Source organism: Saimiri boliviensis, chromosome 2, assembly GCF_048565385.1.
Source record: "Saimiri boliviensis isolate mSaiBol1 chromosome 2, mSaiBol1.pri, whole genome shotgun sequence".
NCBI classification, from domain to species: domain Eukaryota; kingdom Metazoa; phylum Chordata; class Mammalia; order Primates; family Cebidae; genus Saimiri; species Saimiri boliviensis.
In genome coordinates this window covers 30,180,208-30,250,670 of record NC_133450.1, presented here as the reverse complement: position 1 = coordinate 30,250,670, position 70,463 = coordinate 30,180,208, and the positions used below count along the sequence as shown (strand labels likewise).

At 45.5% G+C, this 70,463-nt stretch overlaps 2 protein-coding genes across 3 annotated transcripts; one reads left to right on the top strand and one right to left on the bottom strand.

Moving 5' to 3' along the window:
- Positions 1-29,983: 29,983 nt before the first annotated feature.
- RIOX1 (ribosomal oxygenase 1) lies at positions 29,984-32,352 on the top strand. The gene has a single exon (XM_010335257.2). The coding sequence runs from the start codon at positions 29,984-29,986 to the stop codon at positions 31,877-31,879; it is 1,896 nt and encodes a 631-aa protein (XP_010333559.1). The 3' UTR covers positions 31,880-32,352.
- On the bottom strand, positions 31,959-66,223 carry HEATR4 (HEAT repeat containing 4). 2 transcript variants are annotated; one of them, XM_074393009.1, is made up of 14 exons: positions 65,068-66,223; positions 60,998-61,944; positions 59,597-59,784; positions 57,809-57,949; positions 54,255-54,458; positions 51,579-51,722; positions 49,293-49,454; positions 46,707-46,867; positions 44,924-45,028; positions 41,994-42,112; positions 40,773-40,953; positions 39,493-39,562; positions 38,569-38,758; positions 35,202-35,286 (listed from the first exon to the last, which is right to left on the bottom strand). In XM_074393009.1, the coding sequence occupies exons 1-14, from the start codon at positions 65,362-65,364 to the stop codon at positions 35,274-35,276; spliced, it is 2,922 nt and encodes a 973-aa protein (XP_074249110.1). In that variant the 5' UTR covers positions 65,365-66,223; the 3' UTR covers positions 35,202-35,273. The 2 variants fall into 2 exon arrangements, with proteins under 2 accessions (XP_074249111.1, XP_074249110.1); XM_074393010.1 differs by lacking the exons at positions 38,569-38,758; positions 39,493-39,562 and adding an exon at positions 31,959-32,056 and having other exon boundaries at positions 35,127-35,286.
- Positions 66,224-70,463: the final 4,240 nt, after the last annotated feature.

Here is a 70,463-nt window from a genome sequence, read left to right as displayed (position 1 = left end):
TCATGTTGGTCAGGCTGGAGCTCCCAATCTCAGGTGATCCGCCTGCCTTGGCCTCCCAAAGTGCTGGGATTGCAGACGTGAGCTACCACGCCGGGCCGGCAGCTTTCTAGTAAGTGGACCATATTATACCCTTATGATGCTGTGGAGATTAGAATTCCGCATCCCCCACCTCTCACTGCCACTTTGTTTTTCTGTTCAGCAATTCTTAAATAGGCCTACTAGTTGTGTGTCAGATACTTTAAAAGCTTCTCTCATTTTATATTTTCTAAACCTCTTCTTCCTAGCAGTCTAAATTAGGGCCATTGAATGAATTGCCCGGGTTCTGTGTTTGTTTGTTTTTCTTTTTTTCTCGCTTGGCACAATGCACAAGAATAAATGATTACATTTTTTATTCACTTGGGTACAAATCACAGTAGGCATTTTGAGAAATCTAGTGTTGCTATAAAAACTCCTGTGCTCCTAGAAATATATTCATCATTAGCTTTTTGCTTTTCTTTTTTTTTTTCCACCCACTTTTCCTGCTCCTAAATAACAAAATGCTGGTCTGATTACTCTTTCAATTTCTAAATCAGATTTAAATGTACCTTCTCACAACTCCACTTATGATACACAAACCCATAGGCCATGAAACATAGCACCCAGGGATGGGTTAAGACACTGTTGGGCAATTTGGCAGCTCACACCTGTAATCCCAACACTCTGGGAGGCCAAGACAAGCAAATCACTTGAGGTCAGGAGTTTGAGACCAGCCTGGCCAACATGGTGAAACCCTGTCTCTAGAGATCGAGTCACTGCACTCCAGCCTGGGCAACAGAGCGAGACTCTGTCTTAAGTAAAAAAAGAAGAAGAAGACACTGTCAAGGAGGCATTCCCTGAAGGGTGTGGAGTTTGGAAATTTTGTGCTTTGTCCCTTTCTTCTTTCTGCTAACTCTTTGTCTCATATTTATTCTATTTGCTAACCTCCTTGTTCTTTGCAGAACAAGTTACAAGGAATCTAAAACTGGTTTATTATTCAGAAAAATATTGTCTATTTTCTAATCTAGTTTAAATAAAGTACATACTTCTATCACCAAACTAAGCAGAAATTATTCCTCCAGTAACTATACATAACAATAAAGTGTCTTTTCCTAGTTATTTTCCGGAACTTTCCTCCCCCTCCTCTCTTCCTCACCTTCCAATTTAGAAATAACCACCCATTCAATTCAATGACTCACAAAAAGCCTGTGAAAGGAAAGTAGAAAAGCCAAAATAACTTAAGAGATGTCTGAATCACTCAGTTGAAGGAAGGATCAGACATTGACCATGGTAAGATAGAAGCCAAGACATAAGGCAAGCCTGAGCTAACATCCCATAATATATGAAGTAATGCAAACGTGAAGATGCCCCAAGAAAAAGCAAATTCCAGTATGTCCTTTCACACAGCCTTTTAATATATCACCAGCAGCTTGCTTCTCTCTAGTCTTGGCAGTGTGCCGTACTACCAATTTTAGAGCAAGTTAGAAGACAATTAATGTCCTGACAGATAGGAAACAATAACGTCATAGAGGGCATGACCATTATTATGGTGCTTTGGGTAATAATGGCTCTTGCACAGCCTTAGTGACTAGGTGCCATAGAGAACATAGAATTAGGCCAGCCTTGCTAAGCGGACTTGCCATCTAAGTTTAGGAATGCAGTAAAATTACTATCACAAAACTAGGTGGAAAATTGTCACAAACGTCAGTCGCTATTTCATACTCTAAAAAAAAGGAAAAAAGCATGCATAAATGCTTTTGCTCATACACACACGTCTATCATTCCTATTCTTCGTGATTATCAGTTAAGAAAGGACGTATAAAATAAATATGTTATAACCCAGTAAAAATTAGGAAGACCTTAAGGAAAGTTTTTGTTTTGTTTTGTTTTTTTTGAGACGGAGTTTCACTCTTGTTACCCAGGCTGGAGTGCAATGGCGCGATCTCGGCTCACCATAACCTCCGCCTCCCGGGTTCGGGCAATTCTCCTGCCTCAGCCTCCTGAGTAGCTGGGATTACAGGCACGTGCCACCATGCCCAGCTAATGTTTTGTATTTTTAGTAGAGACGGGGTTTCACCATGTTGACCAGGATAGTCTCGATCTCTTGACCTCATGATCCATCTGCCTCGGCCTCCCAAAGCGCTGGGATTACAGGCTTGAGCCACCGCGCCCGGCCTCAGGAAGGTTTTAAGGAACATGCCTTGATGTTAACAGAAAGCTACTGTGTTATTAGACTGTGCAGTACTGGAGGGCTTATTGCTTGTACCCTACAGTTTGCTTTCACGTGCACAAGGTAACCCTATCATGTAATTACTCCATCCAGCTTCTCTCTTTTCTTTTCTTTTCTTTTCTTTTCTTTTCTGTGTTTCGTGCTTCTCCACCATTCCCAGGGCTCCCTCTCAGAAAGCAAGAACACTGGAGTCTGGGAGTCTGCAGCTTCGTGTTGCATGGCTGGCTGTGGAGGTGCTGCAGATGGTATCTGTTCAGAGCCACTTGGGTACAACCAAAATGGCAGGTATATTCAGGGCAAAAATAGTGTTTATAAATCCCAATTAAGCAGAAAATAGAGGACTCAGAGTGATGTCCAATATCTGAGGAGTGATATGGTGTGCCTTGGCCTTTGCTGTATACTAATGCTGTTTCTCCTGCTCTCTTTCATATGTCACTTTTCAAGAAAGGAGAGTCCAAGTCTCCTTTCATTTCTATTTTAGCCCAGGGGGCAGTCTTACTAGGGAAAGGCTCCATTTTTTGCTTTTGGATTTTTTTCTTCTGGATTCTACACACGATTCCAATTCCAACTAGATTAGAGAAATAAACAACTGGTGGAGAAGAAAATCGCTCAGATAGCAGACAAGGGCCAGAGCTGCCTGCCACTAGCAGTTGGAGGCAAGCCAAAATATTTGATAAGAGGTAGTTTCCTGAGTTAGGGATCCCTGAGGGTGGAGGCTAACAAAGATGAAGGGATTAGAGAGAAGGGGAGGGGAAAGGAGGGAAGAGGAGGGAACGAAGGGGCAGGATAGAAAAGGGTAAGAAAGGCTAGAAAAAAGTCAAGAAGCCCAATCAGAGTGCTGAGCCACTTTAGAGTCCTACCTCGCCTATCCCCCACCACCACCAATGTGGACTTTATACCAGGTTGCATAATTACACCAGCAAAGTGCAGCCTCTGCCACTGGTTAAAAGGGAAAGCGTGCCAGGCTCCAGCCTATGAGACCGTTGTTCTGTTGCCACCTGGAAATCCTCCCAGAGCTCAAAGCCTGCTGCTCTGGGCAAAGCTGACAAGGAAGGACAGATTCATGCAGCCAACCAAGGAGCATATCTTCATTTGTTTCCCTTAAGGTGACCACTGGAAAAAAGCACTGGTTAAACAAAGGGAGACTATCTGGGAGAAGGTGTTTTTACCCTTTCAAGCTGGGGCGCTTTCACTCCAGGGAAGTGCCACACTACTTTCCACTCTGGAGCAAGGCACTGCGATTTCAAAGTTCAAGGTTCCGTTTCATGGATGGGACATTTGCTATCTGATTCCAGAGCTCATGTAATTTTTAAATACCACACTATGACTTTTCATTACTAAATGCATTCATTTTCATTCTCAAGAAAAGTGTATGCGCCCTTCCACCTGCTTTACATATTATGGGTAAGATGGCTGGAGTGCTTGTAAAAATGGATGGACTTGTAGCTCTTAGCTCTGCCATTGTGCTATTGACTGGAGCCCCTGGTTACTATCACCAGATCTATGGGTGGACCAGCTATTCTTCTGCAGCAGGGAGTGGACCAACTCAAAGCACTTAGCACCATATAAACTTTTGTCCATCTCTGTTTTACATGCACACAAAGAGTTTCCTGGAAACATGGCTACACTCCAAGGATTTCAGAGAGTAGAATTCTCCTAGAACTACAGTGTCCCAATCACTTGAAACCTCATGAGAAAGCAGACTTAAAGTCAGACCCTAGAATCTAATGTGTTCCAAAAGCTCTGGCTCTGCCATTTACCAACTGTGTGAAACATTGATTTATCATCCTAAAGCTTCATTTTCTTCATCTATAAAATGAGATATGGATTAGAGATCTTGTCTTACATAACAAATTATCTGAAAACTTAGTAGCTTTAAACAATATTTATCATCTCACAGTGTCTGTGAGTCAACCCTCTGACTTTGGGTCTCTTATAAGACCACAGTCCTCTCGAGCTCAATTGGGACAGATCTGCTTCCTACCTCATTCACCTGGTTATTGTTGGCAGGACTCACTTCCTAAGGTCTTAGTTTCCCAGGAGCTGCTGGCCAGAAACCTCCCTCAGTGCCCTGCCTCATGGGCCTCTTCGTAGAGCATCTCACAATGTAGCAGCTTACTTCATCAGTGCAAGCAAGCTAGAGCAAGAGAGAGGACTCACCAAAGAGAGTACTAGCAAGACAGAAGGCCCAGTCTTTTGTAATCCAATCACAGATGTGACATCCCATCACTTTTGACACATCCTGAGTTAGAAGTAAGTCATTAGGTCCAGCCCACACTCAGTAAGTCATTAGGATTACACAAGGATGTAAAGACCATCAGGAGGATCATTAGAAGCAGCCTACTCTAAGATAATAATAATAATACCTAGGGTTGTTTAAAATTTAAATTAGAGCCTGCACAGTTGGCAGCTACTTGGGAGGCTGAGGTAGGAGGCTCACTTGAGGCCAGGGGTTCGAGGCCAGCTTGGGCAACACAGTGAGCCTCCTCCATCTCTTAAAAAAAAAAAAAGAAATACGGCCAGGTGTGGTGGCTCACATCTGTAATCCCAGCACTTTGGGAGGCCAAGGCAGGTGGATCTCTTGAGGTCAGGAGTTCAAGATCAGTCTGGTCAACAGGGTAAAACCCTATCTCTACTAAAAAGAAAATACAAAAATTAGCTAGGTGTGATGGCAAATGCCTGTAATCCCAGCTACTGAGAAGGTTGAGGCAGGAGAGCTGATTGAACCCAGGAGGCGGAGGTTGCCGTGAGCCAAGATCACACCATTGCAACCATCCTGGGTGAAGAAGCAAGACTCTGTCTTAACAACAAAAAAAGAAATATATGTGTGTATATTTTTAAATACACAAAAATCAAATTAGAGAATATGTTCAATTCAGGGCCTGCATATGTTATGCAACATATAACTGTTATAGATAATAACTATTATTACCATTAATATTATTATTGAATATATAATGGCTGGTTTTCTCTCCTAGCTCCTAGAAGGAAGCCTTCTAGGAGGAGTAAATGAAATGATATACACAATTCAGGACCTGGCATGTAGTAAATGCTCAATAATCATTAGTTATTATTAACATTATTAATAAATCTGTGATATTTGATATTCTTTCCAAGCTACTGGAAGGAAATACTATGAACTCTTGTAACTTTTCCAGGATGGCCTTATTTCCATATATTTTGTTCGACTTTTTTCATTAGCATCCGATAATTGTCAGAGCACAAGTCCAGATTTGGGGTTCATAAAATATGAACACCAAAGCCATGACACAGTCTAATTTCCCGTCTGCCCTATCCCAAGAAGGGTATGTCCAAAACCAGTAAAATGGGCTAATTATGGCAGCACCTCCTACATGTAGAAAAGTCAGAGCCTGGCCTCACCCAGAATCCAGAGAGAAGGGATTGTGCCTGGGAGAATGAACAGAGACTTGGCTAATGTGACCTTTGACCCTTTCAAAATATGCTCGTCATTGTGCAATCTACTGAGTCAACCCTCCACTAAGAATGAGAGAAAGAGTGACCAACAAGGCCCTACAGATGGGATAAGGGTGTCCAAGAAGACATTTTCACACCTGGGTTGAAAGCAATATGAACCAATAAAAATAAAGAGCAATTTTGCAATTAGAAAGTTAGAAGAAGAGAGTCCAGTTTGCAACATGAAAGAAAGATCACTAAGAGGCTGGAGTCATCACTTTAGGTCTGGGTTAACGCTGTCTTCCTTATAAAGGTGGAGGATATTGAGGGTTGGCCTGTGGCCAGGGAAAATGAGGAACTATAATCAAGAAAACCCCATTATTTTGGCTTTGAGTCATTTCTCAGGGCTCACCCATAATTCTTACTTAAGAAAGATAGAAAAAACAAAAACCTACTAAAGTGTAAATGATCCTTAAACCAAATACACTGTAGAAATACAAAGACCCAGGCCAGACACGGTGGCTCATGCCTGTAATTCCAGCACTTTGGGAGGCTGAGGCAGGCAGATCACCTGAGGTTGGAGTTCGAGACCAGGCTGACCAACATGGAGAAACCCCATCTCTACTAAAAATACAAAATTAGGCCGGGTGCGGTGGCTCAAGCCTGTAATCCCAGCACTTTGGGAGGCCGAGGCGGGTGGATCACGAGGTCGAAAGATCGAGACCATCCTGGTCAACATGGTGAAACCCCGTCTCTACTAAAAATACAAAAAACTAGCTGGGCGTGGTGGTGCATGCCTGTAATCCCAGCTACTTAGGAGGCTGAGGCAGGAGAATTGCCTGAGCCCAGGAGGCAGAGGTTGCGGTGAGCTGAGAACGCGCCATTGCACTCTAGCCTGGGTAACAAGAGCGAAACTCCGTCTCAAAAAAAAAAAAAAAAAATACAAAATTAGCCAGGTGTGGTGGCACATGCCTGTAATCGTAGCTACTAGGAGTGGGGAGAGGGGGCGGGGGTGCTGAGGCAGGAGAATCGCTTGAACCTGGGAGGCAGAGGTTGCAGTGAGCCAAGATCACGCCATTGCACTCCAGCCTGGACAACAAGAGTCAAACTGCACCTCAAAAAAAAAAAAAAAAAAAAAAAAAAAAGAAGAAGAAGAAGAAAGAGAAAAAGAAAGAGATACAACGATCCAAGTCTTTGCAACTTATCTGTCTTTCTCTGTCTCTGACTGTTTCTTCTTCTCCTTCCCATATTTGCACATGTTCTTTCTTTTCCACACAGAAGAAAACTATCCTTACAAGGAAATGCCTTAAGATCCTTTAGGCTGGAACTGTTTTCAAATCAGGAATCATCTCTAGCAGTCTCCACTGCCTGTCTCTCTTGGACTCCTGTGGACAGGATTAGAGCTCAACATTCACAGATAATAACAGTTTACACCTCTGCCTCTAAATCAAGTCACTACCGCCGTGATTTAAAGAGGCCGACTGATTTTCTGAGCTGCACTAGCCCTGGCCCTGTCTTCTCCTGGAATGTCCCAAACATTACTGGATTTGTACACAGAAAGCCTCAAAGCAGAAGTTGCTGGGAAAGTTCTGTAAACATGAGGAGAGGTGCACCAATATCAAGTTCCTCTTCCTGTGGCTCTGGTTTTCTCTCCTTCCTATTCTGTGTTTCCTCTGTGTCTGGGACAGAGGATACTTGGTTTCCATACCTCTTAATAGTCAGAGAAAACCTTGTTCTGCCCCTTGGCAGGTTAGTTTTTGAAGGGAAAGACAGGGTAAAGAGATGAGGACTTGCCCCCAGGAAGTCTGCCTGTACAATAGGAAGGATGTATTTATTTATTCAGCCCTTTCCCCCACTGCAGCCAGAGCAGCAGCCATTTCATTTCGCCCTCAGGAAGTGTATTTAGTGGTAAGCTTTCTTTCTTTTCCTGTTAGTTTCCTGCAAAAGGACATCAGTGTCCTCCTCATTGGAACAGCTGATAAGGATGTTGTTGCTCAAATAGAGACAGAAAAACGTATTTCCTGTCGCAGACCTAGGCCATCCCAAGGTCATGGAGAATTGGACCAGGCTGCAGAAATAACGGAAGAACCTGATTTTCATGCCTATTTCCCTGGTGCGGTCTCCCTCCCTGAAATACTCTGCAATAATTACACCTTCCACTTAAGTAGGATTTCACACTTTTCCAAAGTAACATCACGATGTACAGAAGCAGAGGTGGCTGCACTGTAGTTGACATAGTCTATTAGTTACTTTGGAGGGTTTATATGAAGAGCAATTTTGGGTTTAACTACATCTTGGGGAACTCATACAAATAGCATAGGTTACCCTAAGGTGGATTCTATTTGCTAGCTCCTGCCCATCCTACAGATCTTATCTTCAAAGTTACTATTGCAGGGGAGGCTTCCTGGTACCCCTCTCCCAGCCACATTAGGTTGGGTGGCCCTGTTATATACACTGCACTTCCACGTTGGAATACACATATCCCATGGGTAAACCTGCTCAGTGCCTATCCATCCAGCAACACGCTGGCACTGTAATACCAGGGACAATAACCTTCCTGCTCATGGCTGCCTAGCACAGGGCCTTGCCCACAGTAGTTCACTAAATATTTAGTGAATGAATGAGTAAGTCAGGAATTGTCTCCAGGAGCAGCCTTGCCACCTGACACAGTCATTTATTTTGGGGTGGTGCTCTACAAGTTATAAAAAAGACATGCTAATTATCACGTAATGATCACTGGTGGTTACAGTAATTAGAGCACAGTGGTAGAGTATGACTAAATAGAGCTCTCCACCAGATGGGGGGCTATCCCTGCACTCCGAATTTGGAATCCCACTGCGCATCTCTCTTGGACTCCTGTGGACAGGGTCATTCCTTCGGAAAATTCTATTTGGAGTTGCCAACACCGGGGAACAGGGAGAATTAAGCTCCATTTCCCAAAACTCAGTGAAATCTTTCTGATATGAAAACTAAATGAAAGAACAAGGTATCGGTGGCCCTCTGCTGCTTTCCTTTCAGCCTCTGAGACAGACTTCCCCATCAAGGGTTTGTGCTGAGTCATCCCTCCTCCAGCAAAAACAAGTCAGCAGCACCCTGAGGATGGGTGATGGAGGTAAAGACTCATCCTGCTAATCTTCTCCTCCCACGGAGGCCAAGGTTTGTGGCCTTCGCCCCCTCCCTGGGAACCAGAGAGCAACCCAAAAGAAAAGACTCTTCCGTCCCACTCCTCTCTCTCTCTTACAAGCTCATGGTCTGTGGTTTCCTCTTTCTTCTGCCAATGGAAATCGAGGATAGAGATAGGGGAGGAGGAAGAAGAAACAAAAGGGCACAGAATTGTACTTTGCTGGCTGGGGGGAGGTGGAACGCATGGGTGAGGGGTATGAATTGGGATGAAGAATGACAAGACATGAAGAATCCTTTGAGGTTCTCCAACAATTCTCACATCCAGGACAGCTAAGGCACAGCGCAGTTGCAGGGACATCAGGGAGCCCAGAAATGTAAATAGTGGGAAGTGATGACAGCAAAGAAGCAGGCAGATCTGATACACAGGCCCCTGCAAAGAGCTACGCCCTGTGGGAGAACCATAAACTGCCTAAGACTGGGTGACGAGAGAGTGGGCGTTCAGTGTGAGACCTTGAATCAGAGGCCCACGCTCTATATCCAGCTCAGTCTCCAATTTGTGGGGAGGACCCGGGTGAAAGATGAATGTCAGAGATGTGGCTTAATCAGCCGCCTATGGGATGGGCACATGTTTGGGAGATACTTTGAAATCTGTAGATGAAAGGAAATGCCAGAAAAAGCTATCATTACTTTGAGTGCTGATCATAGAGCAGCCAGAGCATCTTTGAGCTCCTAAATTGGAATCAGAGACTACAGTATTTTCATATTGTGCAGCCCAATTTCTGAAGACCAGTTTTTTATTTTATTTTATTTTATTTTATTTTTTTCTTTAAAAGATGGGGTTTCACCATGTTGGTCAGGCTGGTCTTGAACTCCCAACCTCAGGTGATCCACTCGCCTTGGCCTCCAAAGTGCTTGGATTACAGGCGTGAGCTACTACGCCCGGCCCAAGACCAGTTTTTTAATAACATCAATTGAGAACAGGTCAATTGTGAGGTGCCCTAGGAATACAACCAGAAATCTCATCAGTGGAGTATAGAAATTTCCAACCAGGCTCTAGCAAGTTATCTATGCAGACTGATTCTAGCCAGGCCTAACTTGCCTAGGGGGAGATGCACAGGCTACGACCTGATGACATGTCTCCTTTTCTCTCTTCTCTTTTTCTCTTTCACCTGTGCATAAGGCAACTTAGAAACATTAACTCACCAAAGAATACTTGGAGATTCCCAAATGATCACCCCAACTGTGACTCTCCATCTTCAAACACTTAGCCTTTTCTTTTTCTTTTTTCTTTTTTTTTTTTCTTTTTTTGAAACAGGGTTTCACCATGTCGGCCAGGATGGTCTCCATCTCCTGACCCCATGATCCACCCGCCTCGGCCTCCCAAAGTGCTGGGATTACAGGTGGGAGCTACCGCGCCCAGCCACCTTTTTTTTTTTTTTTTTTTTTTTTTTTAAAGGAATGCGATGTGCTTAAAACACATCTTTTTTCTATTTGGCAGGTACATGACCCTAGTATTTTCCTTCTCTGTTCATTCCCTTCTATACCATAAATACTTCTACTTGACACCCTCCTCTGATCTCTGTTCTATGAACCATCTAGATTATCATTCCAAATGAATACATTTGTCTTTGAGCCCTTAAATCCAAGAATATTCCCCTTCCTGGTCTCTCCAAAGCTAACAGTCTGACTAAACCCAGAACAGTACTTTAAGCTGGCAACAAGTGCTTACCTGTCCTGAATGACCTAAGCTGCAATCATCCTGGGTCATATCATAAGAGGAACAGATATTATTTTTCTCCTGTTGCACAAAGTAGACAAAGGTTGTCTAGCTGGAGCAGAATGGATCTCTTGATAAAGCCAGAGCTCCTTGTAAACCAAGAAAAAATCTCAAGAATGGGCATGTGACTGCTAAGCAAACTCTGTGGGAGAGTTCAACCTATAATATGACAAATGGCATGGGTAAGACCATCATGAAATCATCTCCCAGATACCCAAATCTTAGGTTTCAACATCTCTTACCAAGTTCCAGGAGAGTTAAGCTGAGGACCAATGTAAAGGAAGACTACTCTAAACTGTGAGTAGTAAATGCATGGCACTCATTACCCAGGGAAGGAATACAATCAGAATACAGAAAAAAATCAGGGCCAATTCGTGAACTGCAGAGCCATATATGGGTAAAGCTGGATGGAGGTTGAACTACTCATTTTCTTTTTCTTTCTTTCTTTCTTTTTTTTTTTTTTTTTTTTTTTTTGGTGCCGTGACTCGGATTTAAATACTCATTTTCAACCCCAATCCTGTGTGAGAGTCTCAGGTCCCTCTCCTAGTTCTGGGTATTCCAATTGAGTAGGTTGAAGTGGGGTCTTTATATTTTTGTAAAGCTCCCCCAAGTGATTCTGATTTATAACCAGGCTTGAGGACTACTACTTGAATAATATGAATAACCTTTCACCTGTTGGATAGGTCTGACCCAGCCTGGACATCTTTATGGTCCTAATTGTCAAACTGCTTGGTTGATGAATGACAATTCAAACAGATACAGCTGGTATCCTTGCAACATGGGCACAAACTCAGTCATTAGACCTTGAAGCTACAGATCAAATCAAGCAGTATAATAATCCTTTGGTCTCTGGCTCATTTAGAGTCCTCTCCAAGATCTCTAAGTCTTTCCCACCTTAGGGATGACTCAGCGAAGGCATTTAAAACAAGGTACTACTTTTGGAAGGAAATATTCAGATTTCCTTATTAGAATAAGATGCTGCAGACTTTTTTTGTATGTGTGTGATGGAATCTCGATTTGTTGCACAGGCTGGAGTGCAATGGCATGATCTTGGCTCACTGTAGTCTCCACCTCCTGGATTCAAGCGATTTTCCTGCCTCAGCCTCCTGAGTAGCTGGGATTACAGGCATGCACCACCACACCCGGCTAATTTTTGTATTTTTAGTAGAGATGGGGTTTCCCCATATTGGCCAAGCTGGTCTCGAACTCCTGACCTCAAGTGATCCACCCGCCTTAGCCTCCCAAAGTGCTGGGATTACAGGCATGAGACACTGTGCCCAGCCAGATGCAGATTTCTTTACATTTTTCTCTCATGGCTCTTTTTGCGTAGTGTTTAACACAGTACTAGAAATTATTTTATTCAGTAAATATTTATTGATTAAAAATTAGATACGGACAGGCGAGATGGCTCACACCTATAATCCCAGCACTTTAGAAGGCCAAGGCGGGTGGATCATCTCAGGTCAGGAGTTTGAGAACAGCCTGGTCAACATGGCGAAACGCTGTCGCTACTAAAAGTACAAAAATTAGCTGGGCATGGTGGTGGGTGCCTGTAATCCCAGCTACTCAGGAGACTGAGGCAGGACAAGCTTGAACCTGGGAGGTGGAGGTTGCAGCGAGCCGAGATTGCACCACTGCCCTCTGTCCTGGGCGACAAGAGCAAGACTACTCCATCTCAAAAAAAAAAAAAAAAAAATTGCTGAGCATGGTGGCTCATGCCTGTAATCCCAGTACTTTGGGAGGTGGAGGCAGAGGGATCACGAGGTCAGGAGTTCAAGACCAGCCTGGCCAACACGGTGAAAACCCATCTCTACTAAAAATACAAAAAATGACAGGGTATGGTGGCGCACACCTGTAGTTTGGGAGGCTGAGGCAGGAGAATTGCTTGAACTGGGACCCAGGAAGCAGAGGTTGCAGTGAGCCAAGATTGCATGACTGCACTCCAGCCTGGACCACAGAGTGAGATTCCGTCTCAAAAAAACAAAAAACAAAAACAACAACAACAAAAAAATTAGATACATACTCAATACCAATAGTTTGTTGCTGATATAAATAATTAAATAAGGCAGTGAGAAAGCAAACCAGGTGTGGTCCCTAGCCTCTTAGTTATAAGCTCTCAAAAATACTCTTTTACCATTGTGGCTGGACACACTGGAAAACTCTATCTAAGGGTCATCCTACGCTCTTAGGAACACAGCATTTAAGTTTTTTAGAAGACAGAAGTAACCCGAGGCCAAGAAGAATGATTAAAAAAGTGCCTACCTATTCTTCTCAAATGTACCTACAAGTGAAGGTTAAAAATGAACTTCTGTAGAATGAGAACTATGCTATATTCATCCTTAAATTTCTGGTACCAGGTACAGTATCTTGCACATAGAAAATGATGAGTGTATGCAACAGTCTTGCATTTTCTTCACATGTACCCCAAAACTTAAAATGCAATTTAAAAAAATAAAATAAAATAAAAAGATGGAAAAAAAAAATTTTTGTTTTGGAGACAGTTTCACTCTGTTGCCCAAGCTACAATGCAGTGGTACAATCTTGGTTCACTGCAACTTCAAGTTCAATAGCTTGAATCTCCCAGGTTCAAGCTATTCTCCTGCCTCAGCCTCCCAAGTAGCTGGAGCTACACACACACACTGCCACTCCTGACTAATCGTTTGTATTTTAGTAGAGACGGGGTTTCATTCGTGTTGCCCAGGCTGGTCTTGAACTCCCGAGCTCAGGCAATCTGCCCACTTTAGCCTCCCAGAGTGCTAGGATTCCAGGCATGAGCCACCATGCCTGGCCCAGTGTTTTAAAATTTTAATTAATTAGTTAATGAATTAATTAGTTTTCAGACAGGGTCTGGCTCTGTCACCCAGGCTAGAGTGCCATGGCCTCATCTTGGCTTACTGTAACCTCTGCCTCCTAGGCTCAAGTAATCCTCCCGTCTAAGCCTCCAAGTAGCTGGGACTGCAGGCACGTGGCATCATGCTTGGCTAATTTTTAAATTTTCTTTTGGTAGAGATGGGGTCTATTATGTTGGCTAGGCTGGTCTCGAACTCCTGAGCTCAAGTGATCCTTCCACCTTGGCCTCCCAATGTGCAGTAATTGCAGGCATGAGCCACCATACCCAGCCTATTCAATGTTTTTGAATGAGTGAATGAAGCTGGAATCTCAGTTCTGCTACTAACTGTGTATCTTTGTACAAGTTGCAGATTCTTTGTAAAACCCTTTCTTCATGACTGGGATAATAACTACCTTGCTTATCTGTTGTTATGTGACTAGAAATCATGTGTTCTAAGAATCACTGGTGTCTAGGCATGGTGGCCTGTAATGCCAATACTTTGGAAGGTCGAGATGGGAGGATCACTTGAGCTCACAAATTTGAGACCAGCCTGGGAAACATGGGGAGACCTCATCTCCAGAAAAAAAAAAAACAACTAAAAATTAGCTGGGTGCGGTGGTATGTGCCTGTAGTCCTAGCTACTGGGAAGGCTGAGGCAAGAGGATCCCTTGAGCACAGGAGGTCAAGCCTGTAGTGAGCCATGAATGCACCACTGCACTTCAGCCTGGGTGATAGAATGAGACCCTGTCTCAAAACAAAAACAAAAACAAAAACAAAAACAAAAACAAAAAAAAAAAAAAACAGGCTGTGTGCCTGGCATTCAGCAGGTGCTCAACAAATAGTTGTGGTGATGCTGTATAGTCGTTACTCAGAACAGAGAAGCAGAAGCTTCTAAGAACCAACTTGTATGGTCAAAGTGACATCTAGTGGTGAAATTTTAGAACACATACTAAAAGCACTGCTGATTTGAAATTTAAATTGGGGCATGACTAGGAACCTATAAGGCACCTGATTTGCTTAAGTACAGTAACATTATTTAATTCTCACCAGTGATTTTCAACACTAGATGCATATTGGAATGACCTGTGAAGCTTTAAAAATCTACCGATGTCGGCCGGGCGCGGTGGCTCAAGCCTGTAATCCCAGTACTTTGGGAGGCCGAGGCGGGTGGATCACGAGGTCGAGAGATCGAGACCATCCTGGTCAACATGGTGAAACCCCGTCTCTACTAAAAATACAAAAAATTAGCTGGGCGTGGTGGCGCGTGCCTGTAATCCCAGCTACTCAGGAGGCTGAGGCAGGAGAATTGCCTGAGCCCAGGAGGCGGAGGTTGCCGGTGAGCCGAGATCGCGCCATTGCACTCCAGCCTGGGTAACAAGAGCGAAACTCCGTCTCAAAAAAAAAAAAAAAAAAAAAATCTACCGATGTCTGAATCTCACCCTGGGAGATGCCAATTTAACTTGCAGGAGGTGTGATTCAGGCTGTGACATTTTTAAACTGCAATTTTAACATGCAACCTGGTTGGGAACCACATGCAAGAGACCCATGAGATATTCTTCTCATTTTACAAAAGATGAAAGTAAAACTCAGAAGGATAAAGTAATTTGCACAACGTCACATATTTATTATTAGTAGTAGGTAATTTGAACTTACGTCTGCCATTTTCCGCAATACCACATTGTTTTTCAGAGGCTTTTGGAGGTCTGATGTGCTCCACTTAGCTCCTGCCTGGGGGAGTCTCAAACTCAGAAGCCTTAGGGAATTGCAGGGTGCTGTGAGCTGAAGCACTCCAAACAATGGTTTGGTGTTAATAGGATAGTGTGGTCTGATGAAGGCACTAACTGCCTGATCCTCTCTATATATTCTTTTTTTCTGAGAAAGGGTGTTGCTTTGTTGCCTAGGCTGGAATGCAGTTTGGCAGGATCACAGCTCACTGCAGCCTTGAACTCCTGGGCTCCGCTGGGACCAGACACACATGCCACCATGCCCAGGTATCTTTGTATTTTTTGCAGAGATGGGGTTTTGTCATGTTGCTCAGGCTGGTATTTTTTATGTTTTGTAGAGTTGGGGGTCTCCCTACGTTGCTATGAATATTCATGTCAATCTCTCTATATATATTTTACATTATTTCAAAATAAACATATTGTGATTTTTGTGTTAAAAAATTATAACTTGCGTTAGGCGTGGTGACTCATGCCTGTAATCCCCGTATTTTGGGAGGCCGAGGTAGGCGGATCACCTGAGGTGAGGAGTTCAAAACCAGTCTGGTCAACATGGTGAAACCCTGTCTCTACTAAAATACAAAAATTAGCTGGGTATAGTGGCACACACCTATAATCTCAGCTACTTGGGAGGCTGAGGCAGGAGAATTGCTTGAACCCAGGAGGTGAAGGCTGCAGGGAGCTGAGATGGTGCCACGGCACTCCAGACTGGACGACAGAGTGAGACTCCATCTCAAAATAAATAAATACATAAATAAAATAACTTGGTCCAGGTGTCATGGCTCATATGCCTGTAATCCTAGCACTTTGGGAGTCCAAGGCAAGTGGATCACTTGAGGTCAGGGATTTGAGACCAGCCTGACCAACATGGTAAAACCCCGTTTACACTAAAAATACAAAAATTAGCTGGACGTAGTGGTGTGCACCTGTAATCCCAGCTACTCAGGAGGCTGAAGAAGGAGAATCACTTGAACCTGGGAGGCAGAGGTTGCAGTGAGCTGAGACTGTGCCACTACACTCCAGCCTGGGCGACACAAGACTCTGTCTCAAAAAAAAAAAGAAAAAGAAAAAGAAAAAAAGAAAAGAAAGAAACCTTAAGCATACACATTAACAATCTACCAAAACTTTTTAAAATTCAGTTTCCGTATTTCATTTAAAAAAATAGGGCCGGGCGCGGTGGCTCAAGCCTGTAATCCCAGCACTTTGGGAGGCCGAGGCGGGTGGATCACGAGGTCAAGAGATCGAGACCATCCTGGTCAACATGGTGAAACCCCGTCTCTATTAAAAATACTAAAAATTAGCTGGGCATGGTGGCGTGTGCCTGTAATCCCAGCTACTCAGGAGGCTGAGGCAGAAGAATTGCCTGAACCCAGGAGACAGAGGTTGCGGTGAGCAGAGATTGCGCCATTGCACTCCAGCCTGGGTAACGAGAGCAAAACTCCGTCTTAAAAAAAAAATATATATATATATATATATACATATATATATATATATATATATATAGCTTGAGTCTCAAAAAAGAGTAACCACTTTGCTCTTGACCTCTGAAAGGCTCTGCTGCTGCCTACAACAACAACAACAAAAAGCCCATTTTATCCAATTAGACAACAAATCCACAAGGTCAGAAAAACCACGTTATATTTGCTGGCATATTCATGGGGGCTACTTATATATGTATTTGGTAAATGTTTGATGACAATATAGCCCATCAAGAAATGATGGAAAGGTCCGGCATGGAGGTTCATGCCTGTAATCCCAGCACTTTGGGAGGCTGAGGTGGGCAGATGACTTGAGGCCAGGAGTTCGAGACCAGCCTGGCTAACATGGTGAAACCTTGTCTCTACTAAAAAATATATAAATATTAGCCGGGTATGGTGGTGCACACCTCTAATCCCAGCTACTCAGGAGGCTGAGGCACAAGAATCACTTGAACCCCAGAGGCAGAGGTTGCAGTGAGCCAAGGTCCCAACACAAGGAAGGAAGGAAGGAACAGGGTTGGGGGGAGAGAGGCAATTCTAACCCAGGTGCTTTCCTTCTGACCCACACCCCTCACTTTGCTGCTGGTCTGGGTGATGTGGTTCACGAGGGGATGGTAACTGAGATGGAACATATAAACCAATGGGAACATGAACCTCAATTGACAAATGGAAAATTTCTGTAGATCCTGACTAAAGGAAGGTCAGCACATTTCTCCCCACATGGTAGCCCAAACAGAAGCTTTCTTTTATGGCAGGATAGGAATCGGTCCCTTGTTTAATGAACCAGTGGAGTTAATGAATGTGGCGGAAGCAAGAGAGAGGAAAGATGACAAGGGGAGCAATGAAAAACAAACAACTGACACAGTTCTCTTCATGAGAAGTGAGAATCACCGAAAAATGCCTCACCCAGGAAGTACAGGTGTGGCTCTTTATAAAGGATTTCTGGAACTCTGGAGTATGCTGTCATTATAACACTTTGTTACTAGATTAACAAGGCCGGGTGCAGTGGCCCACACCTGTAATCCTAGTACTTTGAGAGGCTGACGCAGGCAGATCACTTGAGGAGTTTAAAGTCAGGTTGGCCATCATGGTGAAACCCCGTCTCTATTAAAAATACAAAAAAATTAGCTGGGCATGGTGATGCACACCTGTAATCCTAGAGGCTGTAACCTGGGGAGGCTGAGGCAGGAGAATCGCTTGAACCTGGTAGGCGGAGATTGCAGATCATGCCACCACACTTCAGCCTGGACGACAGAGTGAGACTCCATCTCAAAAAAAAAAAAAAGATTAACAAAAGAGTAGCCAGGCATGGTGGCTCGTGCCTGTAATCCCAGCACTTTAGGAAGCCTAGGTGGGCAGATTGCTTGAGCCTAGTAGTTTGAGACTGGCCTGGGCAACATAGCGAGACCCCATCTCTACAAAAAATATAAAAATTAGCCAGGCCCTGTGATGCATGCCTGTGGTCCCAGCTACTGAGGAGGCTGAGGTGGGAGGTTGCAGTTGAACCAAGATCTCACCACTTACTTCAGCATGGGCAACAGAGTGAGACCCTGTCTCAAAAAAAAAAGAAAACACACACACACACACACACACACACACACACAAAACAAAACCACAATGGTAAGGACAGTAGATACCTGCTTCTCTGTTGTAAAGTAACTTGGAAACTACTATGGAAACAGGAGAAGGGAAAGGAGCCATCATGGACCCCTGCCGAGCTGCTTCCTTCCTATTTTTTTTATATTCCCGCAGCCTTTTCTCCCATCCCTTCCCTTACCTGGAAGGTCCTCCCTACTCCTCTGCCTAAATCTTCTGCTGGCTCAGATCCAGCGCAAATTCCCATGTCTCCATGACGACTTCTGCCCCCTTTCCTGAACTCCTACAGCACATCTGCTGTGTACCACACAATTCTCACTAAATTAAGCATATTGTCTTTGAAATGTTCTTGTGTGTCTGTCTTCTAAAACCCCTTGTAAACTCCTCAAGGACAAGGGCCATTTCTTCTGCTGCTGCTCCGTCTCCCACAGTGCTGATGGCCTAATAGACCCTCTGTATGGTCTTGCTGGCTGACTGACTGAAGGGTTCAGTTCAGCTCTTTTGCTCTTGGCCAGCAAAGCAAAGAGTGCACAATAAAGTCCTTTCACTATGAAACAACAAATTCAGATAGAAGGGCTGAGAAAGTACTCGTACAGAATTATTCATTGTCTTGAATGTCTCATAGTAGCCAGATCCCAGAATCCTCAGGTTCGATGCGGAAGTAACTTTGATCCATGTGATAGTGCTTTTTAGATTAGTATTTCACTTAGAGGGAAAGTGTAAAGTAATACACATTCCATGGGTTACAGGAGTCAAGGAAAGGGAAGAGTCTCTGTTACAAAGTTAACTTGTATCCCCAAAGATTCCCCCGCCATGTTTCACAGCAGCTAGGAATTCATAGGAGAAAATATTGCTTTTTATATTTATTTATTTATTTATTTTGAGATAAAAATAAATTTATTTTATTTATTTATTTTATTTATATTTATCTATCGCCCAGGCTGGTTTGCACTGGTGGGATCTTGGCTCACTGTAACCTCTGCCTCCAGGATTCAAGCAATTCTCCTGCCTCAGCCTCTTGAGTAGTTGGGATTACAGGTGCCTGCCACCATGCCTGGCTACTTTTTGTATTTTTATTAGAAACAAGGTTTCACTATGTTGGCCAGGCTGGTCTTGAAATCCTGACCTCAGGTGATCCGCCTGCCTTGGCCTCCCAAAATGTTGGGATTACAGGTGTGAGCCACCGTGCCCAGGCTTGCTTTTTATATTTTTGACAATAACAGTGCCACGGGAAAAGAGGATGTGATTAGGGGAAGAAAAAAGGGGAGAGGCTCACATGGTTTTTAGTTTCATTAATGAAGGTCTCAAACATTTTACAGTGTAAACAGCAATCCGTATTTAGAAAAGGAGGTTGGATTCACACTACTTGGAAATCTGGGTCTTTCCTCGTCCATGGTAATTTTGGGGTATCATGTGCTCTTACAGAATCCCATCTTATGATACAGATTCAGTTTGCAGCTGTTCTATGATGTCTGAGTATTTCAAATATCGAGTATGTTGAGGCTCATGAGAATTGCTAATTGGCCTTGTGAAACTGTGGAGTTATTTCCGAGGGATAGAAATGCGTTCACACCCACCCACACAGTACAAAGGGGGAAATGATTATACTGGCCTGGTTTTTTTGTCATAGTCTTGTGACATGGCTTCATACTGCTCTGTGGGCTGCAGTTAAAGAACCTAATCTAGAACAAGACTAGACTTATAGATTTAAAAAGTCACCTAAGCTGTTTCTTTCCTAGACAAATGGGATTCTAATATGGGTTTCATTTTATTTTATTTTTGTCATTATTATTTTTTTGAGACCAAGTTTCGCTCTTGTTGTCCATGCTGGAGTGCAATGGCGTAATCTTGGCTCACTGCAACCTCTGCCTCCTGGGTTCAGGCAATTCTCCTGCCTCAGCCTCCCAAATAGCTGGGATTACAGGCATGTGCCACCATGCCTAGCTAATTTAGTATTTTTAGTAGAGACAGTGTTTCTCTATGTTGGTCAAGCTGGTCTCAAACTCTGACCTCATGTGATCCACCTGCCTCAGCCTCTCAAAGTGCTGGGATTACAGGCGTGAGCCACCGTGCCTGGCTATTTTATTATTTTTTGAGACAGAGTCTCACTCTGTAATCCAGGCTGGAGTGCTGTGGCGTGATCTCAGCTCTCTTCCATCTCTGCCTCCTGGGTTCAAACAATTCTCCTGTCTCAGCCTCCCTAGTATCTGGTATTACAGATGTGTGCCACCACACTCAGCTACTTTTTTTTTTTTTTGAGATGGGGTTTTACCATGTTGGCCAGGCTGGTCTCAAACTCCTGACCTCAAGTCATGCACCCACCTTTGCCTCCAAAAATGCTGGGATTACAGGCATAAGCCAATGCGCCTGGCCTTTGTTTTTTGTTTGTTTGTTTGTTTGTTTGTTTGTTGTATTTTTAGTAGCGACCAAGTTTAATCATGTTGGCCAGGTTGGTCTTGAATTCCTGGTTCCTGGCCTTATGTGATCAACGCACCTTGACCTCCCAAAGTGCTGGGATTACAGGAATAAGCCAGGGCACCTGGCCCTAATTTGGGTTTCAGAGGGCAATTTGTACCGTTTGCAAAAGATGCTGGGTCCCTCAATATTACCGCTCTAGAAAGATTTGGAACTCTGACCCATATTTAGTACATGATCTTTCTGGAGTGTGGAAAAATATTCTCTGTCATCTAATGCATCTCAGGTGATGTCAATTTTCCTTAACCTTCTGTGAAAATAGTGTGCATTAAGACATGAGGTCTACTGTTAAATAATTTTTCATTATAAACATAGTGACAACAAGATTGTACAGTGTCAATTAAAAAGACCCAATGTGACCAGGTCCACTGCTTCCTGCATCTTGAAGTAAGAGAAGTGTTCAGCTTAAAGATGAGTACCTTTCTTTCCAGAGGGAGAAGACATGATGGTAGAATCTTCTCTCTGAGTATTTACCCAGCTAAAGAGTTGGGTTGTCGGATCTAAATGGTCCCACAGCAATCCTTTTCTCCCGGGAGGTGCGTAGATCTTTGACAAGTGATGAACGAACTCTGCTTCGTGTGGTTAGGCCTGGGACTGAACTTTGTAACCAGGGATTTGGTGCGTGGGGCTTCACAGGCTGCAGAGAAATATGAAAACATGAGTGCATATGCCACACATGTCTTATGTGAGAGACAGAGCCAAAGTGAAGTCTTCTTTGGCCATAGTGTCTCTCGTAACTACTATACTAAACAAGAAAATAGAACCTAGAAGTTCAAGACCTGCCTCCCTTGACCTTGATCAGAAGCCCGATGTAGAAAATAGCCCTGAATTGCCCACCCAAAAAGGTTTGGTCATACGTGTGGTGATCTTTGGGGTTAGCAACGATGGGACACTCTTCTTGTAGCTGGGAGTAAAGCCCTTTAGTCCTGGGAGGTGCTGAGGAAAGGGATTCACTCCGAGTGAACAGCCCACTGCTCTATTTGGGTCCCATAAACCAGCGTCGCTTTGGCCAGGGTTGAGCTTGCACCCAGGTTAAAGCATCTCCAGGAATCTAAGTAGTTATAATATTAATCCAGGTGTCTCCATCACTCCATGGAATAAGAGGGATATCCTCCTCACCCCCAAATGAGTTATCAGCCTTGGGCAAAAGTATTAATGGGGTTATTAAAATAGCCTGAAAGAATAAATAACACCTAGTATTTGCTAGCACAACAGGATGCTTATAGTAAAAAATAATTTTTTTCCTTCTGAAAAAAAAAATTTCTTTTTTTTTTTTTTTTTTTTTTTTATATGGAGTTTCACTCTTGTTACCCAGGCTGGAGTGCAATGGCGTGATCTCGGCTCACCGCAACCTCTGCCTCCTGGGTTCAGGCAATTCTCCTGTCTCAGCCTCCCGAGTAGCTGGGATTACAGGGACGCACCACCATGCCCAGCTAATTTTTTGTATTTTTAGTAGAGACGGGGTTTCACCATGTTGACCAGGATGGTCTCGATCTCTTGACCTCGTGATCCACCCGCCTCGGCCTCCCATAGTGCTGGGATTACAGGCTTGAGCCACCGCGCCTGGCTTCTTTTTTTTTTTTTTAAGATTGAGTCTCCCTGTCGCCCAGATTGGAGTGCAGTGGTATGATCTTCTCTTTTCTTTTCTTTTTTTTTTTTAAGACTGAGTCTCGGCTGGGTGCGGTGGCTCACGCCTATAATCCCAGCACTTTGGGAGGCCTATAATCCCAGCACTTTGGGAGGCCAAGGCGGGTGGATCACGAGGTCAAGAGATTGAGACCATCTTGGTTAACAAGGTGAAACCCCGTCTCTATTAAAAATACAAAAATTAGCCAGGCATGGTGGTGCACACCTGTAATCCCACCTACTTGGGAGGCTGAGGCAGGAGAATTGCTTGAACCCAGGAGCCAGAGGTTGCGGTGAGCCAAGATCGTGCCATTGCACTCCAGCCTGGGTAACAACTGTGAAACTCCGTCTCAAAATAAACATAAACATAAAAATAAAAAAGACTGAGTCTCTCTCTGTCACCTGGGGTGGAGTGCAGTGGTGCGATCTCAGCTTACTGCAAACTCTGCCTCCCAGGTTCAAGTAATCCTCCTGCCTCAGCCTCCCGAGTACCTGGGATAACAGGCGTGCACCACCATGCCCGGCTAATATTTGTATTTTTAGTAGAGACAGGTTTTCACCAAGTTGGCCAGGATGGTCTCGATCTCTTGACCTCGTGATCTGCCTGCCTTGGCCTCCCAAAGTGCCGGGATTATAGGCATGAGCCATTGCACCCGGCTCTCTGATGTGATTATTATGCATCACATGCCTGTATCAAAATATCTCATGCCGGGCGCGGTGGCTCAAGCCTGTAATCCCAGCACTTTGGGAGGCCGAGGCGGGTGGATCACGAGGTCGAGAGATCGAGACCATCCTGGTCAACATGGTGAAACCCCGTCTCTACTAAAAATACAAAAAATCAGCTGGGCATGGTGGCTCGTGCCTGTAATCCCAGCTACTCAGGAGGCTGAGGCAGGAGAATTGCCTGAACCCGGGAGGCGGAGGTTGCGGTGAGCCGAGATCGCGCCATTGCACTCCAGCCTGGGTAACAAGAGCGAAACTCTGTCTCAAAAAAAAAAAAAAAAAAAAAATATATATATATATATATATATCTCATGTACTCCATAAATATATACACCTATTGTGTACCCACAAAAGTTAAAAATATAAAAATATATGCATATAAATGAAATCCCATTTATCATATGCCTAAATATTTAAATGTTAAAAATCAAGCCAACAAAGTATTGAGTAAAATACTTTCTATCACCTACCTTGACAAGGAGAACAGGTCTGAATCGGAGTTTTCAGATTCTTTGGAGCTCCTTACCAGAATGTGGTGTCACAGGAAAGCTGACCCACAGCTCACCCAATCTCTTTCCATTACCAGCTATATTCCATAGTCTGAGGACTTCACAGTTACAAACATGGACACTCCAGGCTGCATGTCCAAGCTCTGTTCACATATCCTGCCAACAGCTACCTGTTGTCCACTCCTTCAGTTTAAGGGTACACATCCTAGCAATGCTGCCCACAGGCAGATCAGGCCATCCCAGCCTAAAAATGATCAGGAAATTTCTGAGTTTTGAGTGCTCAGAGTATGTAGTCTATAAGGCAGCTATAGACTCTCACAGAGCATGCCCATTTGGCCCCATGAAATTCTTGCCTTTTGGGGGGTGATGTGGCCAGAGGTAAGAGCTGAATCCTCTAAATCTGAGACACTAGGGTGGAGGCTCCTGCTTCAGGGTGTTACTGCTTAGATCATTGCCAGCTTTCCTGATATAAGGTTGCCTTCCAGGAAATCTACTGCCCACAGTCCTTACTAAACCGGTTATGTGATATGAAAATACAGGGCAATAGGTTAATAAGATCATGTCTTATGCTGCCCAACACTGAAGGATGTTAGTAACAGAGGAAAAAAAGTTTTGAAATGTATAGGGGCCAAAGCTGGCTTATAGATAATTCTTCTAATTATCACATGTACAAAAATTATAAAATAAGAATTTCGGGATTTTTTTGAGATGAAGTCTTGCTCTTGCCAGCCAGGCTGGAGTGTAATGGTGCAATGTCTGCTCACTGCAACCTCCGCCTCCCAGGTTCAAGTGATTCTCCTGCCGCAGCCGCCTACGTGCTGGGATTACAGGCCTGCACCCTTACACCCAGCTAATTTTTGTATTTTTAGTAGAGATGGGATTTCACTAAACTGGCCAGGCTGGGGTCTCAAACTCCCAAGCAAGCAAACTGTTGGGATTACAGGTATGAGCCACCATGCCTGGCCAGGATTTCATTTTTATTGGTCTACTTAAAAAGTTGTCTTCCCTCACTCCCCTACAAAAAAAAGAATAAAAAAAGAAAAGAAAAAAACACCAGACCAGAAACAAAGTGGTCTCCTAATAATGCAGCATTACAAATGTACCATACCTTTTTCTTTTTGGATAGAAATTGAGTAAAATAGAATTTATCAGAATTTGGCCGGGCGCGGTGGCTCAAGCCTGTAATCCCAGCACTTTGGGAGGCCGAGGAGGGTGGATCACAAGGTCAAGAGATCGAGACCATCCTGGTCAACATGGTGAAACCCCGTCTCTACTAAAAATACAAAAAAGTAGCTGGGCATGGTGGCACATGCCTGTAATCCGAGCTACTCAGGAGGCTGAGGCAGGAGAATAGCCTGAACCCGGGAGGCGGAGGTTGCGGTGAGCCGAGATCGCGCCATTGCACTCCAGCCTGGGTAACCAGCAAAACTCTGTCTCAAAAAGAAAGAAAGAAAGAAAGAAAGAATTTATCAGAATTTGTGTGTTTATGCACTGGCTCATGCCTATAATCCCAGCACTTTGGGAGGCCGAGGCGAGTGGATCACCTGCAATCAGGAGTTCGAGACCAGCCTGCCCAACATGGTGAAACCTCATTTCTACTAAAAGATACACAAAAAATTAGCTGGGTACGGTGATGTGCGCCTGTAATCCCAGCTACTCAGGAGACTGAGGCAGGAGAATCGCTTGAACCTGGGAGGTGGAGGTTGCAGTGAGCCGAGATCGCGCCAGTGCACTCCAGCCTGGGCGACAGAGTGAGGCTCTATCTCAAAAAAAAAAAAAAAAAGGATTAATCAATTATAATGGACCATATCATTTTCATTTTAATTTTGAAGATTTATTCCTATATTTGTTATATTTGTTTAATATTTTATTATGTTTTTGAATATTGTATGTAAAATAAAAAATGAAGTCATGATACAAAGTCTGACCTGTACATGAATGTTTGTAGAAGCTTTATTATAATCACCCAAAGCTAGAAGCAACCAAGATGTCTTTCCAGAAGTAAATGAACAAACGGCTACACCTATATAATGGAACAGTATTCAGAGGTGAAAAGAAATGAGCTAGCTGTAAAGCCAGGAAAAGACATGCATGCATGAACCTCCTGAAATGTGGATTGCAGGTGGGTGTGGTGGTTCACGCCTATAATCCCAGCACTTTGGGAGGCCAAGGAGGGCGGATCACTTGAGGTCAGGAGTTCGAGACCAACCTGGCCAACATGGTGAAACCCTGTCTCTACTAAAAATACAAAAATTAGTCAGGGGTGGTGGTGTGTGCCTGTAATCCCAGCTACTTGGGAGGCTGAGGCACGAGAATCACTTGAACCCAGGATGTTGCAGTGAGGCAAGACGGTGCCACTACACTGCAGCCTGAGTGACAAAGTGGGACTGTGTCTCAAAAGAAAAAAAAGTGTGTACTGCTATGTGAAAGAAGGCAGCCTGTAAAGGTTACATACTGTATAATTTCAATCATATCACATTGTGTAAAAGAAAAGTAGAGATAGTAAAAATAAAAAAAATCAGTAGTTGTCCAGCTACTTGGGAGGCTGAGGTGGGAGGATCACTTGAGCAGGGGTGGGTTGAGGCTGCAGTGAGCCATGATCATGCCACCGCACTCCAGTTTAAGCAACAGGAGGAGACCCTGTCTCAAAATAAAAACAAAAACCAAAAACAAAGAAAAAAGAAAAATCAGTGGTTGACAGGCATTTGTGAGGAGAAAAACAGGGTTGAATGAGTAAAGCACAGTCCAGACGGGGTGGCTTACGCCTGTAATCCCAGCACTTTAGGAGGCTGAGGTGGGCAGATGGCTTAAGGCCAAGAGTTTGAGACCAGTCGGGCCAACATGGTGAAACTTGTCTCTACTAAAAATACAAAAATTGGCTAGGCGCAGTGGCTCATGCCTGTAATCTCAGCACTTTGGAAGGCCAAGGCAGGTGGATCATGAGGTCAAGAGTTTGAGGACAGCCTGACCTACACGGTGAAACTCCATCTCTACTAAAAATACAAAAATTAGCTGGGCTTGGTGGCACATGCCTGTAATCCCAGCTACTCAGAAGGCTGAGGCAGAAGAATTGCTTGAACCCAGAGGTGGAGGTTGCAGTGAGCCAAGATCGTGCAACTGCACTCCAGCATGGGTGATGAGAATGAAACTATGTCTCGCCGGGCGCGGTGGCTCAAGCCTGTAATCCCAGCACTTTGGGAGGCCGAGGCGGGTGGATCACGAGGTCGAGATCAAGACCATCCTGGTCAACATGGTGAAACCCCGTCTCTACTAAAAATACAAAAAAATTAGCTGGGCATGGTGGTGTGTGCCTGTAATCCCAGCTACTCAGGAGGCTGAGGCAGGAGAATTGCCTGAACCCAGGAGGTGGAGGTTGTGGTGAGCCGAGATTGCGCCATTGCACTCCAGCCTGGGTAACAAGAGCGAAACTCCGTCTCAAAAAAAAAAAAAAAAAAAAGAAACTATGTCTCAAAGAAAAAAAAAAAAGTTAGCCCGGCATGGTCGTGTGGGCCTGTAGTCCCAGCTATGCAGGAGGCTGAGGCAAGAGATTCACTTGAACCTGGGAGGCAGGGGCTGCAGTGAGCTGAGACTGCACCACTGCACTCTAACCTGGACGACAGAGCCAGACTGTGAGACTCCATCCCCCACCAAAATAAAAGGGAAGCACAGGAGGCTTTTTAGGGTTTTAAAACTATTCTGTATATTCTGTATGATATATGTAGTTGGGATTACAGGCACCAGACATGATGTGCATGCCTGTAATCGCAGCTACTAGGGAGGCTGAGCCAGGAGAATCATTTGAACCCGGGAGGTGGAGACTGCAGTGAGGTGAGATTGCATCACTGCACTCCAGCCTGGGCAACAGGGAGACTTGTCTCAAAAAAAAAAAAAAAAAAAAAAAAAAGGAAATTATACATAACATATAGGGGCTGCATTTTTTTAAGCAAAAAATAGGACAATGTATTGTTCTATAATTTGATTTTTAAACATATTTTAGGTATCTTTCCTTGTCATCCTTTTAAATAACTGCTGATTGATAATCTGAATAATTTCCAGTTTTGAAATTATAAGCAACAAGCATCTGTGTATAAATATCTTTGTATACATGGGTGAATTTTTTTTTTTTTTTTTTTTTTTGGAGACAAGGTTTGGCTCTATTGCCCAGGCTGGAGTGCAGTGGCACGTTCACTGTAACCTCTGCATCCCAGGCTCAAGCCATCCTCCCATCTCAGCCTCCATAGTAGCTGAGACTACAGGTGTGTATCATCATGCCTGGCTAATTTTTGTATTTAAAATTTTTTGGCTGGGAAGTGGAGGTTGCAGTGAGCCAAGATCACACCATTGCATTCCAGGATGGGTGACAGAAGGAGACTCTATCTCAAAAAAAAAAAAAAAAAAAAAGGCCGGGCGCGGTGGCTCACGCCTCTAATCCCAGCACTTTGGGAGGACAAGGCAGGCAGATCACGAGGTCAGGAGCTCAAGACCTGTCTGGCTGACACAGTGAAACCCTGTCTTAACTAAAAATACAAAAAATTAGCCAGGTGTGGTGGCAGGCGCCTATAATCCCAGCTACTCAGGAGGCTGAAGCAGGGGAATCCAGTAAACCTGGGAGGTGGAAGTTGCAGTGAGCCAGGAGCGGGCAACTGCACTGCAGCCCGGGAGACAGTGCAAGACTGTCTCAAAAAAAGAAAAAAAAGAAGCCAGGCACAGTGGCTCACACCTGTAATCCCAGCACTTTGGGAAGCTAAGGTGAGTGGATCACCTGAGGTCCAGAGTTCGAGACCAGCCTGACCAGATGGAAAAACCCTGTCTCTACTAAAAATACAAAATTAGCCGGGCACGGTGGCTCAAGCCTGTAATCCCAGCACTTTGGGAGGCCGAGGCGGGTGGATCACGAGGTCGAGAGATCGAGACCATCCTGGTCAACATAGTGAAACCCCGTCTCTACTAAAAATACAAAAAACTAGTTGGGCGTGGTGGCGCGTGCCTGTAATCCCAGCTACTTAGGAGGCTGAGGCAGGAGAATTGCCTGAGCCCAGGAGGCGGAGGTTGCGGTGAGCCGAGATCGCGCCATTGCACTCCAGCCTGGGTAACAAGAGCGAAACTCCGTCTCAAAAAATAAAATAAAATAAAATAAATAAAAAATAAAAATAAAAATAAAAATACAAAATTAGCCGGGCTTGGTGGCTTATGCCTGTAATCCCAGCTACTTGGGAGGCTGAGGGAGGAGAATCTCTTGAACCCTGAAAGGCGGAGGTTGCAGTGAGCCAAGATCGTGCCATTGCACTCCAGCCTGGGCAACAAGAGCAAAACTCCATCTCAAAACAGACCAAAAAAAATTAGTATTTTACTTTTTGGACCCAACACTTTTATTTCTGGGAGTTAATCTTAAATGATTGAAATGAAGAGAAGGAATCTTTATGTACAAAGCAATTAGTTGCATGACAGTGACCATGTTCTCAACAATTACACCCTCATACCACCACATTGCCTGTTAAATTACAGGCCCAGATTTAAGAAGTCGATTTAAGAGCCAGAGAAGTTATAGCTAATGAAACAAAACCCCAGAGGGGCAGGTAGGGCAGATATCAAGAATGCAAATAGAGAACTTCATAACTTCTTTTTCAGAGAGGACAATGAATTGGAGAATTTGTACTGGTGAAAGGAGGGAGAGAAGTCAGGTGGAGGAACTCCTAGACAGGGCTTCAATCAGTGAATTCACCTGCCGAGCAGAGGTCTATACCGAATTCAAACTACCTGAGGGCATTCCTTGGAAACAAGAATTCTGCACTTTTAGGTGGGAAGCTGTTGTGAAACATCCTTGTTCAGAAATGAGGACATCCAAGGAACACTGCAATATCCAGAGACTAGAAGGAAAGAAGAGTCAAGTATCCATTTCTCCTGGGGAATCTCTAATAACTTCATTTTGTTTGTTGTTGTTTGAGACGGAGTCTCGCTCCGTCACCCAGGCTGGAGTGCAATGGTGCCATCTCAGCTCATTGCAACCTCCACCTCCCGTGTTCAAGCAATTCTGTCTCAGCCTCCCGAGTAGCTGGGACTACAGGTGCAAGCCACCACACCTGACTAATTTTTGTATTTTTACTAGAGACGGGGTTTCACCATATTGGGCAGGCTGGTCTCGAACTCCTGACCTCAGGTGATCCACACACCTCGGCCTCCCAAAGTGCTAGGATTACAGGCAGGAACCACCGCGCTCGGCCGCAACTTGATTTTTAAATTGCCCTCTGAGTGTAGATTCCTGGTTTGTTTGGCAAGGGTTCTTGCCGCTATAGCGTGAAGCCAAACATTTAATGAAAGTGAGTGGGAGGGGCCGGTAGAAGAATGATGGGCGTGTCCAACCCCGAGGCGGCTGGAGGCCCGCCCCCTTCCCAGAGTGCACCGCAGCTGCTGCATTCAGGAACCCCTTTTGCGTCGGCTCCGGCCGGGCGGGGAGGACTGTCAGGCCATGGATGGGCTCCGGGCTAGTGCAGGGTTGTTAAGGCGCGGGCGGCCGAGGCGCCGGCGCCAGCCCCAAGCACACAGCGGCTCGGTCCTGGCCTTGCCCTTAAGGCCCAGGAAGCTACGAAGGCAGCTGAGGAGAAGTGTTGCATCCCGCATAGCAGCGCTGAGAGTGCAGACGCTGCCCAGCGAGGACTCGGAGGACTCGAGAGTGGAGTCGACGGCCGACGACCTGGGGGACGCGCTACCCGGTGGGACGGCGGTGTCGGCCGTCCCGGACGCAGCCCGGCGAGAGCCGTACGGCCACCTGGGGTCCGCAGAGCTGCTGGAGGCTTCGCCCGCCGCGCGCTCCCTGCAGACCCCGCCCGCGCGCCTGGTGCCGGCTTCAGCGCCGGCTCGCGTGGTGGAGACCTCGGCGCTGCTGTGCACCGCGCAGCACTTGGCGGCCGCGCCGTCGTCCGGGGCTCCTGCGACGGCGTCGGGGCTGCAGGTGGATAACACTGGTGGGGAGCCGGCCTGGGACTCCCCGCTGCAGCGCATCTTGGCCGAACTGAACCGCATCCCCAGCAGCCGGCGGCGAGCGGCGCGCCTCTTTGAGTGGCTCATCGCGCCCATGCCGCCAGATCACTTCTACCGGCGCCTGTGGGAGCGGGAGGCGGTGCTGGTGCGGCGGCAGGACCACACCTACTACCAGGGCCTTTTCTCCACCGCCGACCTGGACGCGATGCTGCGCAACGAGGAAGTGCAGTTCGGGCAGCACTTGGACGCTGCTCGCTACATCAACGGGCGGCGCGAGACCCTAAACCCACCGGGCCGCGCGCTGCCCGCTGCCGCGTGGTCCTTGTACCAGGCCGGCTGCTCTCTGCGCCTCCTCTGTCCGCAGGCTTTCTCTACCACTGTGTGGCAGTTTTTGGCTGTGCTTCAAGAGCAGTTTGGGAGCATGGCAGGCTCCAACGTTTACCTCACGCCCCCTAACTCTCAGGGCTTTGCCCCCCACTACGACGACATCGAGGCCTTCGTGCTGCAGCTGGAAGGCAGGAAACTCTGGCGTGTATACCGACCCCGAGTCCCAACCGAGGAACTGGCTCTGACATCCAGCCCAAACTTCAGTCAGGACGACCTCGGTGAGCCGGTGCTGCAGACCGTGTTGGAACCTGGAGATTTGCTGTATTTTCCTCGGGGCTTCATTCACCAAGCCGAATGCCAGAACGGAGTCCATTCTCTGCACCTCACCTTGTCCACGTACCAGCGCAATACCTGGGGTGACTTCTTAGAGGCCATACTGCCTTTGGCCGTGCAGGCTGCAATGGAAGAAAATGTGGAGTTTCGGAGGGGTCTGCCCCGAGACTTCATGGATTACATGGGAGCCCAGCATTCAGATTCTAAGGATCCACGAAGAACCGCTTTCATGGAGAAGGTGCGGGTCTTGGTGGCCCGCCTGGGCCACTTTGCTCCTGTCGATGCTGTGGCCGACCAGCGAGCCAAAGACTTCATCCACGATTCTCTGCCCCCTGTTTTGACTGATAGGGAGAGGGCACTAAGCGTTTACGGGCTTCCAATTCGCTGGGAAGCTGGAGAACCTGTAAACGTGGGGACCCAGTTGACAACAGAAACAGAAGTCCACATGCTTCAGGATGGGATAGCTCGGCTGGTGGGTGAGGGGGGCCATTTGTTTCTCTATTACACAGTGGAAAACTCCCGTGTGTATCATCTGGAAGAACCCAAGTGCTTGGAAATATACCCCCAGCAAGCTGATGCCATGGAACTCTTGCTTCGCTCTTACCCAGAATTTGTGAGAGTGGGGGACCTGCCCTGTGACAGTGTGGAGGATCAGCTTTCCTTGGCAACCATGTTGTATGATAAGGGGCTGCTGCTCACCAAGATGCCTCTAGCCCTAAACTAGTTTCTTGTTGATTGCTGGAAACAAGGCAGTAGCGATTCTTTCCTGCCACCGCTACCCTTTTTTTTTTTTTTTTTTAAAGTCATGTTCTTACCTTGATAACCATCAGTGTGCTCACATTTACCTTTATGACTGCGTCAATGTCACAAACCTCAGAAGATCTAGGAAGAACCATCTCATCTAGGTACAAAAGGAAAAGCAGAAGTTGGAGGTGGAACAATAACCTTGATCCATGATCATTTCAGAGCACCAACTTCATCACCCTCAGGCTTCAGTGTACTGTGTAACACTGACCATGTCATTCTGCTTGAGACAGACATTAGAAGATTTTTTTTTTTTTTTTGAATTTGCATCTTTCATCTTGAGTTCTTTTTCATCAATTTGGGGGGAGGGTCGGGGTCAGTATCCTGTTTGTTATTGTTAAATTTGTATGAACCTTAAAAAAGTTATTAAAGTGCCAAAGAATGTTTCCCTTTTCTAAGGCTAGATTATTATGTGGGATGGTTAAAAGAAATGCAGGAGCAGGAGGAAGATAGGGAAAATCTATAATGGCTGAGGTGAAAAGCAACTTGGGGTGGTTGTAGGATGTAAAAGGACCATGTTAATCAACCTCTTAAAGAAGACAATCTCAGGCCGGGCACAGTGGCTCATGCCTGTAATCCCAACACTTTGGGAGGCTGAGGCAGGTGGATCACCTGAGGTCAGGAGTTCGAGACCAGCCTGGCCAAGATGGTGAAACCCCGTCTCTACTATATAAAAATTAGCCAGGCATGGTGGTGTGCGTCTGTAATCCCATAGAGGGGCTGAGGTAGGAGGATTTCTTGAGTCTGGGAGGTGGATATAGCAGTGAGCTGAGATCATGTCACTGCAGTCCAGCTTGGGTGACAGAGTGGGACTCCATCTCAAAAAAAAAAAAAAAAAAAAAAAAACTCATTTGATTGGGAACAGTTCACTAACTGTGGATAATTTATGCTATTTAATTATGCAACCCAATTCTAGTAGAAAAATTATTTTCTACTAGCTAGTTCAGTTTTAAGAGCATGGTATGTTTTTGCTTTCTGTTTGCTTGCATCTGTGGCTGGCACTGCTGTCATAAGGGCAGCATGTTACCTAGTTGTGCATTCATAGGCCTTAGGTAACCAACTTTTAGCAAGCTGGCCAGGAAGAAAGGCTGGTGTTCAAGTTACTTTCCACTCTCATTTTTTTTTTCTGGCAGTTGGAAGAAACTTCCCCAAATCTGACAAGTGAATATTCTCATGGTTGGTGGAAAAGTGCCTGGTGTACCAGAAAGAGCACTGGACTTGGAACCAGAAGACCTGGGTTTGGGGTGGTAGCTGGTAGGCAGCTGGCTGAGTGACCTGAGGCTGCTGCTACGCTCGGGCACACAGATTTTGTAAGTATATTTTGGTACAGCTTGATTTCTGCACCGTCGTCACTTAGTTTGTGTCCAGGACTCAAAGATCCTATCACCATAATGGATAGTTTTCTGTTATTTAAGGTTAAGAACTTTATAAAGTCTTTTTTTTTTTTTTTTTTGAGACGGAGTCTCGTTCTGTTGCTCAGGCTGGAGTGCAGTGGCGCAATCCTGTCTCACTGCAACCTCCGCCTCCCAGTTCTCTGCCTCGGCCTCCCAAGTAGCTGGGATTACAGGCACGTGCCACCATGCCCAGCTAATATTTTGTATTTTTAGTAGAGATGGGCTTTCACCATCTTGGCCAGGCTGGTCTTGAGCTTCTGACCTTGTGATCCACTCGCCTTGGCCTCCCAAAGTGCTGGGATTACAGGCATGAGCCACTGCACCCAGCTGCAAAGTCTTTTTTAAAAAGTTACAAAAGCATAGATATACATTAAGTAAAAATGATAGCTCTCCCTCCAAGCCCACTTTCCAGAGACATGCACTAGTTTTTGTTTGTTTGTTTGAGACAGGGTCCCATTCTGTTGCCCAGGCTGGTGTGCAGTGGTGAGATCTTGGGTCACTGCAGCCTTAACCTCCTGGGCTCAAGCAGTCCTCCCATCTTGGCCTCCTTAGTAGATAGGATTACAGGTGTGTGCCACGAAATTTTTAATTTTTTTTTGGTAGAGGTGGAGGGGTCTTGCTATGTTGCCCAGACAGGTTTTGAACTCCTGGCCTGGGGTGATCCTCCCACCCTGGCCTCCCAAAGTGCCAGGATTTCAGGCACGAGCCACTGTGCCTGACCAGCAACTACTACCACTATTAAGGTTAAGATCATAAGGCTTTTTTGGGTGCTTAATCAAACATACACACTAGTTTTTCTTTTTTCTTTTCTTTTTTTTTTTTTATGAGGACCACCAGAAATTCATTTTGTTTTATAAAGACTTGTGTTTTTGTGATATGTCCTTTTTTGACCTAACTTTTAAATCAGTTCAAATAGAGATAACCTTTTTTTTGTTTTGTTTTGTTTTGTTTTGTTTTGTTTTTGAGACGGGGTTTAGCTCTTGTTACCCAGGCTGGAGTGCAATGGCGCAATCTCGGCTCACCGCAACCTCCGCCTCCTGGGTTCAAGCAGTTCTCCTGCCTCAGCCTCCTGAGTAGCTGGGATTACAGGAACGCGCCACCATGCCCAGCTAATTTTTGTATTTTTAGTAGAGACGGGGTTTCACCATGTTGACCAGGATGGTCTGGATCTCTTGACCTCGTGATCCACCCGCCTCGGCCTCCCAAAGTGCTGGGATTACAGGCGGGAGCCACCGCGCCCGGCGAGATAACTTTTTTTTTTTTTTTTGAGACGGAGTTTCACTCTTGTTACCCAGGCTGGAGTGCAATGGCGCGATCTCGGCTCACTGCAACCTCCGCCTCCTGGGCTCAGGCAATTCTCCTGCCTCAGCCTCCTGAGTAGCTGGGATTACAGGCACGCGCCACCATGCCCAGCTAATTTTTTGTATTTTTAGTAGAGACGGGGTTTCACCATGTTGACCAGGATGGTCTCGATCTCTCGACCTCGTGATCCACCCGTCTCGGCCTCCCAAAGTGCTGGGATGACAGGCTTGAGCCACCGTGCCCGGCCTGAGATAACCTGTTTTTAAAGGGAAAAAAAAATAATGAATGAAAACCTGAGAAACAAACAAACAAACAAAATTAAAAAGACTGAGTGGATGATAGCCGAGAGAGAAGGGAGTATCCTTTCCTGTTTCCTCCTCCAGGGCTTGCTACTGAGTCCCGAAACATCCAGATTCTGGAAGAGGCTTATTAAGGGAATCAAAGCATAGAACTCACCCCTAGGAAACGTACCCTGAAAAGTTTTTTGGAGTAAAGTTTGAAGTGTTAGTGGTTCTTGTTCTTCTTTGGGTTTCAAGTAAACACGTTTTGCTTCTTCCCTTACTTTTCCCATGACCATCTCCAGCTTGAATATTTTCTGCGTCAGCAAGTCCTTTTGGCTTAGTGTTTTAATCTAAATTAGAACAAATAATGTTTGAATAACAAAACACCTGTACTAGGCAGGAAGTTTTCAGAGAGCATTAATAAAGTCATTGTGGGAGGCTAAGGAGGGAGGATCACTTGAGCCATCAAGGCTACAGTGAGCTGTGATCATGGCATTGCACTCCAGCCTGGGCAACAAAGTGAGACCCTGTCTCTAGAAAAAAAAGAAGTAAGTAATTGCATTATGCTTATCAGTAGTAGGTAGTATATAAATGCCTGAGAACATCATTCTTTCATGATACTGCTTGGAGATTTTTTTTATATCTGTTCATGAAAATTTTACTTCAGCTTTTTGGGCATGATAAAAGGAACCTGCTAAGAAATGGTTGCTTGGTGTGAAGTTGGTTTCTTGAATTACCTTTTTAAAGTCCTTTCTCCTCTATTCCTTCACCTCATCTAACAGCTTTGAAAAATTAGAACAATGCAACAGCTGGGGCTGCAAAAAAAAAGAAAAAAGGAAAAGAAAAATTGGAACAATCCAGGCCAGGCGGCATGGCCCATGCCTGTAATCCCAGCACTTTGGGAGGCTGAAGCAGGTGGATCACTTGAGGCCAGGAGTTCAAGACCAGCCTGGCCAACATAGTGAAACCCTGTCTCTATTAAAAATACACACACGGATGGGCGTGGTGGCTCAAGCCTGTAATCCCAGCACTTTGGGAGGCCGAGGCAGGTGGATCACAAGGTCAAGAGATCGAGACCATCCTGGTCAACAGGGTGAAACCCCCGTCTCTACTAAAAAATACAAAAAATTAGCTGGGCATGGTAGCACATGCCTGTAATCCCAGCTACTCAGGAGGCTGAGGCAGGAGAATTGCCTGAACCCAGGAGGCGGAGGTTGCGGTGAGCCGAGATCGCACCATTGCACTCCAGCCTAGGTAACAAGAGCGAAACTCTGTCACAAAAATAAATAAATAAATAAATAAAATAAAAATAAAAATACACACACACACACACACACAATAGCTGGGTGTGGAGCACATGCCTATAATCGCAGCTGCTTGGGTGCCTGAGGCACTAGAATCACTTGAACCCAAGAGGTGGAGGTTGCAGTGAGCCAAGATCACACCACTGCACTCCAGCCTGGAAACAAGACTGCCCTCCCACCACTGAAAAAAAAAAAAAAAAGAAAAATGAGAACAATCCTTTCAGCTAGAGATTTTCTTTGGTGAGAGAACCCAGATTAGGAATTCAGAAAAATTAAGAAGAAAATCTAGGGGCCAGCTCCAGTCCCATATTTCCTCTCTATGCCTATCTGCAAGAAAGGAAAAATAAACAACTTGGGTTTGGGGATGATGGGGAGAAAACAGGGAGGGAGAGAAATAGTCTTTTTGAAACAATAATAATGAACCCTGATTTTTGAGGGTTACTTGATAGGACTAACAGGATTTTTGTTTTGTTTTTGTCTTGACTAGTAGGACCTTATTATAACCCAATCTTGCATAGATGCTTTGCATCTTCAAACAATGTGGCATCTGTGTCTGGGGTTTTAGAAAGTATTTCACTGGTGGGAAAAGGGGTATGTATATATTTGAGGGGAATAGGGTCTGAGGAACTCTTAAGAGCCCTGAATTTTCTCTTGAAAACAGAGCTTGCACTTATTTACCCTGTTCTTGATCTCCTGAAGCATTTCTTGGTTTCCTTCATTTCCTAAGTTGAGTATCTTCATTGTCTGGTACATTTCTCTGAAAGATTAGAAGGGCTTCTTAGATAATTCTACCCTGTCCTTTAAAAAAAGCATGGGGAGGGGGTAGAAAATATGGGACTTGGAATCAGGTAAGAATCCCAAGTTCTGGTTCTAACTGTGCAGTTTTGCTGAGCCTTATATGCAAAAATGGTGTGATGCTTAGCTTTTTTTTTTGAGACAGAGTTTCACCTTGGTTGCCCAGGCTGGAATGTACTGGTGCAATCTTGGCTCACTGCAACCTGCACCTCCTGAGTTCAAGCAATTCTGCCTCAGCCTCCCGAGTAGCTGAGATTACAGGTATACGCCACCATGCCCAGCTAATTTTTGTATTTTTAGTAGAGACAAGGTTTCACCCTGTTGGCCAGGCTGGTCTCAAACTCCTGACCTCGTGATCTGTCTGCCTCGGCCTCCCAAAGTGCTGGGATTATAGGCACAAGCCACCTTGCCCAGGCATATTTGTTATTTTTAATTTTTTTTTCTTGAGACAAAGTTGTCCAGGCTGGAGTGCAGTGGCTTGATCTCCACTCACTGCAACCTGTGCCTCTCGGGTTCGAGGTATTCTCCTGCCTCAGCCTCCCGAGTAGCTGAAACTACAGATGTGTGCAACCATGTCCGTCTAATTTTTATATATTTAGTAGAGATGGGGTTCCCCTGTTGGCCAGGCTGATGTCGAACTCCTGATCTCAGGTGATCCACCTGTTTCAGTCTCCCAAAGTGCTGGAATTACAGGTGTGAGCCACCACATCCGGCCCAAACAATATGTTTAAAGGTACCAATAGGTAGCATTTACTGAACACCTTTATGATAGGCATGTCACCTCAGTATCACCACAACCCTGTAATGTAAACTATCACCTGCATTTGATACATGAAAAAAATGGGCTTACGGAGTTTAAATACCTTATATAGGCTCAAATAGCTATTGCATGCCAGAGCTGGAATTCAAACCCTGGTTTGTTTTTGTTTTTGTTTTTGTTTTTTGAGATGGAGTTTCGCTCTTGTTACCCAGGCTGGAGTACAATGGCGCGATCTCAGCTCACTGCAACCTCCGCCTCCTGGGTTCAAGCAATTCTGCCTCAGCCTCCCGAGTAGCTGGAACTACAGGCGTACGCCACCATGCCCAGCTAATTTTTGTATTTTTAGTAGAGTCGGGGTTTCACCATGTTGACCAGGATGGTCTCGATCTCTTGACCTCATGATCCACCCGCCTTGGCCTCCCAAAGTGCTGGGATTACAGGCGTGAGCCACCGTGCCTGGCCTCAAACCCTGGTCTTTTTGACTCTAAAACTTATTGTCCCATTAGGCACTTGATAAATGTTAGTTGAATATATAAGTAACTTAAAACCATCTTGGTGGGGAGAAAAGGTACATGAACTACATAAGCTTGACTTTCAATCTAATTTAGGCCAGTTTTTGTTACCTACTTGGGTGAGTGGTGAAAGTGCAGGTGAGCCTGTGCTTTTACTGCTACTAGGCAGCCTGGAAAGAAAGGCAGGGACATATTCAATGACCAAAGATGTGAGAGTTGGCAGTATAAGGTCATGGTGGGAGCCAGAGGTTTAGTGCTTACTTTAGAACAGCATCGTGGTTCTCCAGGAGCAGCACATCTAGGAAGGTGTCCCTGACCTGGTCCCCTTGAAGTTTGAGGGCTAGGATGCTACGGCAAGCTTCCAGTCGTACACCTGGTGACTCTTCATAATGGATAGCCCAGAGCAGAAGATCTGTCAGCTCGGGACTTACTTGCCCAATCTGTCCCAAAGCTGCAGAGATTAGAGGGCAGCATGTCACTGAAGACTGAGTTTACTATAGTCTAGCATCCAGAAATAAACTGAGTTTTACAAACAATACGTTCCCTTTGGATGGTAATTAATCACCATTAGAATTTCAGGGATAGGTTAGAGTGGGACATTACCTCCAAAGGATTTCTAGAAGAGGGATGTTCCATCCTTGCCCATTAGGGTATTTGTCTATTTGGGGGATGAAATATAGGACAGATAACAGACGACCAGCCTAGTCCTGGCAGGGTGATGGGGAAAGGAGGCACAATTATTTACCTATGTCAAAAAGAGAAGCAATGCCAAAGATTCTAAATAGAAACTAGGCAGATTAAGGGGCAGGGTTTTAGGTCTGTAGCAGTCTTGAAACTGATCTGATTTTTACAGAGTGTAATAGTTGAAATCTCCAAGGAAAGCAAGATGCATCCAACAGTGGATACGTACTTAGAACTCATCCTTAATTCTGTTGGCAGGGACTGTCTTGTCAGCCCTTTCTTTACCTTAACAAGTTTGGCATATACCTAGACTCAGGATCTTTAACTAAAAATTAAAAAGAAGGAAATAATTTTTCTCTTCTCAGACAGGGAACTTCTGAAAAGCTAAGATTATTACCTCTCCTGTACTTCACCCCTTTATTAGAGAGTTTCTGGGGATCAGTTATACTTGCATAGGGGAAAGTATTTAAGGTTGAAGAGTTTGGGGCACTACCTCTATAATACCTCGAATGGCAAAGGCCTTGATTTTCCAGTAAGGATCTCTCTGCATCAGGTTCAGGAGGCATTCAAGCACCTGGGATGGATAAAAGGCAGTGCTGAGTGGGGAGAACCAAAGCAAGAATTAACTAGAAACAGCCAGGTGTGGTGGCTCATGCCTGCAATCCCAGCATTTTGGGAGGCCAAGGTGGGCAGATCACTTGAGAGTCAGGAGTTTGAGACCAACCTGACCAACATGGTGAAACCCTCCCTGTCTCTACTAAAAAACAAAAATTAGCCGGGCATGGTGGCACATGCCTGTAATCCCAGCTACTTGGAAGGCTGAGGGAGGAGAATCGCTTAAACCCAGGAGGTGGAGATTGTAGTAAGCTGAGATTGTGCCGCTGTACTCCAGTCTGGGTGACATAACAAGACTCTGTCTCAAAAAAACAAAAACAAAACAAAAGAATGAACCAGAAACACGGACACCACTTATATCTGAAAGGAGCTATAATTGAAAAATTGACCTATCAATTCTGGTGACAAATGAGCTGGAGCCTAAAGTACCAACCTATATGTATAGTGAGTGTATTAGCTTCATTATTATCTGGTATTGATTTTCTCAGTCTACAGATCTGTGGCCATGTGGCTTATCTTGAACACTTCAAACCGATTTTTCCCTAATAATGGAATTATAAAACTCCATTTATGGGAGTTGATCCTAAAGCCCATCAGCATCCAGGTAATGAGAAGCTAGTTAACTGAGGTAAGAACAGGATTCAGGGGTGCTCTAGAATGGAAGTCTGGGCTGGCTGGGAGCTAAACCAAGCTTGTCTGACATGCGGCCCAGGACAGCTTTGAATGCAGCACAACACAAATTTGTGGACTTTGTTAAAATGTGAGATTTATGCATGGACCGTTTTTTTTTTTAAGTTCATCAACTGTCTTTATTGTTAGTGTACTTTTTTCTTTTTTTTTTTTTAATTTTAAGACAAGGTTTCACCATGTTGGTCAGGCTGGTCTTGAACTCCCGACCTCAGGTGATCCGCCTGCCTTGGCCTCCAAAGTGCTTGGACTACAGGCGTGAGCCACCACACCCAGCATAATGTTAGTGTACTTTATGTGTGGCCCAAGACAATTCTTCCAGTGTGGCCCAGGGAAGCCAAAAGGCTGGACACCTCTGACACAGTCCTGTTTGAAGTGGCTTATACACCCTCTTCCCAGTTCTCATCTCTCATTCTGTGTCCCTGAAGAATGTTGTGTATACTGTGCACAACCTAAGATGAGAGTATGTTTCCCTGACTCACCATCTTGTCGCGGATCTGCAGGGCACCAGCTGCCAAACAGGCTGCCCGCCGAACTGCTGTGAAGTCATCAGAGAAGCAGTGCAGGAAGCTGGGGAGAAGCTTGGCAGTCATAAGCTTGAGCTCACCTATCAAGGAGAGAGCTTCCACACGCTCCTGGGAGTTTCCTTGACCCAGCTTGACCCTGTAAGGCACAAGTCGCTTTTCTTTCACTTCCTTAAACTTTTAGTACCTAACACCCAACTCCTACTAATGCCCTCATGATAAAATCCAAGTTCTGGAGGGTGTCAATCCCATTCAGCCTTATGTTCATAAGATAAGTTTTACTGGGTACAGAGCTTGATCATCATCTTTACTTGAATCCCTTATACATAGCTATTAGGTAATTAAGTAATCCAGGGCTTTCAGTTACAGTGAATGACTGAATAAAGTGTCAGCTTGCACCCCTTATCACCGTCAAGTTCTCTTCTCCATTGCCCTTATGTGTGCTACGATTATTTCTGCATTTGGCTTCCAGCCTGGAATGCCTATGCAGTCTTTTTGTTTGTTTAAAGTATTTTTAGAGATAGGGTCTTGCTCTGTTGCCCAGGCTGGTCTTGAACTCCTGACCTCAAGTGAGTCTCCTGCCTCAGCCTGAGTAGCTAGGATTATAGGTACTTACCCACTGTGCCTAGCTCCTATGCAGTCTCAATCTCTCTCTCTCTCTCTCTCTCTCTCTCTCTCTCTCTATTTATTTATTTATTTATTTTTTGAGATAGGGTGTTTCTCTGTTGCCCAGGAATGCAGTGGCATGATGATGGCTCACAATAGCCTTGGACCTTCTGGACCCAGGCAGTCCTCTTGCCTCAGCCTCCCAAGTAGCTGGGACAACAGGCATACACCACTACACCAGCTAATTTTTTAAAATTAATTAATTAATTTTTTTTGAGATGGAGTCTCGCTCTTGTCACCAGGCTGGAGTGCAATGGCATGATCTCAGCTCACTGCAACCTCTGCCTCCCGGGTTCAAGCGATTCTCCCACCTCAGCCTCCTGAGTAGCTGGGATTACAGGTGCATGCCACCAGGCCCAGCTAATTTTTGTATTTTTAGTAGAGAAATACAACAAATGCTGGGTGGCTGGATCCCAGGCCCCCTGAACACGTATTTATTTATGTTTTCCTGTCATAATCAAGTCTCACAAATACTTCTTCGAAGAATGTCCCCTCGTGTTGACGGGGTCTTACCTGATTATGTCGTGCACCTCTTTCCCAAGGCTCATTTGCCCCAGTGCTTGCGCAGCTGCTCGCCTCACTTCCTTATGCCAATCATTCCACATCAGCTGGATCAACTTATGTTTCATATCCTATAGAGAGGTATGATCATTAGCTATCCCTTATTGAACATTAATTTTGTGCTTGGCATTACGCTGTTTTTTATTCTTTTTTTAACTCACCACTGTACTAACAAGGATTGTACTGAGTGTTTTTGCCCATCCCTTACTCTCCTAAAGAATCCAGTGGGGTAGGTGTTACTTACTACCATTTATAGATGACAGAAAGGAGGCTTTGACCAACTTATCCAAGGTTTGCCTGGTGAGTGCTGGAAGCAGGACTCAAACCCAGCTCTCTCTCCCAAGCTCATCCTTTAAACTATATAGTGTCAGTGCCAACATGATCTGTACCTAGGAGACTTGAAATCTGAAAGTGATACTTGATGAGGTGACCAGCTCATTGCAGTTTGCCTGGAACTTTCCTGGTTTTCATACTGAAAGTCCCATGGCCTGGACAAACCAGAACAGTTGGTCACTCTATAAGTGCACTTGTCTCAGAGAGGAATGGGCAAAGATTACTACACGATGACTGTGTAAATGTGCCCACGCTGTTCTCCCTGCTAGATGCATCTCTCTTCTCTACTCCTACCTAGTACTTAATGTCTTTGTACTCTTCCTTTAGGCTTTAGCTCCAAAGCATCTCCTTCCTATCACACTGAAATTTTATTGAAAATTAAAAAAAAAAATAAAGACATCTTCTTAGTGAAGTCTTCTTTGCGCCTTGTAAGCACAGGAAATCCCAACACCTATAGTTGCTTGTTTTAGTTATTTATAACATTTACCAAGGGAAGACTTATCCCTGCACCCCCAGCAGTAGCATAGTGCCTGGTGCATGAGATGTGGTCAGAAACTGCATGCTTACTGAATGATTGAAAAGACTCATAGACACACTGCCTTTCTTAGCTCCAGCAGTCTGCCATGAGATCCTCATCATCTTTACCTCAGCCCCTGCTAGCTCTGATGTCATTTTACTTTTAGTTGGCAATTCTAAGTCACAAGCTCCAAGGAGATAAAGGTACAAATGAATTGGATGTTGTTAAAATGATATTGTTAAAATGCAGATTCTGATTGAGGTGGCCTAAGTTGAGATTTTTGCATTTCTAATAAGCTCCTAGGTGACGCCTGCGCTGCTGGTCCAGGACTTTAGCAGCAGGGTGCTATAGCACTTGAGACAGACCTCACTGAAGTCCAAAACCTTTTCATGTGATTACTGTACTGAGTGGCCAGATTTTGTCCTTCCCATATCAAAATATCAGGATTACAGAGTGGAGGGTATTCACTTATCATGGGAATGGCAATGTTCTGGGCTATTCTGGAGATATTGTTATAAGGAAAAGATGAAGCAGCATGTAGGAAGAAGGGTAAGATCCCATTCGGACAGCCGAAGATGATTGGGAAATAATGGCAAAAACAAGGTGTTGCCTGGAATTCCCTCTTTAGTTCTAGCTGAGCCCCACACAGACCTTTTTTTTTTTTTAAGATGGAGTCTGTCTCTGTTACCCAGGCTGAAATGCAGTGATGTGATCTTGGCTCACTGAAACCTCCGCCTTCCGGGTTCAAGCGATTCTCCTGCCTCAGCCTCCCAAGTAGTTGGCATTACAGGCATGTGCCACCATATCCAGCTAATTTTTGTATTTTTAGTAGAGAAAAGGTTTTGCCATGAAGGCCAGGCTGGTTTCAAACTCCTGGTCTCAAGTGATCCACCTGCCTTGCCTCCCAAAGTGCTGGGATTACAGGCATGAGCGACTGTGCCTCTTCACAGAACTTTTTTTTTTTTAATTGCATTTTAGGTTTTGGGGTACATGTGAAGAACATGCAAGATTGTTGCATAAGTACACACATGGCAGTGTGATTTGCTGTCTTCCTTCACCTATATCTGTCATTTCTCCCCATGCTATCTCTCCCCACCTCCCCACCCGCCTCTTCACAGAACTTTAACCAATAAATTTAACCCACACGTATCTCTCTCTTTCTGAAAAGTTTTAAAAGAGTACCTTATATTTATTGCTTGTTCTTGAATCATCTGTATATATTGGTTCTTGTTGTTCCTACCATAGTGTTAATTTTGTGAAAGCTGGGACTATGTTTTTTGTTGTTGTTATTTTGAGACAGAGTCTCGCTCTGTTGTCCAGGCTGGAGTGCAGTGGTGTGATACTGGCTCACTGCAACCTCTGCCTCCTGGGTTCAAGCGATTCTCATGCCTTAGCCTCCAGAGTAGCTAGAATTACAGGTGTGTGCCACCACACCTGGCTAATTTTTGCATTTTGGTAGACATGGGGTTTCACCATGTTGGCCAGGCTGGTCTCAAACTCCTCACCTCAGGTGATCTACCTGCCTCGGCCTCCCAAAGTGCTGAGATTACAGGTGTGAGCCACTGTGCCCGGCTGGAAATATGTTTTTTATGTGTGTGCTGAACACTCAGAGAACCAGCACAGACACTCGTGTAGATGGATTTTTGGGTAGTTTAAGTCAGTGCTTCTCGAATGGTCTTTGATGAAGGACCAATTTGCAGGGGGAATGCGCCATTGACTGATAAAGTCTGTTGATATTGAGACAATGTCAAATTACTATAAAAGTTTCTAAACTCCTGTCAGTTTTTGCGCTATTTCATTGTGGATCAGTTACCAACAGTTTGTGGACTACCACCACATTGAGAAGCATTGGCTTCACAGACAGACATGTTGGCATTTGAAGATAATTCTGGGCTGGAAGTAACAAGTCGTGATGTGGGAACAGAGATCTGTTTGGTAAGTATGGGATACTAGATAGCAGCAAAAAGTAGAAGGCCTCTGTAGCTCAGCCTCTCTTAGGTTTTCTGTCCTGGAGAAAAAGAAAGAGGTTTACCAAGCAGACATTTCCGCTGATCCGGGAGAAAGCCTGGCAGGCCACAATCCGGTTCTTCCATTGACGGCTGTTCAGCTCCACAGCAAGCATGGTGTGTATCAGCGTCTGAGGAAATGGAAGACTTGTATGGATATTCACAATCACTGTTAGAGATACTAGAACCTTGAAGATACATTCTGACATGGCATCCTGCATAATTAATGTCACCAGCGTTTACAAGAGATGGGGCATGTTTCCATCTCAGCAAACTGACTCTGGGATCATAAATTAGGGAACAAAATACAAATTTAAAAATCTAAACAGAGGCTGGGCGTGGTGGCTCATGCCTGTAATCCCAACACTTTGGGTGGGCAGATCACGAGGTCAGGCATTCAAGACCTGTCTGGCCAATATGGTGAAACCCCATCTTTAAAAAAAAAAAAAAAAAAAATCTAAACAGAAAACTGAGACCTTTGTTTCCTGACTTTAAATATTTTTACCCCTTAAATGATTTTTATATGCCTCAGTCTTGTAACTTTCATATTACTATTGAAAGTAACTGACCACAATGTAGGTCTCTGCAGTTTACAATGGTAAACTTCTAGCAGAAGCAAATTCTGCATGCCACAACTCTTTTTCCATATGCAAATAGAGACAATTTGCAACCCACTTCTCACTTTTCTCTCAGCTAACTGTTGTGACTTCCCCTTGTATACACCTCTACACCCAAGTTTACTCATGTTTATTCCATGTTATGCTTGAGATCATCAACCCAACCAGCTGCATTTTATTTAACTAGTTGATTAATTATTTGAGACAGGGTCTTACTCTGTCACTCTGGCTGGCATACAGTGGTGCAATCTCAGCTCACTGCAGCCTTAAACCTGCCAGGCTCAAGTGATCCTCCCACCTCAGCCTCCTGAGTAGCCAGGATTACAAGCATACACCACCATGCCTGTCTAACTTTGTTTCTTTTTTTGTAGAGACAGGGTCTCACTATATTGCCCAGGCTGGTCTTTAACTCCTCGACTAAATAAATGCTCTTAGCCTCCCAAAGTGCTGGGATTACAGGCGTGAGCCACCGTGCCCAGCCCAGCTGCATTTTATTTTATTTCATTTTACCTTATTTTTTTTTTCTTTTTTTTTTTTTGAGACGGAGTTTCGCTCTTGTTACCCAGGCTGGAGTGCAATGGCGCGATCTCGGCTCACCACAACCTCCGCCTCCTGGGTTCAGGCAATTCTCCTGCCTCAGCCTCCTGAGTAGCTGGGATTACAGGCACGTGCCACCATGCCCAGCTAATTTTTTGTATTTTTAGTAGAGACGGGGTTTCACCATGTTGACCAGGATGGTCTCAATCTCTTGACCTCGTGATCCACCCACCTCGGCCTCCCAAAGTGCTGGGATTACAGGCTTGAGCCACTGCGCCCTTATTTTATTTTATTTGTTTGAGATAGAGTCTTGCTCTATTTACTGGGCTGCAATGTAGTAGCGTGATCTCAGCTCACTGCTCAAGCAATTCTCATGCCTCACCCTCCCGAGCAGCTGGGACTACAGGTGTGCGCCACTGCACCTGGCTAACTTTTATATTTTTAGTAGATATGGGGTTTCGCCCATGTTGGTCAGTCTGGTCTTGAACTCCTGGCCTCAAGTGATCCATCTGCCTTGACCTCCCAAAGTGTTGGGATTACAGGGGTGAGCCACTGCTTCTGGCCCCAGTTGCATTTCAGATTCCTTACATTCACTGACCTCAAAGACCTAATTGTTGCCCAAAACTGTTTCTCTGACCCTGTAATGGACACATACTGTCTTCTCACTCAGATGGCTCAGGAGGATATAAGACTGTTCTTCGGTGTCCTCATTCTTCTTTGTAAACAGCTGGTGGAGGATCCTGTTAATCACGGGGTAAGTGGCAGTACCTTCCAGAGCCAAGCACTGAGCTGCAGCCCAGCTATCCACACTGTTACCTGCCACAGTTGGGTGAAAAAGAGTTCAGAATGGGGATGTGTTTTCCCCCTTCGGATTGATACCCAAGGCTGCTACCCACCTGAACCTCACTTCCTTATACCCCACTCGGTCTACAAATACAGTTTCTTATTTACTTATTTATATGTTTTTTGAGACTGAGTCTTGCTCTGTTGCCTAGGCTGGAGTGCAATGGCATGATCTCGGCTCATTACAACCTCTGCCTCCCAGGTTCAAGCAATTCTCCCGCCTCAGCCTCCCGAGTAGCTGGGATTACAGGTGCCCGCCACCATGCCCGGCTAATTTTTGTATTTTTAGTAGAGATGGAGTTTCACCATATTCGTCAGGCTGGTCTTGAACTCTTGATCTCAGGTGATCCACTCAACTCGGCCTCCCAAAGTGCTGGGATTATAGGCATGAGCCACTGCACTTGGCACAATTTCTTATTTAAACCATATCTAGAAGAATTATATTGGCTGGGCACAGTGGCTCATGCCTGTAATCTCAGCACTTTGGGAGGCAAAAGCAGGCGGATCATCTAAGGTTAGGAATTTGAGACCAGCCTGGCCAACATGGTAAAACCCTGTCTCTACAAAAAAAATACAAAAATTAGCTGGGCGTGGTGGTACACGCCTGTAATCCCAGCTATTCAGAAGGCTGAGGCAGGAGAATTGCTCGAACCTGGGAGGTAGAGGTTGAGGTTGCGGTGAGCCAAGATCACACCATTGCACTCTAGCCTGAGCAACAAGAGCAAAACTCTTGTCTCAAAAAAAAAAAAAAAAAAAAAAAAGAATCGTATCAAGTTTTAAAATATAAACTGAAAATCTCAACCTGAAAAGTTAAATCCTAATGGCTCTTGTTAGGAAACAGAGACATAAGGCATTTCAGCCTAGCTGAGAGATGCAGGTGTTTTCCCCTTAAAGATTAGGAAGGCTGGGGTGAATGGTTTTCTTAATACAGAGGAATTAAACTGTTGAGTGTCTATGTGCAGAAGGTCAAACCAGTCAGCCAGTTTTCCTTGTCAAGGCAAAAAACAGCCTATCTCTTGGAGATAGCACTTAGGCACCCTAGGCCTATCATCTGAGAGCCTTTTTGGTTATATAACTCCAACAACATGTGGACAGGGCCTGGAAGTTAATGTGCAAGACATGAAAGACATGTTCAGGCGGTAATGTTTTTTTTTGTGTGTGAAATTTTCAAAGAGTACTGGTTGGGTGTAGTGGCTCATGCCTGTAATCCCAGCACTTTGGGAGGCCGAGGTGAGTGGATCACGAGGTCCAGAGATCAAGACCATCCTGGCTAATATGGCAAAACTCCGTCTCTACTAAAAATACCAAAAACTAGTCAGGCATGGTGGCTTGTGCCTGTAGTTCCAGCTACTAAGGAGGCTGAGGCAGGAGAATTGCTTGAACCTGGGAGGCAGAGGTTGTAGTGAGCCAAGGTCGCGCCACTGCACTCCAGCCTGGGTGACAGAGTGAGACTCCATCGCAAAAAAAAAAAAAAGTATTTAATATTATGTCATCTTTTCAATGAAAATGTGAAAGAAGTCATGATCTCTAATCAAGTGCATCTATTAAAAGTTTAGTCCAGGCTGGGTGGAGTGGCTCACACCTATAATCCCAGCACTTCGGGAGGCCCAGGTGGGCAGATCACCTGAAGTCAGTGGTTCGAGACTAGCCTGACCAACATGGAGAAACCCCATCTCTACTAAAAATATAAAATTAGCCAGGCGTGGTAGTGTATGCCTGTAATCCCAGCTACTTCGAAGGCTGAGGCAGGAGAATCTCTTGAACCTGGGAGGCGGAAGTTGTGGTGAGCGGAGATCGTGCCATTGCAGTCCAGCCTGGGCAACAAGAGCTAGACTCCATCTCAAAAAAAAAAAAAAAAAAAAAATTAGTCCAGCTACCACTTGGTGGCAGTGTATCTGTTTTGTTAAAGTACATAGGAGGAAGAGCAAATTTTCTTTTTTCTTTTTTTAAGAGACGGTCTTGCTGTGTCACCCAGGTTGAAGTACAGTGGCACCGTCACGGCTTACTGCGGCTTCAACTCCCTGGTTTCAAGCCAATTCTGATAAGCATGTATATGTAGGCCTGCCTCAGCATCCCAGGTAGCTGGGTCTACAGGAGCACACCACCACACCTCTAAGTTTTAAATTTTTTTTATAGAGATGTGGTCTTGTTATGTTGCCCCGGCTGGTTTAGAACTCCTAGGCTCAGGCGATCTTCTTGCCTTGACCTCCCAAAGTTCTGGGATTACAGGTGTGAGCGACAGTGTCTGGCCCTAATTTTCAGATATTCTAACAGAAATCCAAACCCAATACAGCAGACATCACAGAGCATGATAGTGGAGAGGAAAGGACTGGGAAAGCTGAAAGTGAGATGTCTCTTTATCCCATATTTCCAGGTCAGAAGTAACAGAGTTACTCACCATTCAGAAGGGCAGTCTGCATGATGTTCCGGGCAAGGGGATTATGTGACTGTATGGCATACTGGCATATTGCTGCTGCCATCCGCACATTGGCATTCTTGTCACAAAGAGCAGCCTCTAGGGCAGGCAGTAGAACCTCTGGCAAGTCCTGGATAGTCTTGCCTGTGAGCAAAAGAGCCAGGTAAGATAGTACTAGCCCCTTTGCTTTTCTCACACACAGCTTCCTTTCCACAACCACGTGGTGGCCAACCTCAGTCCCAGTTGCAGTTGCTTAGTGCTATGTAATATAATTATAGTTTAGCTGAGCCCTTGAGATGGGCAGAATTTTATGCTCAAAGGGTTAAAGCTCACCTCTGTGCTGGTATGCCAGTTCCCAATCCTTTATTATCTGTCCTCTAAAGAGCTGTATTCAAGCTGAAGAAGAATATTTCCAGTGAGGCTACAGTGAACTACACCGTTAGTTTTAGTGATTAAAGGCAACCAATTTGCCCCAGGAGCCTTTATATTTTTAAGAACAATTATATTTAGGTAGCGCTTTGCCATTTACTTATATAATATAGTGTTTTCACATTGATTATCTCACTGTCTTCCAACCTTGGTTGAATTAGGCAAGGCAGGTATCATTGCAGAGCTCACCAGGGAGATTTTTTTGGTTCAACTAAATATTAAAGTTCATTATACTGTCATGGTCCATGATTGGCACCAGAAGGATATGGGACAGGACCTTAGTTTGTCAACAAGGCAGCAGCATCAGGCATCCCTTTTGGCTGGAGTACTATTATTATTATTATTATTATTTTGAGACACAGTTTTTGTTCTTATTGCCAAGGCTGAAGTGCAATGGCACAGTCTCAGCTCACTGCAACCTCCGCCTTCTGGGTTCAAGTGATTTTCCTGCCTCAGCCTCCCAAGTAGCTGGGACTACAGGCACCTGCCACCACACACGGCTAATTTTTTATTTTTAGTAGAGACGCAGTTTCACCATGTTGGCCAGGCTGGTCTCAAACTCTTGGCCTCAGGTGATCCACCGGCTTTGCCCTCCCAAAGTGCTAGGATTACAGGCATGAGCCACCGTGCCTGACCTTGGCTGGAGTTCTTGAGACTGTCTTGAGCATTCCACAGAGCCCTCTGGGGACAGCACAGGAGCCTGTTGTTCACTCACTGGGTGAGTTTATGCTTTACAGGAACTAATACTCTTCTGAAAACTCCATAGACACAATTCTGGGGGTTCAAAAAAGGCCTGCCTAAGTTACAGCACCCAGGGAGGCCCAAACTATGGTGTCCCTATCAAGTATTTATATTTCACTTATAGCTGTTCCCAGTCCCAATGTAATGTATCAGTCAGAGTTTATATCATAACCAGTGTTGCCTATAAAGATAGTTCTTACAAGGTTTTTAGGGGAATAGGTGGGCATTTAACTGAAGCTCAAATTCTCGGGAAGGGGAAAGGTCTTATTAATCTCTTTGTCTACCTCATTTTATAGATAAGGAATTTGAAGCTCAGAGAGGTTAGCTGACTTCCCAGGAAGTGGCACAGCTGAGCCTGTAACTCATATTTTAAGATTTCATCGGGCACAGTGGCTCACACCTGTAATCCCAGGACTTTGGGAGGCTGAGGCGAGCAGATTACTTGAGGTCAGGAGTTCGAGAGCAGCCTGGCCAACATGGTGAAATCCTCTCTCTACTAAAAACACAAAAAAAATTTGCCAGGCATGGTGGTGCACACCTGTAGTCCCAGCTACTCGGGAGGCTAAGGCAGGAGAATTGCATGAACCCAGGAGGGGGAAGTTGCAGTGAGCTGATATCATGCCACTGCACTCCAGCCTAGACAAGACAGTGAGATTCTGTCTAAAAAAAAAAAAAAAAAAAGGCATCTTGACTGGGCACAGTGGCTCACACACCTGTAATCCCAGCAGTTTGGGAGATTGAGGTGGGAGAATCATTTGAGGCAAGGAGTTGAAGACTAGCCTGGTCAACATAGCAAGACACAGTCTACCAAAAAAAAAAAAAGAATGGGATCTTCAAGGTGGGAAATGTTAACTTCCCTGCAGGCCAATGAGCAAACAAAAGGTGATTAAATGTAGTTCAAAAATTACTGGACAAGAAGTCTGGAATTTTAATCTCATCCCTGTTGCTTATAAGCATGTATATATAGGCCAGTCTCTTAAGTCTTGGCTTCCTCATTTGTAAAATGATCTCAGATAAGCTCCAGGCCCTTACCACTTCCGATGTTCCATGGCTTTATGAGTTGCTTATGTTCTCAAGCAGTTCAGCTTTGGCTCTCACCTGAGTCCCTCTGGCTGGTGGCGATCCGGGGCCGTTCCACAGCAGCTGTGGCACACGTGGTGATGGCTTGGATCCGAATATCATCATGCAGGTCTGCCAAGCTCCGAAGCAGGTTCTCTACTGTCTCGTGGTGCCACTCTATGACTGAGCCGCAGTGAGGGAAATGAGAAGAGAACCACCTGGTTAGGGTTAGATATGGTGCTGCAGGCAGGTGACAAGAAGTCTGCCTTCACCCAGAATAATTCAAGCAAAACATTAGCTCAGAGAATAAAGGACCTGGAGATGGGGTCTTTAGGGAGTTATTTCTCTGATGATCCATGTACCCTCTCAGGTAAGTTCCCAGACAAAAGTTCTCCCAATCCCATCATATCTATCTCTCTTCCCTTAAATAACTTTTTGTTGTAACCATCTGGAAAATAAAAGCGACCATAAAATAAAGTAGTTAGCTGGGCGCGGTGGCTCAAGCCTGTAATCCCAGCACTTTGGGAGGCCGAGGCGGGTGGATCACGAGGTCGAGAGATCGAGACCACCCTGGTCAACATGGTGAAACCCCGTCTCTACTAAAAATACAAAAAATCAGCTGGGCATGGTGGCTCGTGCCTGTAATCCCAGCTACTCAGGAGGCTGAGGCAGGAGAATTGCCTGAACCCAGGAAGCAGAGGTTGCAGTGAGCCGAGACCGCGCCATTGCACTCCAGCCTGGGTAACAAGAGTGAAACTCCGTCTCAAAAAAAAAATTAAATTAAATTAAAAAAAAATAAAGTAGTTAAGGGTACTTTGTTTTCAGACATACCTGGTTTGGGTTCAAAATTATTAGCTGTGTGACCGTGGATAAATTAACCTCTCTGAGCCTGAGATTTCTTATTTGTAATACAGGCATAATACTAGATAGAACCCATATACTGAGTTAATCTTAGTGTTAAATGAGTCAGCTAGACAAAGTGTTTAGCAAAATGCCTGGCAAGATAATAAAGGTCCAACAAATGTTCATTATTGTGGTTTTCATTAGGTTCTTTGTCTTTGAGGGCACTTCCATTGGGCTTTCAACATCTTCCTCATTTTAGTTGCTAACTATTCTTTTGGCAGGTATCAGACTTTTATTACAAAGCTCCTACTATCTGTAGGCGCTTCCTTCAGTTTTTGTTGTTGTTGATCTGATCCAGTTTACCTAGTGGATCACCTCTCCTTTTCCTGCACTAAGCTTATCTATCATGTCTGAAAGCCAGCAGCATTGAGTTCTCACATACCATAGCTTTCAGTAGTCCTTGCCAGGCCATTACTTTGCCCCAGGCACTCAGACTTCTACTCTCATATCTTTGAAGGCAAAGTAGGTATAGGATAGCCCCAACTCTGGGCTGGGTGCGGTGGCTCACACCTGTAATCCCAGCACTTTTGGAAGCCAAGGCGGGCAGATCACGAGGTCAAGAGTTTGAGACCAGCCTGGCCAACATGGTGAAACTCCATCTCTAGTAAAAACACAAAAATTAGCCGGGCCCAGTGGTGGGCGCCCGTACTCCTAGCTACTTGGGAGGCGGACACAGGAGAATTGCTTGAACCTGGGAGGCGGAGGTTGCAGCCAGCTGAGATTGTGCCTTTGCACTCCAGCCTGGGTGACAGAGCAAGACTCTGTCTCGGGAGAAAAAAAAAAAAATAGCCCCAACTCTACAAATGAATTTTGGAGAGTGATTGCTTATACTGCAGTCAACTATGACATGGACAATGGTTAGGCAGCATATTTTGTTCTTCCCTTCATGCATCATTTACTGAGCATGTTTGGAAATTAATAAGACAGGGTCACCCGGGTCCGGTGGCTTATGCTTGCAATCCCAGCACTTTGGGAGGCTGAGGCAGGTGGATCACCTGAAGTCAGGGGTTCAAGACCAGTCTGGCCAACCTGGTGAAATCCTGTCTCTACTAAAAACACAAAATTAGCCAGACAACATGGCTCACGCATGTAGTCCCAGCTACTCAGGAGGCTGAGGTAGGAGAATCACATGAACCTGGGGGGTAGAGGTTGCAGTGAGCCAAGATAGAGTGCCATTGTACTCCAGCCTAGATAACAGAGCAAAATTCCATGTTGAAAAGAAAAAGATAGGGTCCCTGCCTCTGAAGAGTGTTCAGTATAATGAGTTTCCACAAATTACTGAAGTAATACCCACTCGTACAAAAAGCACCCAGATATATGTTAACCAAAGTTCATCTAATACCCACTATGTGAAAGGCTTTTTTTTTTTTTTTTTTGAGACAGTCTTGCTCTGTTGCCCAGGCTGGAATGCAGTGGCATGATCAACCTCCGCCTCCCAGGCTCAAGCAATTCTTCTGCCTCAGCAGAAGAATTGAGTAGAATTGAGTAGCTGGGACTACAGGTGCATGCCACCACATCCAGCTAATTTTTGTATTTTTAGTGGAGACGGGGTTTCACCATATTGGCCAGGCTGGTCTTGATCTCCCGACCTCATGATCCACCCACCTCAGCCTCCCAAAGTGCTGAGATTACAGGTGTGAGCCACCATGCCTGGCCCCCAAAGGCTCTTATCTAGTCTAGCCTTAATGAGGCAACCAGATTTTTACATTTCACAAAGGAGGGATGGATTTTCAAAAATTGAGAAAGCCTAGTCCAAGATCAGAACCGCCTCTCACAAACACATACAGTATCTCAGGACCTCCCTTCACTCACTCAGAGCCCAGGCAGTCTTCCATTCCTGCAGCATCCTCCGCAGGACCATCAGTTCCCAGGTTACATCCTCCTCCAGTGATTGTGCCTGCCTCTTCAATCTCCGGGTCTTAATAGGCACATCCTCCTCACCCACCTGCAGCAGCATATCCTTGGCAGGGGTGGGCAAAGCAGTCCAGCGCAGGGCTCCTTGCACAGGTCTGCAAGCTGAGCAGCATGGCAGTGTGAGGTCTTCCCACTCCACTGCCCTAGGCCCTGCCACACGGTGGCTCCAGCTTGCATCCCGTTCCTATTCCTAATACCAAATCAAAACAAAACCTTCAAGAGTGAATTTTCCCACGAGTGTGTAGGGAACTGAGTACAAGGACACAGGGAATTAGGGAAAGTCCTGAACACAGACATGGTAAGCTATCATGATGATGGGGGCGAGAGATTTGTGGGGGGAAAGTGAGATATCTGCACACCTTTTAAAGGTTATCTTGAGGAACCTAAATCTTTAGGAACACAGTTATGTTTATACACACCAAGATTTGCTCATAAACATCAGTATTTGATATGTTGCAATTTAGTGTCATTGGCCATTAATTTCTAACATACTAAGTTTTCCTTTTAACGTTTTTAATTTGGGGAGAGTAATGGTGCTAAAAGATGTGAAATTTTAAAGATTTTAACATCTCTGAGCTTTTCCTCATGACAACAAATTTGAGAACAGAAGAAACCATAAATATTAGATACAGTTATTTATTTATTTATTTAGAGACCTAGTCTTACACTGTCACCCAGGCTGGAGTGCAATGGTGCAATCTCAGCTCACTGCAACCTCCGCTTCCTGGGTTCAGATGATTCTCCTGCCTCAGTCTCCCGAGTAGGTGGGATTATAGGTTCGTGCCACCATGCCCAGCTAATTTTTGTATTTTTAGTAGAGACAGGGTTTCACCATGCTGTCCAGGCTGGTCTCAAATTCCTGACTTAAGTGATCCACCTACTTTGGCCTCCTAAAGTGCTGGGGTTACAGGCATGAGTCACTGCACCTGGCTAGTATATTTTAAAGCTACAGTTGTTATGTTTTCTGAACTTAATGTTTTTCATGGTGTCAAGTTTAGAAAGCCTCTTTCTCAGAAAAAAGAGCTATATGGAGAAGGGAAGGGAAAATGATAAAAACATTTCCAGACATACTAAACTCATCATTTTTACCGCCTGTTAGTCTCATGTTTTAATCAGTCACTATCAGCCATTTCTGTTTTTTTTCCAAGATTTCATTCCAACTCTTAACATCTTTAGATTTGCTCTGAATCAGTTCTTTCTTTTCAGCAAGGAAGGCATAACACAAAAAGAGTCCTGTGAGGCGTGGCATGGTGGCTCACGCCTGTAATCCCAGCACTTTGGGAGGCTGAAGCGGGTGGATCACTTGAGGTTAAGAGTTTGAGACCAGCCTTCGCAACATGGTGAAACACCGTCTCTACTAAAAATACAAAAATTTGCCAGGCCTGGTGGTGGGCGCCTGTAATCCCAACTACTTGGGCCAAAGCAGAAGAAGCACTTGAATCAGGGAGGCGGAGGTTGCAGTGAGCTGGGATCGCGCCATCGCAACTCCAACCTGGGTGAAAGAGCAAGACTCCATCTCAAGAAAATAAAAGAGTCCTGTGAGACTCCAGAGAAGTTTAGCACAGATGCCCATACATTGCATCTCCTCCAAATGGTCCCCAGCAGCTTGGACATGCTAGGGGACTCAGCTACTCTGCTGAGGCCTCCCTCTTTTGCGGGATAGGGTGTGTGCAACTGGGAGCTGTGGAACCACCTCTAACAGGCCAGCTTGCACTTTGCCTTGTGACCCTCCCTGACTTCTCCCGCTTGAAGAGCTGAGAATTAGCTGAATTAACCCCATTTCTCCCATATCCCTCTGCTTAAGGAGTTAAAATGGACTTGTGGTGAGAAAGTCTTAGATCTCTGGTATTTAACTCCATGGGAATAAAAAATACAACTACCAGCATTTACTTTAGTTCCAGTTCTTTGGGTTATAGATGGATAGAAACACATCCACTAGCCAACCTCCATATAAACAGTCATCTAAAGCAGGGATCCCTAACCCTCAGGTCACAGGCCTGTACCAGTTCATGGCCTGTTAGGAACCAGGCCACCATAGCAGGAGGTGAGCGGTGGGCATGCAAGCATTACTGCTGAGCTCTGCCTCCTGTCAGATCATCAGTGGAATTAGATTCAAACAGGAGCGTGAAGCCTATTGTGAAATGCACATGTGAGGGATCTAGGTTGCACACCCCTATGAGAATCTAATGCCTGATGATCTGAGATGGAACAGTTTCATCCTGAAACTATCCCCACCCAACTGGTCTGTGGGAAAATTGTCTTCCATGAAACTGGTCCCTGGTGCCAAAAAGGTTGGGGACTGCCAATCTAAAGGGAGCACACAAAGTAATGACTCGGCGGAGCACGGTGGCTCATGCCTATAATCCCAGCACTTTGTTTGCGAGGCTGAGGTGGGAGGATCCCTTGAGGCCAGGAGTTCAAGACCAGCCTGGGCAACTTAGTGAGACCCTATCTTTTAAAAAGTTAAAAATTAGCTGGGTGTGGGGTGCATACCTGTAACCCTAGGTATTTGAGAACTGAGGTGGGAGGATTGCTTGAGCCTGGGAGGTCGAAGCTGCAATGAGCCATGATCATATCACTGCACTCCAGCCTGAGCTGCTAAGCAAGACCCTGTCTCCAAAAACAAACAAAAAAAGAACTCTTTCATTTTCTTTTTTTTTGAGACAGCGTCTCATTCTGTCACTCAGGCTGGAGTGCAGTGGCATGATCAGGGCTCATTGCAGCCTCAATATCCCAGATTCAAGTGATCCTCCTACCTCAGACCTCCAAGTAGCTGCATCACCACGCCTGGCTTCTTTTTGTATTTTTAGTACTGAGAGGGTTTTGCCATGTTGCCCAGGCTGGTCTTAAACTCCTGGGCTCAAGTGATCCACCTGCCTTGGCCTTCCAAAGTGCTGGCCTTGTACCATAAAACCTATGCTTGGTACACAGGAATGGTGTCATGGTAAACGGAGTCTCCTGGAGGATATGCACATTTTGTTTCATAAGCTAATTTCTTGGCCACCTCCCTTCTCTCTTTGTCTTACAGAGTGAAGAATGATGACCTTGTGAAAGTTCAGGTATAGATGCGTTGAGTGTGGAGTGGGAGGGTAGAGCCAGCCCAAGGGAAAAGGGCAGAATGCTGGGTCAGGAGTTTGATGTACTTCCCCATTATTAGCATTGAAATAGGAGCTGCCTTGTTGGTAACTATTGGCCCTAAAGCACTTAGTTATACCTAAGTTATATCAGGTCTCAACTGAATGTATGTTCCTGTGAGGCTCTTCCTAGCCACAGTTAGTATATTATAATATTGGGAGATTATTTTTAGTAGGCAGAAAGGGGATTGCCTAGATGCTAATGGTGCCTCAGTCCATGAACTGGGAGCGCTAGCACATGAATGGGGGGTAATGATAGGAAGTAGCCACATTCCCATTTTTAACCCCTGCCTTCCCCATTATCAGCTTCCTCCTTACGTGCTTCAGGAATTGCCTGGGCACTCCACTTTTCTGGAGTTTCAGGGAAGACCTTAGATAGCTGCTTGTTATACCGATTTAGGTTTTCCAGGAGAATCTGATCTCTCTTTGCACCAATCTGGTGGATGATCCGGACTTCATCTGTGAACAGACATAGAAACAGTGAGTTCCTTATATCCTCCCTCTTTCCTTTCTTCCTGGGTTCCCAATCACCAGGATCAGACCCAACTTCCTTTTATCCTAATCTAAGCCCCTAGGATCCATGACTAACATACTCTGGGGCATCCTTTGAAGGTGACCATTGCTTAGAAATATCACAGTGATAAGTCACCGTAGTGTCTGTGGGAAAAAAAAAAAATGTCATAGCTAGTCGCCTCATTAGAGGTCTGGGAGCCAAGGATGGTGCTTTCTTTCCTAAGGCAGAACCCATGGCCGGTGCCGTGGTTCACACCTGTAATCTCAGCACTTTGGGATGCTGAGGCGGGTGATCAGGAGTTCGAGACCAGCCTGGGCAACATTGTGAGACCCTGTCTCTACAAAAACTACAAAAATTAGCTGGGTGCAACTACTCGGGAGGCTGAGGCAGGAGCATCTATTGAGCCTAGGAGGTGGCAGTTGAGCACCACTGCACTCCAGCGTAGGCAATGGGAGTGAAACCCTGTTTCAAAAAAAAGAAAAGGCCAGGCGTGGTGGCTCACGCCTGTAATCCCAGCACTTTGGGAGGCCGAGGCGGGTGGATCACGTCAAGAGATCGAGACCATCCTGGTCAACATGGTGAAACCCCGTCTCTACTAAAAAGACAAAAAATTAGCTGGGCATGGTGGTGTGTGCCTGTAATCCCAGCTACTCAGGAGGCTGAGGCAGGAGAATTGCCTGAACCCAGGAGGTGGAGGTTGCAGTGAGCCAAGATTGCGCCATTGCACTCCAGCCTGGGTAACAAGAGCGAAACTCCGTCTCAAAAAAAAAAAAAAAAAAAAAAAAAAGAACCTATATTACCACTTAGAGGCTTATCCCTTACGAAAAGCTAGATACTAAAAAAGAGGCCCCTTATTGATTCCATGAGTCATGAATCCTTAGAGTAATTTTGTTAAACGCTTTGAGAAGACTTTCAGCTGCAGCAGTTTAGGAACAAGATGGGGCTTGGGAAGAAGAAACGGCTTGGAACACGAAGACCTAAATCAGGTATCCTGGAAGCCCAGGCATCTAAAGGACAGCAGTAGGGAAGGGGAAGGTGGTGAACATTTACTGAACACCCCAGACAGTGGGTAAGAAGCATTACAGGTGCTTTCTCATCTACTCAAAGTGCATTTTTGTTAGTATCATTTCAAAATAAGGTACTTATGGATCAGAGGGATTATATAATTTACTGAAAGTTAGTAAAACATACTGAGCCAGGATTTAAACCCCAATGTGCCTGACTCCAAAGCCCTAATTTTTTCCAACATAGCACATTGGTGGGAGAATATTTCAAAGTGAGAGAAGGGAGAAGGGTGGACAGAGAAGAGACTGGTTTTTCCCAAAGTCTTGCCTACTTTACAGTTCCGTCCTTCATTGACGCTTTAATAAGATGGAGGGACAGAGAAAGCAGGGAGAGAGAGCAGTCCCCCCGTTAGATATCATTCCCAACCCGACTCCTGTGCCAGTGTGGGCGCTGGGTCACGAACATGAAAACCAGGGTCACCCAGGGCCTCTTGTCCATACCCACAACTGTTTCTAGCCCCCCATGACCTTCCATCTCCCTGGCCCATGTCCTCCTCTGCCCCTACCGCAGGGGCCCAGCTCTATTACCAAAGTAAATCTCCTGTTCAAAGGTGTTGTCTGTGGAGTAGGCAAACTTTCCAGCTTGGGGATTCACCTGGCGAAAGTAGCTCTGGTTTTGGGGCTGGGAGATGCTCGTCTCTTCATGGATATCCTCAGTGATCTTGTTGCCGGGCATGATTTCAACTGTCTCTGCTTGTGGGAAGTAACTGGGCAATCTTGGCAAGGGTGAGAAAGGAGGGAGAAGTGGGAAAGAGTAGGAGGTGAATCCCCCTTTCCATTAGATCCACAGCTCATTTCCTTTCCTCTTTAAGCTCAGCTCCTACACACGTGAACATTGCAGAACACCTATGTTTAACTTTTAGCCTTGTCCCCATGGTGCCAGTTGAATGTGGAGCTGCCAGAAGGGCCTGTCTCCAGCCACCTTGCCCAGCTACTGAAGGATCCACACCTTCTGCAGCTACCAGGCAGCATGGCAGAGCGGCTGTGCTCTAGCCTAACCCTTTGTTAACATTCATGCCCTTAGAGGCTGCATGGCCTTGGGGCAGGGAACTCACCTCCTACGTCATCTCACTCTGTCTATTCTGTGTGTGGTTATTTAATGTCCAACCACCTGGTGGACAGGCAGTAAGCTCCTTAAAGGTGCATGTCTGTGTCTGTCGCTTTTACATTGTATTCCCAGCAGAGTACTTGGAAAGTAGCAAGAACATAGTTTATATTTGTCTAACAAATGAATAAATGGATTTCCACTCATTTTTAGTTCACTCTTGGGAATCAGGGATAATGTAATAGCTCATCTTCCCTCTAGCTATAAATGAGATGGAAGCAATCTGAGAAACATGTACTCATCTTTTTCTCTCAGGTTGTCTGGTTCTCTGTCCTGTAGCTGGTCAGTTTTTGAGTCAGTGACACCCTGGTTCCTTATTCAGAGTGAGGCAGGACCACTGAGTGCTATGAGGTTCTTGCCTTCCTCACTCCACCAAGGATACATTTCTGGGAGCATCTGGATGATAACTAGACCAGCAGTCTGATGGCTAAGTCTGCTGGAGAAGGTTGGGAATCAATCCCTTTAAGAGCAGTGGTTCCCACCTGGGAATGATTTTGTCCCTCTTGGAGACACTTGGCAGCGTTTGAGACATCTTTGGTCATCACAGCTAGGAGGTTGTGCTCTGCTGGGTATGAGTCAGGGATGCTGCTAGCATCCTATAATGCACAGGGCAGCTCCCACAACAAAAATTATCCAACCCAGAATGTCAGCAGTGCAGACTGAGAAACCTTACTTTGCAGAGCTCTCAGAGAGCAGGCTGCTGGTGGAGAACATGAGGTTGATGGGAGAGTGCATTCCGAAATCAGAAGTGTGAGTTCACCTGGGAGTCCCCGAAGGGGAGTCAGGGATTATCAAGGGTGTGCTTGGGGCCCTGGCCAGTATACCTGTAGTATGCAGGAAGCAGCAGTTCTGGCTTCTTCTTTTCCTGTGGGGGCGGGATGACACCTTGATCCTCAAACTCTGCTGTCTCTTCTGCCTCCAGCTGTTTCAGGAGCTCCAGGTCGCTGGAGGAGGTAAGCTCATCACGGATGTGACTCCAGTCGTACTGCTGGCGCAGGAAGCTCTGCCACTTGCTGGGGGATGCCCCAGGCCTTTGAGGACGCTTGTTCTGGATCCATCGGGCTGTGCGCTTGTTCAGCTTTTCCAGCACAGTGTCCTCCCATGCTCTGGCCTCCTTCTCAGGAGGCGAAAGCCACGTTTCTCTGTCCTCCAGGTTCACATCTGGAGAAGGCGGCCGACCTAGACTATCTGGATGCATGCAGGGACGCTGGATGAGAGGGTGGGGTGATTCCCAGACGGTGCCTGCTGGCTTTAATTTCTTCAGCTTTTTTTGGGGATTGGCAGAGCTTTCTGTCTTCACAGGCAGGGAGGTGTCTCCTGCTAAGGGATTTGAGGAACCCAGGAACTTGAAGCTAACAGGTTTCTGAGGCCGGGCCTTCCTGATCCGGGGAGTGTGGATGATGCCATCGGTGTTGTAGAGGTGGTCAAAGCTGTACTGGCTGTAAGGAATGCTGGGCAGCGCTCGCTGCAACACCACCTCCTGAGAGAAGGTAAGGTTTGCAGCAGCCATTTTCAAATATTGGCTCTTGCGGTATAGACAGTGCTGTGAGCTGGCCTGAGGCACACTGGCGACAGAGGCACACTCCTGCTTGCCTTTCAGTTTTGAGTAGTTTAAAGTCATGCCCCATCCCAGCCGTGGGGGCAGTGACTGATAGAAGCAATGAGGGAGAAAGGTCTTTTCCTTCTGGGTCCTGGTCATACTGCTTCCCAGCAAATGCTTCCTTCCACACTGCCTGGCCCAGAGGCAAGGCCTGGGGACGACGCCAGGCACCTGTTAAGGGAATGGGAGGAACTGATGAGAGCTCTAGGTCAGCAGAAATTGGTAGCCCATGGCAGTTCAGAAAGAAAATAACGTGAAAAACAGATGGAAAGGGGGTGGGGAAAAAAACATGAATTAGAACAAAAGAAAATGGTGCAACATTCTAAATATTTCTTGAACTCCTAACCTCAGGTGATCTGCCCACCTCGGCCTCCCAAAGTGCTGAGATTACAGGCGTGAGCCACCGCGCCCGGCCGATTCTAAATATTTCTTGTATCAGACCCTCATCTCCATGTAAGGGATGACTGCTTTTCAGCAGTATCCCGTGCTTCCAGTTTGTCTTCAGATGTTGCTTTCTTTCGTTCAAAAGGCTTATGGTATAAAGTTCAGACTATTCAGCATGGCTTTCAGGGTTCTCCATGACTTTGGCCTCAGTTTATGACTTTGTCCTGGCATGTAACCTCTGCTTGAGCCAGTCCAGTCTCCTGCCTGTTCTCTGAGTATCCTCTCTCCACATAATGGAGCTTCCTTCTGTATCCTCTACATGAATTAGGCTTTCATACTTGACACAAATTCTATCCAGTTTCCAGGCCAAGCTCAATCTGTCCTGTTCCATAACTCTTTCTTGACCTATCCAGGCCACCAGGTCATACCCAAGTTTATAAATCACTCCTAATCTGTACCACTTACTTTAACTGTTAATCCTATGACAGCTCACATTGTTAAAGATTCTAACTCCACTGCACAGTGACCATGTCTCCTGTTTCTTCTTTCAGAGTCATCCAGCACATTTATTGCTAGTTTTTAATTGTTAAAATATTGAACAGCTATAATGTATTTTATCAAATAGGTAAATAGTTTTGACTCTTCCTGAATTAATTGGATGGGTTGTTTCCAGATTGTAGCTGGCATGGCAAATACCGTAGATAACAAATGCTTAGATTTAGTGTTAGTTTTGTTTTGTTTTCCTTTTGAAGCACTCCCTTGGCCTAATAATGATAGTTTTGGAATACCTTGCTGTGGGTTTTACATAGGGAAGATATTATGATCTTCATTTCCTATTGGAAGAAGCTGAGGTTCAGAGAGGTAGGTAAATTGCTTCAGATCACATAGCCCATAAGCAGAGGAGTCAGGTTTCAAACCTAGCCTGCTAGATCGCAACCCTGGAGCACTTAACCTCCTTAACCTCTGTGCCACACTGGCCTTGGCTCAAGCGCCACTCCCTACCACTCACTTTGTTGGCCTTGCCACTCCCAGGAGCAGGTAGGCCTCCTTATGCATAAGGAGGAAGGAGAAACCATTATTCCATGTCTTTCTATCCTGCTAGTATCAACTCCTGCCCGGCGTCCAAGGTGCCCCGCAGACCAGATCTGACTTTATCTTTCCTCCTTAACCTGCACACAGCCTCTTTCCCTAGGGCATGATTTCTCTTACTGTCTTCCATGTGTAAAAGTGACCTTGTTGTATTTCTTTCTGTTAAGGTTTGTTTTGTTTTGTTTTGTGTGTGTGTGTGTGTGTGTGTGTGTGTGTGTGTGTTTTAAGACAGGGTCTCCTTCTGTCACCCAGGCTGGAGTGCAGCACTGACATGCTCACAGCTTACTGCAGCCTCAACTTTCTGGGCTCAAGTAATCCTCCCACCTCATCCTCCCGAGTAGCTGGGACTACAGGTGCATGTGCCACCACACCCAGCTATCTGTTTATTTTTAGGAGAGATGGGGGTCTCACTATGTTGCCCAGGCTGGTGTCAAACTCTCAGGATCGACAGGCCACCTGTCTCAGCCTCTCAAAGCGCTGGAATTACAAGTGTGAGCCATGATGCTCAGTGAAGCCTCAACTTTCATCTAGATGCTATTAGACCAGAATCAATAACCTCCCTCAAATTAAGGGACACATGATTAATATGCTGTCACTCTAGGACTTTTTGCACATGAGGCTAAATTTAATTGCTTCATCTCTTCACAACCATGAAGGCAATGTCTTTACAATGGCACTTGGTATTTAAATAGGCTGGAAAAGTAAGGAAAAAGAGGGTGGTCACAAGATGATTTTTTTTTTCCTGAAACCGTGGCTACTCTTACTGGTTGAAAATGGAAAGGCTGGAGCAAGATGGGCAGATAGAACCCTCCAGCAATTGTCTCCATGCAGGTACACCAAACTGAACAACTGTCCCTGCAAGAAAAGCACCTTTAGGCCAGGAGCAGTGATTCATGGTCACCAGTACTTTGAGGGGACCAGGGAGGCAAATCACTTGAAGTCAGGAGTTCGAGACCAGCCTGGCCAACATGGAGAAACCTTATCTCTACTAAAAATACAAAAATTAGCTGAGTGTGATGGCAGTGGCCTGTAATCCCAGCTACTCAGGAGGCTGAGGCAGGAGAATCGCTTGAAGCTGGGAAACGGAGGTTGCAGTGAGATGAAATGGTGCCACTGCACTCCAGCCTGGGTGACAGAGATTCCTTATTAAAAAAAAAAAAAAAAAAAAAGACGGTTGGGTACAGTGGCTCCACGCCTGTAATCCAGCACTTTGGAAGGCTGAGGCAGGTGGATTCAGAGGTCAGGAATTCGAGACCAGTGTGGCCAACATGGTGAAACCCTGTCTCTAAAAAAATTTTAAAAAGCATCTTCATAAGCAACAGAAAATCAGGTGAGTGATGATAGTACCTGATTTTCTTTCTTTCTTTTAGAGCTAGCTGAGGTTTTATTATGGACAAAAAAAAAAAAAAAAAAAAAAAAAACCATTGAATTGTTCTGCAGCCGGAGGCATGGGAAAGGGGGATCCCTAGGCAGTAAATTCCTCTGCTGGTGGGCTGAGGGCTAGGGCTGAGCCTCAGGTGGGTCTCCTGTTTCCCGTGCTCCCTTGCACCGGGGCCTCCCTCCCAGGCTCTGGGGCAGTCTCAGGAGAAGCAGGCTGGGAGGGGCTGCTGCAGCTGTTCACTTAGGCAGGATGTCTGAGGACTCAGACACCAGCCTCCCATCATGGGTCTCAATCTTCTTTACAACCACGGCCCTGATGGAGCTGGTGTGGTTGAAGGAGCTGGAGTCCAGGCCGTAGCTGAGGCCAGGGCTTGTGAGGCCCCCATAGGCAGAGCTCAGACCACCTGCATAGCCGCTGGTGGCCTTTGTATGGATACTCACGTTCTGCATCCCAGACTCCAGCCAGCTCTCCTCGCCCTCCAGCAGCTTCCTGTAGGTGGCAATCTCAATGTCCAGGGCCAGCCTGATGTTCATCAGCTTGTGGTACTCATGCAGCTGCTGCGCCATGTCCTGCTGGGCCCACTGCAGGGTGGCCTCCAGCTCGGACAGCTTGGCATTGGCATCCTTAACTGCCAGCTCCCTGCGCTGCTCAGTGTCTGCGATGGCAGCTTCCAGGGAAGCCCTCTGGCCTTTAAGGCCCTCAATCTCAGCCTTGAGCAGGCTGATGTTCTGGTTCATCTAAAAAATCTGTCTTTGTACACTGCGGGTCATCCCCGTGCTTCCTGGCCAGCATTTGTAGCTCCTCATACTTGATCTGGTACATACTCTCAGCCTCAGCCCGCCTGCGGTTGGTGATCTCCTCGTATTTCAGCGATGATGCTATCCATGTTTAGGGAGCGGCTGTTGTCCATGGACAGCACCGCAGACATGTCTGAGATCTAGGACTGCAGCTCCAGGATCTCCCCTTCATACAGCTGTCTGAGGAAGTTGATCTCATCAGTCAGTCCTTCCAGGAGAGATTCCAGCTCTACCTTGTTCGTTTAAGCTTCATCCACATCCTTCTTATGAGGACAAACTCATTCTCCATCTCAGTACGCTTACTGATCTCATCCTCATACTTGCTCTTCAAGTCCTTCATCAGCCCCTGCATACTGCCAAGCTCTGCCTCCAGCTTCTCCTGGCCCAGTCTCCAGCTGCCACCCAAGATTGTTGATGTAGCTCTCTAACATGTCCATGTTGCTCCAAGCTGTCTTCTGCTGCTGCAAGAGACTCCACTTGGTCTCTAGCATCTTGTTCTGCTGTTCTAAGAACCTTACCTTATCGATGAAGGAGGCAAAGTTGTTGTTAAGGGTCTTGATCTGATTCTTCTGGGTATGTGTGGCCTGGATGTTGGGCTCCACCTCCAGGTTAAGGGGGCTCATCAGGCTCTGGTTGACTGTGATGGCGATGATGCCTTCCATGCCCCTGTTGCTGGCCCCACCATAGCCTGCACCCAGGCCACCCCAGAATCTGCTGCTGCCCACTTGGGAGAAGCTTGAGGAGCTGATGTGGGCACCAGGCCTGTCTCATAAGACTCTTGCTAAGAGGAGTTCCCTCAGCAGCTGTTGAAGACCCAGGGGCCAGAGATGGATACCTTGTAGGACTTCTGGGTCACCCTGATGGACATGGTGAAGGTAGGAGTGGAGGCTGGCGGGCTGAACCAGGCAGAGATTCCACAAGGATCAGAGAAGCTGCTTCTTGACATTACCTGGTTTTCATATCATATCAAGGGATGAGGCACTGAAGAGGGTGGGAAAGATGATCCTGCATCGCCTATCCCCTCCTCCCCCACTCCTGGCACAACAGCTTGGAGAAAGAATCTGTGCACCCGGGGGAGGGAGAGGCGTGTGGGATTTTGCATTGGAACTCACTGCTGCCCTGTCACAGCACAGCATAACACTGAGCAGAATTCTGCTGGCGCCCTCAGAGGAAGCATTTAGATCAGCTCTGGGCCAGAGGAGAATCCTCAGAGTGGGACGGACCAGAGTCCCAGCTGGTTCTACCAGCAGCTGACCAAAGTTACCTGGGGCCCTGAATAAATATGAGTGACAGTCAGGTCACAGGACTATAGTCCTTGGGCAAACCCTGGAGCTGCACTAGTCATGGAGGCAGGGGACTTGGAGTGTGTGTAACCCCATGTGACACGAGCTGTAATGGCCAAGGGATTGCCTGCATCATTCCTCCCCCAACTCCAGGCAGGGCAGCTCAGGAAGAGATGCTCTTCTGGACTTTGTCTGGAAACCTGAGTAGCAGCTCAGCCACAGGAAAATAAAGCACCAGACAGAATCCTGAAGCTCCTGATTCCAGGCCTTTGCTCCTATACTATACTTCCGGACCCACCGTGGGCCAGAAGGGAATCCACTACTCTGGCAGGTCAGACCTAGTCCTGGCCGAATTCACCATCTGCTGACTAAAGTGCCCTTGGGCTTTGAGTAAATATGAGTGGTAGCTAAGGATTAGTGCCCACAGGCCTTGGGCAGGACCCAATACTGTACTGGTCTGCAAAGCTTCAGGTGTGACCCAGTGCACTGCCATCTTTGGTGGCCATAGGAGTGCTCATGTTACCCCTTCCCCAACTCCAGGCAGCCCGGTGGGGAGAGAGATTCCTGACTGAGGGAAAGAGAGGAAAGAAAGTGAGAGATGTTACCTGGGTAACTAGGGAATTCTTCCTTATCTTACCCAAAGCCACCAAGGAGTGTATCCAGGAGTTGGCACCATTTGCAGGCATCATAGGCTTAGGGCACCCCCCAGTACATATCAGCTGCAGAGACCATAGGATTAAGTCACAACACTTAATCCCCTTTGAATATATGGAAAGCCTTCTCAAGGAGGATGTGTACAAATAAACCCAGACTGCAAAGACTGGAATAAATACCTAACTCTTCAATGTTCAGACATTGATGACCATTCACAAGCGTCAAGAACATCAAGGAAAACATTACTTCACCAAACAGACTAAATAAGGCACCAGTGACCAATCTGGGAGTGACAGAGATATGTGACCTTTCCAGACAGGGAATTCAAAATAGTGGTCTTGAAGAAGCTCAAACATCAAGATAACAAGATAAGGAATTCATAATTCTATCAAAGAAATTTCACAAAGAGATTGAAATAATAAAAATCAAGCAGAAAGGCTGTTCTGCCTATGGAGTAGCCATTCTTTCATTTATTTACTTTTCTAATAAACTTGCTTTCACTTTGCAAAAAGAAAAAAAAAAATCGGGCATAAATTCCAGAGCTGAAAAATTCAGTTGACTGAAAAATGCATTAGAATCTCTCAACAGCAGAATTGGTCAAGCAGAAGAAAGAATAGGTGGGCTTGAAGACGGGTTATATGAAAATACACAGTCTGAGGATTAAAAGGAAACAAACAAACAAAAAAGAATAAAAAAGCATGCCTACAAGAACTAGAAAATAGCCTCAGAAGGGCAAATTGAAGAGTTATTGGCCTTTAAAAGGATGTAGAGGGAGAGATTAATATAAAAAGCTTATTTAAAGAAATAGTAACAGAGAACTTTCTAAACCTAGAGAAAGATTTGAATATACAGGTATAAGAAGGTCATAAAACACCAAGCCAACCTCAAGGCATATAATAACCAAACTCTCAAAGGTCAAGGCTGAAAAATGATCCTAAAAGCAGCAAGAGAAAAGAAGCAACTATTAATGACATCATAAAGGGGCTCCAATATGACTGGTAGCAGACTTCTCAGCAGAAACTTTACAAGTCAGGGGATAGGCCGGGTGTGGTGGCTCAAGCCTGTAATCCCAGCACTTTGGGAGGCTGAGGCAGTGGTTCACGAGGTCCAGAGATCGAGACCATCCTGGTCAACATGGTGAAACCCCGTCTCTACTAAAAAATACGAAAAATTAGCTGGGCATGGTGGCATGTGCCTGTAATCCCAGCTACTCAGAAGGCTGAGGCAGGAGAATTGCTTGAACCCAGGAGGCGGAGGTTGCGGTGAGCCGAGATTGCGCCATTGCACTCCAGCCTGGGTAACGAGCGAAACTCCATCTCAAAAAAAAACAAAAACAAAAACAAAAAACAAGTCAGGGGATAGTGGGATGACATATTCAAAGTGCTGAAGGAAAAAAACTTCCAATCCAGGATATTACATTCAGCAAAAACGGCCTTCGAACATGAAGGAGAAATAAAGATGTCCTTAGTAAAAAACAAAACAAAAAAAAAAGCTGAGGGATTTTGTCAACACCAAACCTGTCTTATAAGATTCTTGCTAAGATGAGTTCCTCACTCGTTTAATATGAATGGTAAAATGAAAACAACATTAACATTCTCCAGCTTTGCATATTCTTCTAAAACATTTTGCATTCCTAACACATCAGTGTGTTCACATCTTGCTTCTAAGGCAGGGGGCAATTTGATCCTAAACACTTGAAAAATGGATGAGTCATCTCCAAGATGACTACTCATAAGGAGTGACTGGCTGGGGGCGGTGGTTCATGCCTGTAATCCCAGCACTTTGGGAAGCTGAGGTAGGTAGATTATCCGAGGTCAGGAGTTTCAGACCAGCCAGTCTGACTGGCATGGTGAGACCCCCGTTTCTACTAAAAATACAAAATTAGCTGGGTTTGGTGGCACATGCCTGTAATCCCAGCTACTTGGGAAGCTGAGGCAGGAGAATCGCTTGAACTTGGGAGGCAGAGGTTGCAGTGAGCCGAAATCATGCCATTGTACTTCAGCCGGGGTAACAAGTGAAACTCCGTCTAAAAAAAAAAAAGTGATTTAGGGTATCCCCAGATAAATGCCCTTTAGCCTGTGACAAAAAGACTCTTTAGTTAAAATGCGGACATCCCAAAAAGAATACCATATTACCATTATTATAAATTCTTAAGGAATAGTTATTATCATCTGATATGATGGCTTATTTAGAAGGAAGGGAACCCATGATAGGTCTGTTTTGAAAAGGAATGGGGACAGAACAAAATGTTATGAGGCCTGATCAGAAGAGGCCTGTTCAGGCTTGTCTTTGTCTTGGAATCATGGGACAGGTATAAGGCCAAATTACACACTTCCCAGTCACGTTACCTTGGGCAAATAATTTTAAATCTGTAGTTTGCCAGTCTGAAAATTGAGTCTGATACCTGTTCTAATTTAGTGTTGATTGATATGATGCTTGAAATTAGAAACATGTATGAAAGTTCTTTGCAAACTGTAAAATATATGTGTGAGGAATTATTATTGGTTTAGAGGATGGACTATTGTCTTTAGAAGGCAAGTCTCTGGGTCCCACAGTTAGATGCACTGGGCGCTGAGGGAAAAATTTAGGGATATAGGGCACTCAGCAGTTAGAGGGTGCTTAGAGAAGGAAGAAAGGACTTATTAATGGAGTTTGGAGGCCCCTTATTATCTAAACTTACACATTACATGACCAGCATCATGAGGCAGCACCCCACTCCCAACAAATAGCCCTCTAGAACCAAAACCAGATGGCAGGTCCTGGGTCCTGTACACTGACAGCATAAAAAAATTGAATAAGTCTGCTGGGCGCGGTGGCTCATGCCTATAATCCCAGCACTTTGGGAGGCCGAGGTGGGTGGATCACGAGGTCAAGAGATCGAGACCATCCTGGTCAACATAGTGAAACCCCGTCTCTACTAAAAATACAAAACATTAGCTGGGCATGGTGGTGCATGCCTGTAGTCCCAGCTACTCAGGAGGCTGAGGCAGGAGAATTGCCTGAACCCAGGAGGCGGAGGTTGCGGTGAGCCGAGGTTGCGCCATTGCACTCCAGCCTGGGTAATGAGCGAAACTCCGTCTCAAAAAAAAAAAAAATTGAATA

Coding starts and splice junctions, on each gene's coding strand:
- RIOX1 (XM_010335257.2), top strand. CDS start 29,984: ATGGATGGGCTCCGGGCTAGTGCAGGGTTGTTAAGGCGCGGGCGGCCG.
- HEATR4 (XM_074393009.1), bottom strand. CDS start 65,364: ATGAACCAGAACATCAGCCTGCTCAAGGCTGAGATTGAGGGCCTTAAA. Junction 49,455..51,578: donor CACCAGCCAGAGGGACTCAG/GTGAGAGCCAAA, acceptor TTTTGCTCACAG/GCAAGACTATCCAGGACTTG. Junction 38,759..39,492: donor CAAGGCCTTTGCCATTCGAG/GTATTATAGAGG, acceptor TAATCTCTGCAG/CTTTGGGACAGATTGGGCAA.